The 71,321-nt window shown below is 44.1% G+C and overlaps 4 protein-coding genes across 8 annotated transcripts in view; 2 read left to right on the top strand and 2 right to left on the bottom strand.

Moving 5' to 3' along the window:
* MECOM (MDS1 and EVI1 complex locus) overlaps window positions 1–10,992 on the bottom strand; it is a gene marked incomplete at its 5' end in the record, with an annotated part of 343,663 nt that extends 332,671 nt beyond the window's left edge. For all 5 annotated transcript variants that reach the window (XM_082003571.1, XM_082003573.1, XM_082003572.1 and 2 more), the window contains one exon: window positions 10,956–10,992. In XM_082003571.1, coding sequence (XP_081859697.1) covers window positions 10,956–10,992 — 37 coding nt within the window. The remainder of the gene's footprint in view (window positions 1–10,955) is intronic.
* A 27,795-nt stretch (window positions 10,993–38,787) lies between these two features.
* MYNN (myoneurin) lies at window positions 38,788–48,005 on the top strand. The gene is made up of 6 exons (XM_082003790.1): window positions 38,788–39,218; window positions 41,157–41,959; window positions 43,838–43,997; window positions 44,691–44,869; window positions 45,133–45,216; window positions 47,473–48,005. The coding sequence occupies exons 1-6, from the start codon at window positions 38,953–38,955 to the stop codon at window positions 47,739–47,741; spliced, it is 1,761 nt and encodes a 586-aa protein (XP_081859916.1). The 5' UTR covers window positions 38,788–38,952; the 3' UTR covers window positions 47,742–48,005.
* A 7,002-nt stretch (window positions 48,006–55,007) lies between these two features.
* Window positions 55,008–64,858, bottom strand: LRRC34 (leucine rich repeat containing 34; the record flags this gene model as incomplete). Its single annotated transcript, XM_082003906.1, has 10 exons — window positions 55,008–55,211; window positions 55,495–55,621; window positions 57,075–57,230; window positions 57,323–57,477; window positions 59,052–59,147; window positions 60,891–61,019; window positions 62,640–62,723; window positions 63,504–63,568; window positions 63,727–63,851; window positions 64,743–64,858. The coding sequence occupies 10 exons, from the start codon at window positions 64,856–64,858 to the stop codon at window positions 55,008–55,010; spliced, it is 1,257 nt and encodes a 418-aa protein (XP_081860032.1).
* Window positions 64,859–66,437: 1,579 nt separating this feature from the next.
* On the top strand, window positions 66,438–69,958 carry LRRIQ4 (leucine rich repeats and IQ motif containing 4; the record flags this gene model as incomplete). Its single annotated transcript, XM_082003740.1, is given in 11 exon segments — window positions 66,438–66,645; window positions 66,648–67,049; window positions 67,052–67,302; window positions 67,304–67,503; window positions 68,464–68,638; window positions 68,949–68,957; window positions 68,961–68,973; window positions 68,976–69,074; window positions 69,794–69,820; window positions 69,823–69,923; window positions 69,926–69,958. Coding segments are annotated over 11 exon segments (1,518 nt in total).
* Between the last annotated feature and the right edge of the window lie 1,363 nt (window positions 69,959–71,321).

Below are 71,321 nucleotides of genomic sequence, written 5' to 3'. Positions count from 1 at the left end.
CTGGACTCAATGCATAGCTTTCCACAGCAGCGTTGAGCACCATCGCCATGTCCTGCCCAGCGGTCTGATCCAAAAATCAAACATTATGGGAAGCAGGAGTGCATGGCACTGCTTCCCACGGCAGGTCTGCCTGCCATGCACAAAGCCATAGTGCCTTGGCTTCTAACATTTCTCCCTATTTACAAAATATATCTAAAACTGTTGCACTGGTAACAAAATTGCAATCAGAAGTTAGGAAATTGCTAAATAAAGCCCATTTTACTGCCTAACTTCAAGGAAAGCCATAAAATTATCAGTCCTCTCTTTCCTCAGCATATTTTCTTCGCAGTTTGTGATGCTCCGTGGGGCATTTCTCTATGTGAACTCCATGACGGTTTGGCTCCAAATTATCTGAACATAAAACTGAGCTTATGAAGCCTGACTCAGAGGTTGCGTGGACCCTTTTTATTGGCACAGACTTAAAAAGAACCTTAATAAACCTTATAGGCTTGAGGGACTTTTTGGTTGCTGGCACTTGCCAGCCACACTGCTCACATCCCCTCTTGCAGTACCCAGGTGGAAAGAGGGCTGGAACCACAACCCGGGGATTTTATGGGGCTGGATTATCTGCTGGTATTGCCCTCTTCCTTCACAGCGAATCTCAGAGCTATTTTCTTTGAAAGCAAGTGGGTGACGCTGCAAGGATACTCATAGCTTAATGTGGCTTGATCACCCAAGGTTACCAGCCAAAAATAATAGGGTTGTCTAAAATGGAACTGGGGGGCATTTGCTGGCAGAGTGAGAGGTCTGATGGGATTAAAGCTGAAGCACATCCACCCATATGCAAGTGGAAAGCCTAGCACTCTGCAGTCCATGCATTTTCCTCAAAGCATCCATTTCTCCTCAGGATTGTATTACTGCCTCCAACGACGCTGTAATTGCATACGTAGGGCAGCAGGCCTGAAGTTTAATCTGCCTTTCTTAGGGCCTAAGCTCTGCACGGACTGCCCGTGTTTGCACAGAGCTCAGCACAACAGGCATCCAGTCCTGGCTGGGTTCTGCTGTCGCTGCTTTAAGTCAAGTCATAATAATGTCAGGTTGGAAATAAATCTTCCGAGTTTGGTCCACGGCTGATCCTTCAGCGTGGTCCGTGGTGAAAGCACCGGTTGGGAAGCTTTGCTGCATCCCATCCTGGGTCTAACTCTGCGCCACCCCTTCTGGCTCAGTCTCAGTTCAGTTTTCACTCAGGGCATTGGCTCAGTACAGGCAATTTCAGCTTTTCTGTCATTCTGAGCCTGGTCAGTGATATTAAAGACACTGCATGGTTTTATTCCCTTGGATCTCTCTGATCTGCATCATCTGGAGTGACCTAGTGCATCATTTCTTCATTTCTCAGTTGCCTTGGCTTTACCTGGGATCTTCCAACACACCACGTACCACAAACTCCTGGATAGCAATTATTCAGGCAGAGCATGAATGTTTAATAGCACTTACTCAGGCAGCCAGTGACTACTGAGATATTGCTTACTATATGAACTGCAAGAATCGAAACAATAGATAATACTCTTTACCTTTTACAATTAACAAGTCTTCATTATTGCTGTGAATTATCATTACCATGATACAGTAACGAAACAGCAAAAGCATGAAGCAGGGCTGTTAACTCAAATACAGCTGATATCCCTTTGCTTTTCGATGTTGTGTATTCTTAGACCAATACTCCATGCCAGTCCCTGCAGCCAAAAATACATCAAGAGCCTAAAAAAAGTAAATAGAAACATCACTTCAAAATTCTTTCAAACAGCATGTTTCCTTTTCGCCCTTTATACGGAGCCACAAAGAGAATGGGAAAGATTAAAACTCACAAAAAGCATTGCTTAATTCCTCATCAAGGTGCAAGTAAATAAAACGTGCCACGATAAGTTCAAATTGCAAAAAGTTTTCAAGATGGAAATGTTAATCAGTTCTGTCAAACGCTGGAAATGTTAAATGGTTTTTAAATCAAAAATACAAGCACCACCAGTGACTCCATGTTTTAGACATGCTTGGGGTGATTTTTTTCCAGCGGTCAGTGCTTGTCTCTCACATACCTTCTGTTTGCTTGAGATGAAATCGGGAGGAGTTAAACGGAGCTCTTACTAGAGGCACCAGGTACTTTCAGCAGCAAAGCTATTTATTTAGAAGGTGCAAATTCAGGCTATTTGGAGAACGGCAGTCCTTGGGACACAGAGCCCTGCAGCGCAAGCCAGGGGTGCTGGACACCTCCCGCACCCCTCAAGCGCCCGCCACAGTCCTCGACCCACGGGAGAGATGGGGAGCACAGGGAATGGATGGGGCACGGCGGGCAACAAGTATGCGAAGTCACCGCAGTCCTCCCACCAGCAGCGTTCGTATTTCATCGTAATGGCTAAAATGACTCTTAAATGAGGCCAGATTATAGGGCCAACCTAATTCACTTACACTGATGTAAATCCAGGTATCTGTTACAACATCGCATGTTGGGGCTCACCGCAGAGGAAAAGCTGCTGATAACCACCCCACCCCCGAGAAGGAAGGGAAGCAGATTCCTCCCAGCCAGACCTGATCCAAAGCCTGTTGATGTCGGTACGAGCTCCTTCAGCTCCAGTGGGTTTGGGAACAGGCCCGCAGCGAGCACTGAGCCAGCTCTGCTGCCAAAATGCAAAATCCTTTTCCATTGGCTTTGCCAGTTTGGTGTTAATACATGTGTGAAGGAGCTTGGGCGGGGGGTGAGAGGTTTTTTTTTAAACTGAGGAATGATTTCACCCTTGCCAGCATGTGGACTTCGTGCAAAAGAAAAGGAGAGGGGGCAGAAGATGTTTTTCTGAAGCTATCGGCTCCCTGTCACAGCATCCCAGCGGAGGGTGGATGTGTCCATCACAGGGCTAGGTTAGTCCCCGCTCTCTGCTGCAGAAGGGCAAATCTGGAGTCATGGGTGAATGTTAGTGCAGAGCCCCACTTGCCAGACCCTGCTGAAATAAGAGGAGGCTTGATAAAACATGGGATGCGGGAAGCAAAACATCCCTTGGACACAGGTGAGCCCCCCATCCCAGTATAACAGGACCTGCTGGGATCTGCTATCATTTTAATCCCATTTTCCCTAGTAAACAACATTGTCCTGAACCATCCTCCAGATTTCTCTGCCATTCAGCTCTTCCCCCACAGCCAAGTTTTTTTTGTTGCACAGGTCCCATACAAGATGCTGTTGCCCCTTTGGTTTTCCAGGGGAAGGGCTCTGCCTTCCTGTGGCTTCCGGAGCGTGTAGCCCGGCCGGTCTCAGAATTAGGCTGGGGCCTTTGCAGCAGCCTGCAGTATAAACAGTTTCAGTAGGGCACATGTTATACAGTAAGATCATCCGAAACCAAACATTTTCCCACTGCACACAATAAACATCCATAATAAATTGCATTATACAAAATATATTTATGGCTAATTTTTTAATTTAAACCACCTGGGAAATTTTTGTTAGATTGGTTGATACGAAGGTCTCAGTATTCTGGTAATCTAATGATATCTAATAGACAAAATAGTATGATGTTACAACAGTCTCAAAGCTTTCATTTTCTGTAGCCCTCTCAGAGATCAAACTGGCAGAACTCATATTTTTTGAAATTTTATACATAATTGGTGATGCAATTGCCAAAAATAACCTATTCATAGAAGTCTTGCTCTTCTGGTTTCTAACTTACTGTAATCATGAAACAGAGCAGCGCACTGCTTTGCAATGGAATATGGGTTTGGGTCAGGGAGCAAGGGCTACGGTTGTGTGGCAGTTTCCATTCTGAGGATTATTTTACAGGCAATTTAAATTTAGTTTAGAGTTTAAACAGGGATAAAAAGTAGTGCACCCACTCAGACATATAAGCAATTCTTCAGAAAAGGAATAAAGGTATTCCTGCAATTTGGGTATATCTCTTTTCTGAACCAAAATTTTGCTCCAATATGAGATTTTCTAAACAAAAGCTGTTGGTGCCAAAGGGGACAGAGTGTTTCTATTGTCTAAATTAAGCCCAGACCTGCAATCCTTCCACCATAAAACTCTCATGCTCACCACAGATCAGCCAAGATTTCCAAAAAGACCCAAAATCATCACAGATCTTGTTGAGCCAACCTCTGTCTAGTCAATACAAATCCCAGCTCGAACCGTGCTGCGTATCTGCAACGAGCGCTGGCAGCTTGGTAGTTGCTGGACTCATTTTAAAGTGCAGTCCATACCTTTAGCTACTTCCTTGCCTCCTGTTGTTCCTGGGACTTGGAGGCCATGTGGTACATTTCAGCCTTAACTTTGAATTTCCTTTATTTTGTAGATCAAACTTTGACATTCCCTTAAGGTAGTGGGGTTTTATGTCGTTGCATATATCCTCGTTTAAAAGATAATGCTTCACTGAAACAGACCACAGTATTAAACCCTGAAATAAAATTAATTGTATTTCACTTCCCAACTCCTATTGCTGGATTAGCTCACATTTCTTTCTCTTTGTTACATATTTAGCACCAAATACAATATTCCTTGCAGGCTAGCTTCCCTCCTCCCACACGGCTCTGTGGCTGCCTTTTCTTCCAGCAGCACTGCAGAAAGTAATGCCTCGCTATAGCCTGGAAATGCAAACAAAAGGGAGGGAACTTAAAGTCAATGAATGATCAGGCAGGGTTGCTTTATACCCTGAGCATTTTAATTTTTTGATTTAAAATGGCAATGCAAAGAGACAGAGTCCTGGGGATAACAACATCCACTTCTCCTTAGCTTCTCCATCCCCTTCCCCACCTTGCTGTTTCTTAGCTGAGTTTATCTGCCAGCAAACACCTCCCTCCAGCAGCCCCTGCAGTGAAGGGGGCCTGGAGATGCTTTCCGATGCTCATTGGTCCACATCATGATCTATACTGGTCTTGTCTGGGTTTTAAGAACTGCAGCAGTAACCAATTGCACATTAATATGGCAGGAACCCACTGAAAAGCCATTGCAGAGCAGTAATCAAACCTCTGGGACCCTAGACCCCGTTCTCTCTATCCTAACCTCAGCGTGTACACGCTATTCCTCCTTCCCATCTTTGCAAAACCCATCTTTGCCTTTGCCCTTAAATGCAGGGACAGGGCACCCCTGAGCCCAGCGCGGCTCCAGGGACGCCTACGATACAGGTAAGCAGCAGTAAGGAGAGAAAAGACTTTGATCCAGGCATTGGTTCTGCATTGTCTGAGTTGAACGCGTTTTTTTTAATGGTCATTTAGTTTTTAAGTGCATTCCTGTGATCCCAGCCTTGAGCTTATATCTCCATATGAAACAGCACTGTTTTAACTAGGTGCATAGATTATAAAACCAGGAAGAGTGGTCTGGTCTGCCCCCCTGTATAACACAGGCTACAGGAATTCCCTAAATTAATTCCTGTTTGGATTAGCTCGTATCTTTTTAGAAAAACAGCCAACCTTAATTAAGACAAAGGAATTCCAGTGATGTTGAAATCCACCCAGCTCTCAGTAAATTGTTTTACCAGTTAAATACCTTCACTACTTAAAACACAAACTGTATTTCTAATCTGCATTTGTCTAGTTCTAGCTCTGTCTACTGGATAATATGATATTTGTATCTGCTAGTTTGAAAACCACGTGGGATTAAATCTCTTCGTGCTCTTCATGCTCTTCATAAACCACTCCTTGCCTAACTAAACTGAAATGATGTAAAACTGATTGTATTAAATTATGGCAAAAGACCACCAAGTCGCTCCAAAAATGACAGCTAACCTAGTTAAATTTTAAATAAACAAATATCATGAATTCTTGGTCAGAAACCGAAGTGTCTGAACAAGTCCTTCCAAAGTTAAACTACATCTGTTTAGAAAGTGGTTTACTGAAAAGCAAGGCAATTCCTGCAGACAAGACTTCATTAGCTGAGATTTATAAAATTCCATCTGCTTCCCCACTGCCCTTTCCTCATTCACTCTGGGCTGGAGGAACCACCGCTACTTTCCTTTACCCTCCCGCACCACGTACCTGTCCTGGCAGAAAATTATTCCACTTTCTTCTTCAGCAACTCACGGCTTTATCACCAACCCTGGCTTTATCAGGGAGCTGTGCTCCCCAGGGCAGACAGAAATACTGTCTCTGTCCAGACACCTTTACTTACACGTGAAGCCAATAAATATTCTACAATGAATACTGCCACCACAGAAGTACACAATTAGTGCATTTGGGAAGCATCCCAGGGAACAACATATAGGCTCCTGTATACCAACTCTGTGTGTGTTCCCTATAGGCATCCTCAACATTTCAGAGTGTGTGGATGTGCAGACATAGGTGCACAGGCCGCAAGCACCCCAGGAGCATGCCACAATCCCTCTCTAAACCAGTTCATACATTCATTGCAATTGCCGGTATCGAATTTATTTACCTGCTTTTCTCTCTGTATGTGCACACACATATATATAGGTATTTTATACATACAGACAGACACATATGTATCTCTGTGGCATAAACAAAAAGGTATGTTATGAACGCACATGTATACAGTAAGCACAGACACATACACACTTATGTGCACTTAAATAACTAGGTGAATAGGTGAATATGAACACTAATAGCCATTTATGGCAACAACAATGAAAGCTGTCCCTGGAGCCCGGCTACGGCACAGCAGCCAAAATGATTGAGTATGTACAGGGCACTGCTGCAGCAATGGCACTCACATGGGCCTCCTTTTAGAAATGATTAATTTTTAACCGACTTGGTGAACCTGGCTTTGGTTTTAGTTATGATTAGATAGCAGGGTGCTCAGAGCCATCCCACTAAGGACATCGTGGGATGTCCGAGCAGCTTCCACTTGTGCTTCACGAGACGACAGACAGAAAGTGAGAGGGGGAGAGAGGGAGAGATACGGGGTGGTAAAAAAACACTCCCGTGCTCAGCTCCGTTTGTGTTTGTTTGGAAAGAAAAGGGGGAAAAGCAGCCTGAGAGGCTGGTGTAATAAGATGCTGTAGCTTTCATGAAAGAGGTGAAATAATTTTAAACACAGACACACAATGAGTTTATTTATTTAGAAAGTTGTTAAATAGAGTCTGGGAATTCAAATATTCAATGTTGACATTGTACAGAGCTGGCGGGGAGCCAGCCCCGGCTCTCCAGAGGGACCCAATGGCCACGGCGCCCAGGCCCTCGCCCCTCCCAGCCCACTAACTAGGTAAAAGCCATTAGTTATACCCACAAGCAATATCTGAATCCGAGTCAAATAATGTTGCCTCAGCCAGCCAACTTCAAAGGCGTGTAAGTGTGTTTGGCTTTTTAGTGCTGGAACTGCAGCAATATGTCACACTTTTGAAAGAGTTTTGTAAACAGTTCCTTCCCCTTTGTAGAAACATTTCTTAAGTTTCTTGTACCCCGTGTAAACAGCGTTAATTAACAAGGGTTACATTTTTCATTTACAAGCAAGGCTGTATTAATAACGAGGTCGCCTTTCGGACCATCCTTTTCCTTTGTGTCCTTTCTCTGCCCTGCATTGCAGCCCACCGCTGTGGCCAGGGAGCAGCCGGCAAGCATCAGGGAGCTAGGCCATGGGCTCAGCCCCAGGCAGCATCGCCTGCTGCAGCACCACAAAGGTGGTCCCAAATTCAGTGGTGGCTGCTGGGGAGAGGGAGGGAAAGAGAGAGAAAGGGAGAAAGGGAGAAGAAGAATGAGGGAAAGGAACGGAGAGAGGAGGAAAAAGGAAGGAAGAAGAAAGGAAGGAAGGAAAAGAAAGGAGAGAAACAGAAAGAAAGAGAAAAGGGGAGAGGGAGGGAGGAGGAGAGAGAGAAAGAAAAAGAAAGAGAAAAAGAAACAGAAAGAGGGAAAAGGAAGGAAAAGAAAGAGCGTAAAAAGAAGTCAGAAAGAGGGAGCGAAAAGCCACATGCACGCTCTCCACCCTGAAAAGGGTTAATGAAGTGCCTGGTGAAAATGCGCCCGGCAGAGAACGGGATTGTCTCGCCCATCTCCGCAGCCTCCCGCGCCCGCACCCGCCGCGCAGAAGCCACCCGGGGTCAGCGCCGGGCCGAGCCCAGACCAGCCGGGCCGAGCCCAGCCGGGCCGGGCCCGGTGCCGGGGCGGTGGCGAGTGCCCCGGGCGGGCGGCCGGGCGCGCGCCGGCGGGGCCCGCGCGGGGCCGTCACGGGGCGCCGCGGCGAGGCGGGCGCGCCGAGGCAGCGGCCATGGCAAAGCGGCGGCACGAAAACAGCCCCGCGGCCGCGGCCGGGAGCTGGGGCCCGGCAAACACCACCCTGCTCGAAAACGAGCTCCCGGACGGAGCCTTAAACAGGCAAATAAAGTTGCCAGCTCTGTTTTTCAATCAATCCTTGCAAGTGCTAGACCGAGGCAAATTACAGGCGCAGGAAAACCTGCTGAAACTTAGGAAAGTGTTATTTTACTATCTCAGATGGTTGGAGGGATCTGGATCTACCTTGGCTGCGCTAAATTGCCTGTAAAAAAGTGGTGATAAAGTGTAAAAGTAACAAGTGCCGCCTGATCCACGTGCGTTCCCCTAATCCGACCCCCTCCCGCCTCTTTACGAGGCCGCTGGGCGTCTGGGGGCTGCCCCGGGCCGCCGGCGGGGCCGGGGCGGGGGTCATCCGGGGATACAGTTTCACCAGGCGGGCACAAACCCACCCGCGTGGAAAAGCAGCTGCCCCCGGGGCCGGGAGGGGGCTGTCCCGGCGCTGCGCGGAGCGCGGCTGCCCGCGCAGGTGCAGCGCGGCTGCCCGCACCGCTCCTTCCCGAACGCGCGGCAAGGGGAAAGACTTCAGCGTGATTTTCCCTTATTTTTATTAGGCTAGGCATTAAAAAAAAAAAAATCACTAGCTATCCCCAGCGTGGCTCTTTTTGTTTCTTCTGATTTTTTTTTGCTTTTACTTTTTTGGGGAGGTCAAAGCCGCAAAATTATTTTTTAGCAATTTTACACTGAGGTCAAGCAAATGCGCACTTCGGGTATTCTCCCTTAATTAAGAGGAAAAAGCTTTCCTGGCTATTACCGACGGTCACACAGTCGGGGCGATTTTTATTTCACGCACAAAGCAGTAAAAGTTTAATAATAAAATAAGCGCGCTTGATCCCGACCTGCACCGTTTTCCACGTAAGACGGTAAAGGCTACAAAATATTTTCTATTCCCAACCAAGGCAGAAAGAAGTGAAAAGCTAAAAACTTTTCCTCTCGAACGACTAAATTACCGGGGTCGCCTCCAACCCTCCTTCCACTTGCCATGAAACTGAGACGGTCTTCGGGGAGGGGGAAGAAACAGCTTTTCGAAACACACACACACAAATAAAAAAAGAGAAAAATAATCCCAGCTTTTTCAATAATATTTCCTTTATGAGAGGATTGTAACCAAAGGATTATTTAACGCAACTCATCTGTCGGGGGGGGGGAAGTTCTGCTGCTGCTGCTGTAGCGAAAGCCAAGAGTAACCCAGAGCAGAAACTTTGCAGATCCGTCTGGTCGGCTCTCGCCCGCGGAGCAGAAGCAGCCCGGCATCGCTGCGCAGCGAGAAAAGCAAGGGAAAGGCAAGGAAACATGACGGATTTGGTCGGGGACGTGAGATATTTTTTTTTTTCCATAATTAGCTCCAAAGTAGGGATGGCAACCTGGAGATTTAACAACATATTTGTTTTCAAATTGCGGGGGCTGGATTATCCACTTGAAAATCACCTAATCAAATGCAGGTTGCTGCTGTTATTGTTAAGGTTCACAGAAAAGCTGATGATGATCCGCAGAGATCTCTCGCTTCCCCTTTTCCACGCTCCTCTATTTTTTTCCCCTTCCACAAATAAAGAGTAAATAAGCATCTGCTTTTTACGTCACGCGACTTATGCAACATTTCAACTGACTTTTTTTTTTCCTCCCCGCCTGCCCTTTTTTTTTTTCACTCGGGAATATGAGTTGCCATCGCCACGGATATCAAATGAAACTTGCCCAAATGTGTCAGAGAAAATAAAGACATCAGCTGCTTTTAAAATAGGACGCGAAATCTGGCGAAGTTTTGCTGTTGATTCCCTCGGGTTTTTTTTTTTTTCTTTTAATAAAAAAAAAAAGCCCCGATACCGCAGCAGTTAAAAGCAAGGATCCCTGTCATAAAGGAGAAACAGATGAGGTGAGCGTAAGGCAAATAATTAAATAAATCGGGATTTGCGTGTGGACGGCCGAGCCCCCGCCTCGCGGCACAGAGACCTTCGGGCGGCCAAACTGTGTAAAACTGCTGGAAAAGCGCCTGAAATTTCAGCGTTGACATCAACTTCTCGCGGGTGACTCCAGCGGGCCCCGCTGCTCTCACCCGCGCGGGGCATCCCGGCTACGCGGGGCGGCTCCCGCGTCCCCACCCGCGCTCCACCGTGCGGCCCCACGCGCGGCCCCGCTCCCACGCGCGATGTGGTTTGATGTGACCCGCTGACAGTGGGTTTGATTGGAGAGGGGGAGTTGGCAGAAGCCAAAGAAGAAGAAGAGGGGGGGTGTCCCCAGTAGCTCCGCACCGGCTACCTGCGCCCGGGGCTCGCCGCCTCCCCCCGCAGAGCTGCCCCTCCATGCACACGCACACACCCCCACGCACACACACCCCCCCACGCACACTCACCCACGCCCCCCCCCCCCCGCGGCCCCCAGCCCCGCCGACAGCCGACAGCGCCCACTATAGGGCCCGGAGCCTTCCGCATCCCCTTCCTCGACTCCCCCACCCCACTCCAGCCCCGGCAGCGGCGGTAACTTCCAGCGCCCGCCGCCCAACTTTCCCTCAACTCCTTCCCGCCGCCCCCCAGCCAGCTCCCCGCCAGGCCGAGCCGAGCCGAGCCCAGCCTAGCCGAGCCGAGCCGAGCCGAGCCCATCCCAGCCCAGTCCAGCCGAGCGCGGGAAGGGGGGGACGCTGCAGGTTGCCTGCGAGCTCGGCGCCGCACCAGACGTCTATGCAACATGGCAGAGAGGGAGGGTGAAAAGCCAAGAGAAAGGGGTATTGCACCTACTTGCGGCCAGCTTCCTCGCCCTGCCTTTGGATCGCATGCTGCCCGTCCCGCGGCCGATGCTGGCGTGGGCTTGGGGTGGGGGGGGCTTTTTTTATTTTTTTTCCTCCCGGAGCTTTTCCTCCTTTTTCGCTCCCCCTCTCCCTCTCTCCTCGCCCTCTCCCGCACACACACACACTCTCCCTTTCTCTCGATCCCGGCTCGCTATCTCTCCAGCATTGTCAGTTTGGACACCTTCGCACATGCGCACGGGCGACTCCCCCCCGCTCCTCAACAGTTCAGCGCCGCCAAAAAAAAAAAGTTTGCAGCGATCCATCACCGCCGGTGGGGACCCTGACAGCGGCACCGGCCCCTGCCCCGGCACCGGCCCCGGGCCGGGCAGCCGCCGCTGGGCTGCGCGGCCACGGAGCCGGCGGGAGGGGTACGGCGGGGGGAAATCCGCGCTCCCGCTGGGGCAGTGGCTTGGGGGGGGAGAAATTACAGCAGTTTTCTGCCCTTTTTTTTTATTATTTTATGGGATATTAACGCTGATCTGGCGTCTTTGCAACATTTAACTGGTTTATTCTCACCCAGCCGCAATTATCGTAGATTTCCACGTATATATAGACAGAAAGATATGATTAATTATATCTTTTATTATGTATGCGTACCACTAAATCCTACACTTTCCCAGCGCACACAGTGTCTTTCCCCACCTTGAACTCTGCTCAGCCACCACCAGTTGGGCAGGAAAAAAAAAAAAAAAGCTCTTTTAAAACAGTAACACCGACGGCTCTAATCCGTTTTAATTACAGGGTTTGCCAATCAAAGAGGGAGCGCGCAGAAATTGGGAACTCCTTTAGGGGATGGCTGTGTCCGAAGTATGAATCAATTCAAACTACATATAGATTTTCCTCTGGTACAACCTCCTTGCATTAAACAGTTTTGTTCAATACCTTCCATGCGCTATTTATGTTCCCATTAATATCTGTTGCAAATCCTGCCAGACACCATAAAAGAAAATTACAATCTTGCAGACTCGGGGCTGCGCCAGTACATACACGCTGCTCAACTTTTTGTTTTAATAAAATCTTCAGCATCGCCCCTTCCCCCTTCAACCCCCCCAACCACACCCCCGCCTGACGGTGCTGCGGATCGGGGCCGCCCGCGGAGTCTCCACGCCAGACCGCCCCCCTCCACCCAGCACCCCACCGGTGACAAGCCCCCAGTGGGGCGGGGGCACCGCGTATCCCACGCCGCTCCCCCCAAACTCCCGGTGGACAGGCGCAAGCGCTTGAACCCTCTCTGCGGAGCCGTCGTTGTATTTTTAATTTACAAATGGGATTTTATTATTTTTATTACTATTATTTTTGTTCCCCAGGGTCACGCAGCTGCTCCGTGCCCACCCCCCCGCCCCCTCGCAGCCGGGCAGGGCTGCACCCAACGCCCCCCGCGCAGGGGGCACCGGGCTCGGCCTCCTCCGGCCGCAACCCCCTCGAGGTGCCCAGCCCGGGCTGCCGGAGAGCGGCCCCCCGGCTGAGCGGGAGGTGCGCGGGAGATACGCGGGGCCGGGGCTGCCCTCGGCGGACGGGCACTGCCCGAGCCAAACCTCGCTCGCGAGGCAGCGCCTCTCCGTGCGGGGCTGCACCGGGGCGGCCCCAAACCGCCCCCCCGCCCCGCCCTGCGCCGCCGCTTCCCGCAGGAGAACCCAAAACGCGCGGGGACTTTGCAAAATTCCCCCCGCGCCTCCCGTCACCCCCCCCACCCCGGTTAAAGCGGAGACCCCGGCGCAGCCGCCGGCCGGGCCAGCGCTGCGCGTGTCCCGCCCCCGCCGGGGGACCCCGCTCCCACCCGGAGCCGAATGGAGCACGCGTGGGAGCCCACAGATGCGTGTTCTCCGGGCGGGCAGTCCCGACCCCCGCCGCGCCAGCCGCCGTCACTTGCCCGCCGCCCCGGGGAGCCCCGGGAGCTCGGCAGGTGCCTCGGCCCCCGCCCGGGGGGGCACCGGGCCGGCGCCCGCCACCGCCCCGCCGGGCTCGCCCCCCCCCCGACAGGCCCGGGGCACCCCCCCGCTAAATCCGTTTCGTTCATGCGGGGAGGCTCCTCCGCGCCGGGTGCGAAGCGGCTGGCTGCGGGCTCGTTTTCAGCAGGTCCACGGCCAGAAATATTTAAATTTGAGGAGTTGGAGGGGGGTGTTTGATTTTTTTGTTTGTTTGTTTTTGGTTTTGTGAGGGTTTTTTTGGATGGAGGGGTGGAATTAAATTTATTTCTAATACAGGCTGGAGACCAAAAGCACCCCCTGACACACAGGTTTCAGTGCGTTCCCCGTAACAGGAAATTTTCTCTTCCTTACATTATAATTGAACAAGCCCCGCAGCCGACTTCGAGAAAAGTTGGAATTCTTCATCGAGGTATTTGTCGTGCCATTGTCTTTGTGCAGTGAACTTTACATCGTGTTATTCAACCTCAATCTATATTCTCCTAGCTACCAGTAAGATTAATTTAATCATTGTAATGCAATTATTAATACTGTTTACCCAACGCTTGATTTCAAGTTTGCTGTTAAGAAATTAAGCTTCTTGCTGGGTGACCGAAAAGCAATGCAGGGATTTCCAGTCACACGTTGAAATGAAACAGTCCTCTTTATTTAGTCTCAGAACTCCAGCTTTTCAGCCACGGGCTCAATTAGCCAAAATGGAAACAATTTTCATTCATTGCAATAACTCACTGTTCTGCTGATCACTTTCAAAATATACACTTTATTATTATATGCTGACCTCGGTGCCGCGAAGTGGCAAGGCTAGAAAGAGGCAGAGGGATCCTTCCAGCCCCCTTGGGCTGTAATTATTAGAAATTAATTGGGTTCAGGACCCTGGGTAGCATGGGTAAATTAATAGCTTGTCTGGTTGTTTAAATCCGAATTCGCAGCCCGCAGGAGAGCAAGGGAGGGAGGCTCTCCCTCCCCAAACCCGCCCCGGGAGAGCGCGGCGAGGGCTGGGGCAGCGCGGACCCGCCGGCTGATTTTCCTCCTTCTTTTCACCAACGCATTGTTTTCGGGGAGCTATTTAAGGGTTAAAAATCAAAAATCAAGATCCTGTATACTTGGAGCTGTCGTGCGGGAGTAAAAGTGAAAAGGGAGCCTTAGGCAAAAGGAAATTACTGCAAGCCCGCGTGACCTTTCCAAGAGGTAATCAATCAAGTGATCAACAGGGATATTTATCATTGCTAGATGGGGCTACTTTACAAATGCACAGAAGGAGGGGGCGCGGGGGGAACGCGCGCACACACACACACACACACACACACACACAAAAGTTTGGATAAGCCCGATAAGTTTGAAGACAAATACTGGAGACTTTAATCACTGGGAAGATTACACATTTTCTTTTTTTCTGAGCTCTCAGAAGGAAAGGAAGGGAGAAAACCGCTCCAAAGTTTCCCAGTAGAAAATGCCTCCTGTGCTAGGTGGTCACATGGAAGCTGTCCGCTTTGCTTTGCAGTCCTGGGAAAGGCTGGGAACGACAGATGTGATTTTAAAAAAAAAAAAAAAAGCACCAAATACAAGGGAAAATAATAGAGAGAGATTGAGGCTTTGATAATCGGGCTCGGTGTTTGTTTTTATGTAACGTGTTTTTATTTGCTGCCTCGAAACTGGGAGGCTGCGGAGCCCAGTCCTGCCTGCCTCTGGTCCCCGAAACGGTTAACTCCGGAAAAAACCCAAAACAAAACAAACACACACACACACCCCCCATGCCCCCTACTATATGAAATCAGCGATCTGGTTCAATTAAACTTGCTCTCCCTAGCATAAAGCATCCACCACAATACAGGCAATGAAAACCAACAATAAAAGCCCATGCATTTTCTGCACAGTTTCCTTCTCCCCTGTAAAACATGCCGTCGTGTAAGCACCAGGCATTTAATTTTGCTTCCTATAACTTACCGGATTTCTTAACAAACTTACTATGACACTTTTTTTGTTCTCTTTTTTTTCTTTTTTCCCTCTTTTGCGTGCTTCACGCACACGCCTACACAAAGCCTCTCTATTCGCGCCCGGTGTCTTTAAACGACTTTGGGGCGGGGGGAAAGGCCGGCGCCCCCGCCGCCCCCCGGTAGAGTTACCCGACCCGTCTTCGAGGAGAAATTCGCGGCTAACAACTGCGCGCCCGCGGAGCCCGCTCGCTGCGCGCAGGAACAGCAGCGCTGCCCCGTGGAGCTGCGGTCTTGCCGCCGCCGGGGCTGGGACTCGGCCCGCGCCCCTGCGCGCCCCTCTGCGCTCCCCTCTGCGCACCCCTGCGCCGCGCTGCGCGGCACCCCGCGGTCTGCGGCGCCCCCTGGCGGCAGCGGCGCGGCACTGCAGGGTGAGGGCATCCGCCGTTCCGGGTGAGCGCACGGGTGAACACCCCACGCCGACAACTGAAGAAAATAAGCCGAAAGAGGGTTTTAATACCAGGAAGCCACGCAAAACACTCCTCTTGGAGATATTTCCCCATGCAAACGGCATCGGGTGCCAGCTGCGAAGCAGCGCCCGCTCCTGCCCACAGGGAGGACTTAGATTTCCACCACATTGAGACTGAAAGAAAAACAGAGAAAAACTAACAGGCTAGAGGCCAGATAAAAGGTCAGAGTGGACGTAAAAGGGAACATCAGAGAACCGAGTCCGATTTTCTGCGGCGGCGCGTATTTCCCAGGTCACGTTGCACTGGCCCCTTCGTCTCAGCATTCCTCCATCCCTCACCTGAAACGGAGGGAAGCTGCACCAAGCCCAACAGCTGGAGGTCTCTGTTTTAAATTGCCACAGTAGGCCTGGCTTGCCTCTGCCCCCAGTCCCACGAGAACGTGGCAATCCAGCATCACCCCCAAGCATGCAACAGGACTCTCCTATTAACTCACCTCAAGCAAAAAACTCATTTACCAATTTACCAAGGAGAGGTGCAACAAATATCCTCAACCCAAGCTCTTTTCCAAGACTTAAAGCACTTTCTGGCCAAAAAAGTCATATCCTGATATCCTCAAGAGGTTACCCCCTCTCTGTCTTGCTCTTAAAGGAGCATCAGTGGAGAAGTAATTGGAAAAATTAAAGGGGAGGAGGGGAAAGTAATTACAGCCACTAGAGAAAAACAAACATGTTCCGAATGTAGACAAAACATTGAGCAGAGGGGAATTAATAGTACTACAAATCAAAAGGGAAAAATGTCAGCAGAGATCAGCAGAAAGTGAACATCCTATTAGAAGCGAAAATAGAAATAATCAAAATCACGGAGAAACACAGAAAGGGAAAGGAATTTGGAGAGCAACCTGAAATAAAAGTAAAGGAATGAAGTAAATTTTGCTGGGTACTCAGCAATAGTTAAAGCTGATGTATGAAGGTTTAAAAGAGCTGAAGCCCCACCAGGCAGGTGGGTCAGCAGGTGAGAGAAAACGTCAGCTGATTAGATGCAGGAGTTTTGTGAGTTATAGCAACTGGGCCAGGTTGGCTCCCATTACACAACGTGAACTAGGCAAGGCTAGAAAATCCCTGCAGAAGATGTAAAGGTTTTTTCTGGTATCTCTCATGACATCCTCCTTCCTCCCTGGCTTCCCAGAGGGAAGGAGCTGGGGATGGTGATGTCTGGGCTTTGAGGACCTGCTGTCCCCTTTGGGCAGCACAATGAAGATAGTGCAGCGAGTACTGCTCAGCTCTAATGGGTCCATAAAACACTCCTGTGAAGCACATTTTCTTTTGCCGAAGCCGCCTTCTGAAATAGGCCTGTGCAATGCCATGAAGGCTGGGGAAGCTTTGGTTATTAAGCTGTTTAAAGAAGATAATGTGACAAAATACAAGGGGGAAAATTGTAATGGGGTGATGGCAGAAAGGCTGCCAGCTAGTAGTGTTGAAATAAATGAAATTTTGAAGTAAAAAATGAAATCATCTGTTTGTGTCGCGCGAGCAGGATCATGACCAAGGACTGTCATCTCACATATGTGGAGCTTTGCTTTGTCTGCTTTCGTTCGCAATGTTACTACCAGGCAAGGAGTGGGCTGCTTTCTGCTTGCCTTTAAAGGAACCACAAAGACAGGTTAACACATCAGCCTTCATGAAATCCGCAAACCCATTTTTCCCTTTAAAGCATAAGGAACACATTCATATTTCACTCCCATTTCTCTCCAGTACAAAAGCACAGGGTCGGAATTAATGAGTAAAGTATTTGTGTGACGTTTTATATTGTATTGGCATTTATATAGTGCTTTTCGCAGGCTTCATGTCAAAACTCTTTACAGGGCAATAAATCATATACCTTTGCTGATGAAATTGTATGTAGGCAATTGGGCACCTATCCTGCCCTCAGCAATGTCCCACGTGTGAGACACGGGGAAGTGTGATGAAACCTGCAGAAGTGGGTCTGAAAAAAATGGATGTAGGTCAAACCTTCCCCCCTTAATATCCTGCAACATGTTAAAAAGTCTTTAGAGCCCACTTGAACAGCCACAGGAAAGACCTAACCTTAACATGACAAAGCTTCTATTACAGTCTGAATTACTCAACATGCAAATTGAATTGTGGGTCTTACACTTAACTCCAGGGTTTTTTTGCCTCTGAATTTAAATACGATGTCCATTTACATGGAAAATAAGGATTTTTCAACTGAGTTAATTTCTAAAAATAGTGTTCAATCACAAGACCGAACCCAAGTACCAAATTTTGGATCCCAGGCTTTCCGTTAGCGTTCACAAATATCTCTCCTGACATGAAGTCTGCAATGTGACAATGCGTCTCTGCCCCGCCAGCATTTGCTTTCTTATTTGCAGTTTTTCAGATGACAAAAAGTAATGAAGTTCTGAGAACTGTGTGCCCGATTACACTGACTCTCTTATATGTTTATCTGCATTCCTGCCATGTTTGCAAAGCCACTTTTGGGTAGGAAAAAATGGAAAGTCATTTAAAGTGTTTTTGGGGAGAGATGGCTGGGGTTGGTAAGCAGGAGCCAGAGTTCTGCTCCAGTGTCCGTCTGGGGGAATCACGGCACTTTGCCCAGTTAAGAGCTTTTTGGGCTCCGTGGGTGTCAAAGGAAGCTTTGCAGAGTGTCTCTCCTGGCAGACCGTACCCCCCTACCACTTAAATGCAATCACCCTGAGATTGCACAAAGGCAATGACTGAGAAGCAAATGGAAAATCTTTGCAGTAGCTCAACACCATTTTAAAACCACTTTTCCACCTCCCCTATCTGTAACACATGAAAACTGATAACATTCTGCGCATACTGGCTGATAGTTCAAATGCATTAGAAACCAACTTTGTTATGATTTATTAGCCGGAAGAGTTGTTCGAATAATTTCTAAGTGTGAAAGAATACAAAAAAAAATTGTTCTCTATCAAACAGACATTTAGATTACTTAATCTAAAATCAAAGTAACTCAGAAGTAAAACAAAAGTAAACAGGTGAAAACACATCACCAGTTTCTATTAACTGCCATGGGCTATGTTAGAAGTGGAGGGTTCTTGCATCTTTTCAGGGGTGATTAATGTCTTGCGAGATCTGAGCATTAGCTGTGCAGATGCCCTGCCGTGTAACAAACTAGTGCTGCCTTTGCTTTCCTCTGAGTATTGTATCACAAGCTCTTAACTCACAAGAGCTCAAATTCACACACTGTTGTTGCTCTATGATGGCAGCGTAGCACAATTTTATCTCCTGTTCCTGTCTCAGAATACAACATTTAGTAGTTTAAAGAACTATCTGTAAATAATACACATGCATAGACTTCACTGAGATGGATGACAATGATAATTAAAACGGTCTTTTCAGTGTGAGACACTATCAGCATCAATAGTTAAAGCAGAATTTTAAGAGTAACCAACACATTAGAGCCTGTAAATTCTATTCTTTCTGGCAGTAATACATTCAAAGATTAAATTAGACTAAATGTTTGTTACAACAAACGGATTTATGTTAGCATTCAGGATTATGCTCCCAGTCAATGTTTATTATGCTTTTGGTCATATTTATTCTAAAGGTCTCATTTTCCTACTTCCATAATTTTTTGATCAGTTTTGTTTAAACTGGAAGCCTTTTACTTTTCACTTTAAAAATTACTGTTCTTCTTAAAACTTCTAGCAGGTTATGGTATCTGGAATGAGTGCTAAGAAAAAGGAAACAAGCTAAAATAAATTACTATCTAATCTAACACATCTGACTATTTCTAAAGTACCTATTGTGGTATCACAGTACTGCAGCCCTGATAGCACGTGATCTTTGATCTTTAATTGAACCTCTGATAACATTTTTAATTAAACATCTTATTTGATGCTTGCTGTAGCTAGGATGCAAATAGCATCACATAAAGAACAAAAGTTATGAGAGCAGGGAACTGAACATCATGGCTAGTTATGGCACGTTTATTGTACCAAAACAAAAAAAACCATCCTCCAGTCCCTGCTGAATAAAAATGGTCAGGTTCAAAGTTCAAAGACTGAGTAAAAACTACGTAGAAATGAAAAATTATTTCAATCTGTTGAAAATAAAATTGAAATAAAACAGTTTGCCAGAAGCGAATTTGAGGTACTCACAAAATAATTCAGAAAAGCTCTGATTTTTTGGTTTCCTTTGCACTCCAGTGCCCAGGAAATACTCTGTTCTGTTGCAATCCTTCACCAGGAGTTTTGTTTAAGACTTCCACACTGGCTGAGATAAATCATGTTTGCTCTCTTTGAAAGGTGTTTTCAAAATACTTTTTGCATGGGACTCATTAGTATTAAAGCATAAATGTGCTGACAAACTTCATACGAGTATTCATAGTTGATGCGATAGCTATTTCTAAGAGACTGTAAGAAGGAAGATATCATTAGAGCACTGCTATTTCAATTTGTTGAGGCTCCTATGAAAGTGAATGTCGACCAACACATTATATCAATACAGGGCATATACAGACACCGCTTGCAGATGACAGAAGTCGAGTGTGTTCAATTCCTTCCACATCAGATAGGAATTACTCCCTTGTATGTTATATGCTGCTCCTTCTGCTGAGGACGTAAGTACAGATACCATTGCTCAGACCTTTCTGCTAGATATGGAACCCCAAAAGATTTCAATCACACTTAAACCCAACATATACTAAAACCCCATTGTTTAAGGTGAGACTCATCAAGCACATTATCATGATACTTTGACTACCAAAGTAGTCTTTTTCAAAATATCTTTGGAAAATTTTCTCATATATTCCCATTTGCTTTTCTATATTGTTTCTTTCATTCTGCACTCATCACCATAACATGAGCACACTCTAACGGCACACTAAACAGCTGTTCAACCATTTTTTCCCCAGCATCTTCCCAGAGGGAGATGCATATGCTGTGTAGTGATTTGTAGGATTTAAATTTTTCACTTTGATACAACCCCATGTAAAGATATCACCATGGGTTCTCTGACAGCTCTGCAGCCTAGAGGAGCAGCCTCTTGGTATCTGTTGTCTGGAAGAAGGCAGAGCACGAACAGTAATCATCACACACTTACCCATTGTCAAAATTCAGCCCTTTCCTTTCAATCACTACACAGATAATGACAAAAAAATTATAGCCACTCTGCATATACACATACACATCCATTCATGATGTGTGAAGGGATTTTGGAAATAAATCTTTTGACATTTCCATTTGGTTCTTTTACAATGTATCTGGCATTTCTAACTGTGGTAACTCAAAAAGCCCATGAAGGTGAAGAGCCAAGTCAGTCTGTGGCTTCGTTTAGATGGAGTGGCGGCGGCAACGCTGATGACTGTATCAGGTCCAGCAGAGCCCGCAGAGCATCGCCAGCCAGTCCCTAGAGATGCCGCAGCCCAGCGCCAGCTCAGAACCTCAGGAGACCTTCCCTGATAACACAGCAATGCTCTATCTGCACATCATGGTTGAGAAGGAGCAGCCAGTGTCTGCAGTAGGAGAATCTGGCTGAAGGATGAATGACAGAACCCTACAGAAAAGGCAGGAGAGTCTCATTTTTCTCCTTCCTCATGTTTCCTAAGGTAACTGTGGTTTAGCCTTTTGGTTTTCATTTTTCAGGAAAGTCCTTAAGCCTAGTTCACAGCAGTCTTTATGGCTGAGAGCTCATTCATCAAGAGCAAAATCTCAGATGCAAACGCAGCTTATGACGGAGTGCTGAGGTGCAAAGTTGAAAGAGAAGAAAAATAATTTTTCCCGTCCTAGAAATCATTTCAAAATTTCAGAAGCACTCCCAATTGCAATGAGATGAACTTAGAAGTGGTATTTGTTTGTTGTTTGGGGTTTTTTGGTTTGTTTTTACAAAAGCACAGGAAAAGATCACTCTAACAACATCATAACCTAGAATTAGGTCTCTCCAGGAATGTGAAGACTTTGGGGGTTAAGTCCTTCTTCTCAGACAGGCAGATACGGGTTAGAGTACATTACCTCTAGATCCTAGCCTGAAAACAAACTTTTTATTACAGAAGTTTCACTGAAACTGGCATGTTCCCACAAAACATTTCAGTGGTGAGAAATAAAAGAGTTCCCGAGCGTAAAGTACTGCCAAAAAATTCCTGATTGTTTCTAGCCGGTGAGCAAGCAAATGTGTTATTTTGCCATCAGTGGCAAAGGATCTCTGTCCCAGTGGTGCTGTAAGGTCATGCCTCAGCTTAACCCTAGCAACGTGTTTGTGCATCCACACTGCTAGGTACCTAAAATAACGTTGGGTCATTTTCAAATGCATTTGAGCAGTTTGTATTGTAATTGCTTGTATGAAAGCAATGAGCATAGTTAAAGAACACAGACAGGAAGCTACTGTGACCTCTTTTCTGTTCTTTTACAGCAATCTCTATTCTCTGCATATACACATACACACCCATTCATGATGTGTGAAGAGATTTTGGAAATAAATCTTTCACAAATATTTACTCTTCAAACCTATATGCTTTTAAAGGAGAGGTAGGATCCAGCTTTCAACTGTGGCACCTAGCGTTTGCCTCTTGTTCACATGTTGGGAAAGGCCAAAAGAGAGAGGCGCTTACGCTGCCTGAAATTGAGTGCAAGGTGATTAACTCCCTGATATGTCAAAACTCAAAGTCTTTCTGGAGAAGAAATCCTGAAAAGGAGCTGGCTAACACAGCACAACTGCAATCTGATGTAAGGTTTAGTGGATACCAAAGCAAAGGACAATTTGAGTCCCCCTATCAGCTGAGCTTGTTTTAAGCTGGTGCTGCTGGATATTTTGGAGAGGGTACACCAAACTTAAAGTAGCGGCTGTTTCAGAAGTCAGGGTGCTGAGTCAGCACTTCTAGAGACCACTCTTGCCTTTATCACTTGTAAATACTGGATGTGGTTATCATTTCATATTACTATATCCCCACACTAATCCTTACTATACTCAACCCATAATAATAGCAATGCTTTGCAGTTATAATGCATTAGTCAGCCCACGCTAACTAATTCCGTCTTTTTCCAAATTCCTTTGCTATCCCCCAAACAAGCAACACAACACCTGTTATCATCCCTGATGAAACAAGTAATACCGTAAAGGAAAAGCATCTCTATGTTATAGAAAAAAGAACACATCCATTGGCTGCTCTCAAAGAAAATCCAGCTGAGCAAAAGAAATCTTGTTTTGTCTCTGAAGAAGACCTTGTGTGCTCAAAAAAACTTGAAAAAAATTGAACATTTCATATAATTTTTAATTAATTCTGTCTAAACACACAGCAGTCTGAGAAGCCATAGTGTTACATATATATATAACCTCCTTATGTTTCACTATTTACATTGTGTTATTCTCTGGCTATTTCCCAACCTTATTCATTCACCCTAGAGATCAATTTATGCACCAAAATAAAGTATGATCTTATCTTTGCACTGTACAGAAAACCAAAGCAAAATTTCTCATGGGAGGCAGGGGTTAAGACACTGGACTGGGTGTCAGAGAAGTGGTGTTCTATTCTTGGCTTTACCACTCACTTGCTGTGGGAGCTTGTAGAGCAAGATATAGAGCAGGAATGGAGACTCTAGCCAATAAATTCCTCCTCTGTAACTTTTGCTCTTTCATTATGCATGCGAGTGAGTTTTTCCAGCGTTCAAGCATACATCTGAAAGCTGGGGAAATACAACTCAACCAAAATACAGAACCAGCAGAGAAAGAAAATGAGTGGAAAACACCAATTACAAAGTTTTCGTGGGCGCCTCTGAAGTACTGAAACAGAATCTCTACTCACACAGCGAAGACAGAGGACCAAACTCAGCCCCGGTTTCAGTAGGCATGCCTCCAACTATTGCACTGGACCTGCACGAGGGCTGACTTTGGCCTGCTGTACTACTACTCCTTGATCCATTTTCTGCTTCAGGCAAGTTTTCTGAGACAGCAAACAATAAAGACTCAGGCCAGCAGGGAGAGGTTTTGTTTTGTTTTTAAAAAAGTAGGAACCTACGCTTTGGTTTTTAAATAAGCAATCTGACTTTTAAAAAGTAAAAATAGAATTTATTAAGGCAACTTTGATTCAAAAGCCATAGCTAAGACTATAACCAGATCTGGAGTAACTAACAAACTGCTTAAATTAAGAATGACAAACTCTCAGTTAACTCCTACTGGAAGCAGTATTTCCATGCCCTTCAGTAGGAACAGACAGGACAGTACTTCTTGCTTTAGGTAATGGTTGTGATCTAATGCACAAAGTTGTGACTTTTCTTGTCAGTTTGGGAGAGCTGAAATAAAAATAAGCATGAAAGTCCTCATTTAGGCATGGCTGGGGCTAGGCTCTTGTACCGCCATGACAGCTAATGATTGAAGAGATAGATTTTTGCTAGATTACGGTGTTCCGTGTGTAAAATACATTGTCAGGAAACTGGTTTATCCAGGCCTTATTCATTTTTAATCATTTTACCACCTACTCAGGGAATCTGCACCACGTTCTGCTTTGAGCCATGTTCTAAATGTTTGGTGCAGACTCAACTCATTTGCTGACAGCTTTACAGCCAGGTCTTGGACCCTTTAGGCTCACAGAAACAGAACACTAATCTAGTTGTAGAATATTGTTCAATACTAACTTTTTTCTAAATTTTCTATATGATATATGGGAATAGCACATACTTTGCGTTAAAATTTTAAGTCTCATATGAAATCAGACTGACTAACAACCTCACAAAAGCAGCTGCTGTACAGTGTCAGTTCTCCAGCACAGGTAATCCTCGTTCGACTATAAAACAAAATACACTATTTTGGCCAAGACTGAAAAAAAATTCTTATTCTGACAACCCCTCAAAAAGCTAAGTTTTCAGAAACTTTTAGTCTGAAAGTCAGGCCCACCAGGGCTCCTTTAAGGTGACCAAATATATATCAAGTCACAAGTGATTTACTAGAAATGTTAGCAGTGAACATTGGTCTCCTTACATACAAAGTGTTTGTTCCTTCCTCCTTTTTTCATGTCAAATCTCTAATATTTTTTATTTTTCAGGGCCTGTAACAAACTGTCCCAGCCAGTTGCTCAGAAAGGAAAACTAGCTGCTTGATATATAAGAACAATCCTTCCAATTTCACACTTTCTAAAATTTTCTGTATTTTAATTGCTGAAATATTAGGCAACTGCAGTCTTTAATCTCTAAGTGCAACACACACTTGATATATAACAATTATTTCTTAATAAAATATAATTATAAAAAATTTAAGGCACTCTCAGAGAATGTGCAACTGAATCTGTTAATATACCTGAGGGATTATTTCCACACTTATGTATATTAGGCATTATATAAAACACAGGATTTCTTGGGACATTATCAACAAAAGAGAAATTTTTTTTAAACCTGCTTTTTACTGATTGCATTATCAAATTCAATTTTATTAGCTTGAACCTTCTGGGAAGGATATGATTTTAATAACGCATAAAAGGTTTGCCTACTAGTTGGCTGTTGGCTTTTACTTGATACTTAATGTAATCTGTAATTACTATAGCAGCTCCTATGTTGGCTAGTGGTTAAGGTCACTGGAAAGCTATACTATGTTGTACTCGGTGTACAAGAACCTCCTTCTGGTGATTGATGGCTACACCCTATGGAAATGGTTTAATTTTGTCCTTGAAACATGCCTTTAAGGAACGCTGTCGATGTGTATTCTTCCTTGTCAAGCAGTATATGGTCCTTAGGAATCTGTGGACAGCTCAAGATCTGTCTTTCTACCAATGAGCGTTCAATAACATCTCCTTTGGACTTCAAATTTGGTTCCCAAGTCTTCAACCAATGAGGTTACATACCTCTTATTTATTAGAAAGGGCTCATTTAAAAGGCACATTTTACGTTGCAAGCAGTAAGATGGACAACACTTGAAGGCCTCACTATACTTTAAAAAAAAAAGTGTTGCAGGACTTGGCTTCAAGAAGGTAGACTTTCACCTTTTTAAGTATTGTTCCTTCTTGCAATAATTCTTCTTTAAACTGTATTCCTGAACCATCTGAAACACTTGGCCAGAGCTCACAGTTGAGAAACACACTTAAAACATGATTTGAACTGGCTTATATTACAAGACTAAAGTGTATTTTGGAGTTTAACATTACTGTGCTGTAGCCAAGCCCTGTGACACAGCAGGCTTGCAAGCCAGCAAGTCACCTGTGGCCTCATGTGTCATCTGCTTCAGGGGTTCTACTGAGATAAACTTGAAAATAGAAGCAAAATGCTGGAAATATTCCAGGACTGCAGTATCGCTGAGCTTATTAAACTTGGGACTTTATACACACAAGATTTACATGAAATAGATCAACAACTAAAACAATGGTCAATATTAGTCACGGAATCAGCAATTTAACTATTCATCCACAGGTGTTTATGATCCTCGCTGGATGTAAACCAACTTTTTGTCCTGGTGATACGAGTTTACTACATAAAAAATGTCATTCCCGAGGGAAAAATCAGTATGGAATGTCCTCTGATTGGAGAATGAAAAATCAGCTTGGTAGAAAAATGCATGATTTTGAAAAGCTGATTAATGGGTAATTTTTTTCTGTACTGCATAACAATTGCTGTACTTGATAATATCACCTTTAGATTCTATATGTTTATTTCAGGCAAATTGTTCACTCAAAGGTTCTTGTGCTTCTCCTTTACTCCCTCAAAGGTTCTCCTGAAAATCAGGAGCAGTAGTCCACTTGACATTTACCAGGATTTGCCATCCATATGGATAGTTTCAAATTCATGGTTGCTGCTCTCTCTGAAAGCAATTAGAACACTGATTTATAAGCCATAGGAGTAGAAATTTGGAAAATACTTCATTAGTAATATTTTGGTATTAAAAACACCAGTAATCATTATCTTCACCTCTAATAAAACAAAACAAAAGAAAAGGCTCCCTGAGGTGGGTTTTAAAGATTTTTTTCAGTATGGAACTTCATGTTTTAGCTAGTTGGTTACCTATTTTCTCAGTAAAACTCATTAATTTCATGTTCACTAAACAACCCACGGTTCTGTGGCGATGTGTCTCCACTTCTAGCCAAGAGTGACTATGTTTTTTCTGTATCTCACATCTCACATTGATGTGGGTTCTTCTCAGGACCAGACACATTTAAACTATAGACAAGAGTCAAGAGGATTTTTTTATAATATCAATTCAGATTATCTCTTATTGCAAGTTTAAACCTGCTGCAAGACCAATACAGATGGAAACCAAACATATTGTCCTTCATGTCTCATGAAAGAATAGGGAGCTTTTAAACACTGCTCTCTGTACCTACTAAATGACTAGCACGTACAGAGCAATAAACCTCTGCCTTTGAACGAGTCTTGTGGTTGTCTCCACTGAAAATTAATTGTGTTGTACTCATCAGCTGTGTTTCATCATTCTTGTCAAGAAAAAGTCCCCGAACAAACGCAAGAAACTGAGTAACAAAGCACCTCATATTTCCATATCCTGCGTGGCCAAGTCTGTGGATTTACTACTTTTTTGCTATAAATAAAAACAATCTAAAATCAACATTAATTCAGAAAAAAACTGCTATTCTCACATCAGTGAGAACCCCTGTTACCTGCTAAGGCCACTACTGTAATCCCCGATAATTTCTTGGGAGCAGATTCAAAGGACTACAGCATGCAACTTCAATAAAAAAAAATCCAGACAGAATAAATAGAGAACATGAAAACAGTGATTTTCTGGCACTCTGTTTGAAAAGAAGAGTTAAATTAATACATTAAATGATCCTATCAGCTCTGACTTGTCTGAATTATTAATTGAACACCTTCTTGGAAACATGTAGATAAAGATGTGTACCTTAGAGAATACGAGATAAGAGTGAAAGGAAAGGGAGAGAAATTAGCAGTTTTGGCAGCTCACTCCCTTAATTGTCAAGCTAAGGTTGTTCAAAGCTGCCTGGAGGACCATAATATGAAATGGTAATGAAAGTGCAGGCTGATGATGCAGAAGATAAAAACTTCAGGATTATACTTCAACATACTTATCTTTAGACACAGAAGAGGCTGTAAAGCCAGCTGAACGATAAAAAGCTGTTCTAAAACAAGACAAATGTATACTCCATGTGTTATAAGCAGTTCAAGCTGCTTCCTGTGATGAAAAACATGGACTGTACGGTAGACATACTACAGCTAAGTACAATAGATCCCATGATACAGTTGTTTAAAGGAATATTAAAGTGATGAAAGAAGTGATGGAATCCTGCTCTTTAGGAGGCTCTGAGACTGAACCAGAGAGGAGGTTTAAGCATGCAGACCTGGTGAGTTTTCCTGATCCTGAAAGTTTGCGACCTAGAAGACAGTTTTATGCACGAAGAGCCTGGCCTCTCAGGAAACAATACAGCTCTATGGCTTTATTGCCCCGGGCAAAAGGAGAAGAGGATAGCACTGTTTAGCACTTCTCATCCATAGCCTCACAAGGAGGTCACTGTCATTATCACCATGTTATAGATGAAATATCTAAGCAGCTCAGAAAGGTGCATCTGGAGCCAGTAGCAGGCTTGGGACCAAAGCCCCTTTGTCACTTCATTTCAGGCCTTTTCTATCCTTTCTGCCTTATTTTGTCCCCTGCAGAGCACAGTGAAATGCCCGACTGTACAATTCAGATAATAGCAATACAGTAATAAGAAACATTATTAAAATACTAATTGCAGCACTAAAATGTTTTCTATGAAATTATCATAGCTGCCAATATCCCATCATTAATGTACAACAGTCTGATTATCTTTTCAACAAAAAAAGAGAAATGCTAGCCTTTAAACTCGTTATCGTTGCAAAACAGAATGCTATGATAATGCATGAGAACTTGGGTTTGCAGCTGTAAAATCCCCAAAAGTCTTATGAGTCGGTTGTAACTTTCTTATAGACGATTACCTTCCTCACTCACATAACTCCCACATTTTCTTTTGGGAAGCAAAGTATATATTTCACAAAAGAAAACAGAAAATTTATTTAAATAAATGAGAAATGTGGAAAGCAATTTATCCTACAACATATTGCTCTATACTAGAAAGGCTAACATTTGCCTATCTAGTTTCAAATTATACAATGCATTTTTAGAGGCAAAAGTAAAATGGAAGATCTGCAAATGCTGACCTCTGAAACTGTTTTCAGTGAGGTCAAGGTATCAAACTAATTTGTCAAGGTGAATCCTGAAGTTTATAGACAGGAAATAAATTTTTTTAGTTTGTGTAAAGATATGTTTTAATTAGTTTCTCATCCAAATATAAACTGAAAATTACTACCGTTTTGAGCAAACTTGAAAAGGAAAAAAAATGTACTGTTAACCAGCATTTCTTAATCACTTGATTTTATCTAGAATGTTCATTGAAAAATGCATTTTTAAATACGTTTTTACATAGGGACGACAATTCATTGCAGTACCTTCCTGTGAAGCTTTAATAGCATCTTTCAAAATTTTTGCTTTGAACTGGATTCTATTAAAAAATTATTTAAATTACAAAGGTTTCTATTTAATGGCAGTTTACCTGTACTTGAAAAAAGAAAATGTTTTTACAAATAGTTTCACTTAAATTCCTACCCAGGAATGATCCTACTTGCACATGAAATTCTGTAGTGCACTGAGATCTACTCCGATGTTTTACAAATGAATGGCTATTGCCATCTACCGTTTGAAAAAAATATGATCAACAGCAAGAGCACATCCAACAGAACTCATCACACAGCTAAGATGCAGAAAACAAAGACTTCACCAGCCATAGGGGAGCAGCTTACCCTACTGAAGTCTTTGAAATACAGTGCACAACTGGACAAAGAGAGGTAGAAAAAAGTCTTTTCTATGCCTAAACCATTTTCATTTTTAGGTCTGATATAACTGGGAACTATACATGAATCCAAACATTGACAACTGTTCTTTTTGTACATATTTGAGGGTCAGACTCCCCCAATGACTGCAGATAGAACTAAATACACACAAATTAAAAGATTAACTAATAAAGCTTAATTTTGAGATACTGTTAGGCCCAAGTTACAATCATGCCTCTGCAAACTGAAAATAGTAAGTGCAGAAGGTAAAAGCCATCCCCCAAGTCTCTGTGCAAGGGCCGTGCAATACAGAGCTCTTGCTTGAAGACAGACCTGATCTGACCCATCAAGCAGGTCAAAGTCACAGAGCACAGGACCAAGACCCAGAGCTGTTCTCCGAGGCTCTTGTGTCAGGGGTTTAGCATTGCCTGGGGGTGTTTTTTCCAAACTTCTTTTGGATAAAACAAGTTCCATGCTTGGGTGTGTTAAACAATACAGAGAACTGGGCAAAGAAAAGCACTGAAAGTTATTATATGCTTAAACCATCTTTAGTCCTTATATTTAGCATTTACAAAGTTTTGATTGCAAGACTTCACTTTACCATTGTTTCTTCCATTCCCTTTGCTGATAAACATCCTTAGATATGGCATCCAACCACATTTTGAAAGTACCCCTTGTTGAGGCAATCTACAAACAGAATTAGGGTAGGGTTCTATTAATGTTTGCCAGACCTGTCGGAGGTTAAACAACCTTTGAATTAAACCATTCTTTACTCTTTGATAATTATTATTTCTCCTTAAGACACTTTTTGTTGTCTCATAAGCAAGGTCAACTTGAACTGTTTTGTTAGACTCAATATCATAGTTCAACGTTAACTCTACTTGCACTGCTCTTACAAAGCCTGCATGCACCGTCACCTCTGTGAAAAACTTCTGGAAATATTTAGCAGGATTTTCAGTAAGTTAAAAAACTCCAGGTTTTCTGTTTGTCATTTCAAGTATACAGCAAATCGTGCTTTAAGCTTATGCACAAAGTCATACCAACTTGTCAATCTATGATAATTTACTTAAGTTTGTCTATCTTTGCATATAAAACCTCTCAAACTGATTTAAATCTTCCTTGTTTTGGTTTGTTGTGCACTGGCACATCACATACAACCCAACCAATCATGACTGATTGTAAATTAATGCAAGAAAGCTAAAATATAAACTGGAAACTTCTTAATGAAACCAATATAAGATAAAATACTGCTGTTTTCATATACAGCAAGTTCTTCAGAGAGTGGAAAAGAGTTCTTGTTGATATCGGGAGGGGTAATGGTGCTGAGAGGTGACTGAAGGCAGAGTCCATGGCAGAGCCAGGAGTGGAACACAGCTCAGGACCCCTGCATGCCGCACAATGCCACGGGCAGAACACATCACAGCTGAGATCTTGTCCATAGAAACGTGCATCTGAAAATGTGGTAATGAGGGAGGTATGCTCATCCCCCCCAAGTCCCCAGACCTCTCAGTTCTCCAAACACCCTCAGAAAAGGGCTATTTGCACAAGCACTGTAACATTACACCTCCTACTGTCCCATCAATCCTATGGGATCTCCTAAGGGATTTCATCCACATTGTGCTGATTTTTTTCTAGGCTCTCCACAGAAAGGGAGCAATTTCCCACAGGGACAGAAAACTCTAGGGTGCTTAGAAGTAGCGCACTAGGAAGATGACCACAGAAAAGGAGGCAACGCCACACACATCTTAGCAGAATACAGTGAGGCCATTTCATACTGCCAGGGTAATTGACAGTGCTTTATCACCTTTGGCCAAAGTGCTTTCCATGTACCCAACCTGATACAACAGATGTCCTATGGCTGATCTCAAACAGTGAAAACGTCCACCCTAAGCAGATGTGAGCAAGACATCCTTCAATGTTCATCGTCTAAGTGTTTGTTAGAGAACCTCCTGATGACTTGGTGTTAATTTCTGAGCATCCACCTCTCAATAACAAGTCAGCCAGGATGTACAATCCTAATTAATTCCCAAACCATCTGAATGGCAGCACAGGGTAGGAACCAATAAAGAGCTTTCATAATTTTATTGAGCACAAGTGCTCCTCTTCTACCAAGTCATCACGTCTCTCTGTACCCCTTTGTGCCACAGCTAGCATTGATGATAAACTCTGTGCACACAAGCTTCAAAAAAACTATTAGGTTCTTAAAAACAAACAAACAAATTAACAAGAGCACTTACGCTCTGCAGGGAAAAAAATCCACTTAATGCCAGGTGACTCAAGCATGGCACTGAGGTGGACCTTCTTTCCCGAGATGCTGGCTCTCTTGGGTAACTACTACTCACTGCCAGTTGAGTTCTGCTTGGAAGAGAGCCATCAGATAATGATTTCTCTGACACACCGAGGCAACTGCCACTTGCAAATGGTTTTAAACTCTTCAGGGGAAAAATTGCTGAGAGCTTCTGTTTTGATTCCTAAAAAGCCCCAGCAGCACCTTTTTGGGAATTTCAAAGGGGCTGGGAAGGCGGCTGCAGGCTGTTCAGAAACAGTGGCAAGCTGTAGCAACAACAGCTACAGTTGCTTGTAGTCGCCACAACAATACTATATTGCACAAAGTTTTCCTTGCTATCGTAAATAAATAGCGACAAAAGTAGAGCAAGTTTTCAGTTTCTAAATGTTCTTTCTCTGACATGAGTCTGCAGAGCATACACTTTTTCATGCGTACAGAATCTTGGCAGTTTAAGCGTTTCTCCACTTCCAGAAGTGACAGCAGAAAAAAAAATCATTGTAAATGCCCCAAAAGCAGATACATGTAGGAAAAAAGGCTCAGGGAAATGATATACTTGTAAGACAAGGAGAACTTCATTTGAAAAAATAAGGTACTGAGCACATGAAATGTCTTGCTTTGCGTGTTTAGTTGCAAGTCAGAAACGAAGTATTTGATGCCAAGTGAAAGCTGTTGCTCAGAAACAAGATAAAGCAATGAAAACACATGAGTTACTTTGAAACAGGAAAGAGCATTACCAGTGGCAGAGCCAGCAATAGTTTTAGCCAGATTGGGTTGATTAAGTGACATTCAGATTCCACTACCAGAAAGGACCTATACATCTTCAAGTGTGTGATGTTGGACCCTTCCATTTCCACTTATTCTGACAACAGACGGTTTCCTTCAAACAGAATTAATAAAAAAAATTAAGTTGCCGAGTTCACTCCCACCCTCTGAGCAAAGAAAAAAAAGAAAAGGCCACAAGATGGCACCGGTCAAACGCTCAGGAAATTATTGAAGGGTTGGTGAAGTGTGAGCATTGAGTCATGCCCAAGCCCAGTTTCTAGGGCCATGTCTGTTCCCCACTGAGGCAGGGCAGTGGTGCACGCATGGCTTCCATTGCAGGTGGCACAGGCGTCTGCCTGCATTTCTGGTAAATTCTCTAGAAGTGGTTGATACTGGCTACAGAAGCATGGAAAAGGTTTGGCCTATGGTAAGAACACCCAGCAGAGGCAGCTGAACAGCCTGGTTCCATGATGGTGAGCAGCACAGGATGGGCCCTCTGGTTTGGCATGCAACACGTAGGTTTGCTGCATGGCAGGGCCAAAGCCTCCGTGCAAAGGGGAACAGCTGAGGACAAGCCCCGACATTTTCCCCCTCACAATCCATCTTCCACACCTCAGCAAATTATTTGTTGCCAGCTCGCCGTACTCAGAGGCTTGCATGCTTTTGCAAATTCACCTCTGTGCTTCTAAACTCGGTGAGTAAAGTTCAACATTTCTTAAACTCAATGAGTGAAATTCAACGTTTCCGAGTTTCCATCACCGCAGGGCTCCCCAGATAAGATCACACCGGCGGCGGTGAGCCCAGCCCTCCCACTGCCCGTCCTCTGGGGAGGGGGGGCACACAAAAACAAATCTCGGCGGGGACTGACGGTCGGGGGCCTCCGGTCGCCCCGCTTTGCCCCCGGGCTCTCCCATCCCCGGCTGGCCCAGCAGAGCGGAGCAGACCCCGGTGGGCCCAGCGGCCGGGGCCGCCTGGACCCCGACCCCCGCCCGCCTCAGCGGGGCCGGGCCGCCTCAGGGCGCGGGGGGTGGGGGAGTGGAGAAGAGGCGGCCCCAACGGTCGGGCGCGAGGGGAAAGGGGTCGCGCCTTGTCCCCCGCCGGCGGGAGGCGCGCGGCCATGGGGAGCCGCTGCGCGTGTCGGAGCGGCGCCGGCCGCGCGCCCCACGGCTGAGGGAAGCGCGGCGGTTGGCCCGGCGGCGCCGCTCCCGTTTTGCTCTGCTGTGGTCCCTTAGTGCAGGGGCTCGCCCCTCCGCTCCCGGCCGCCGCCGAGGCTGACAGAGGCGAGCTCTTCGCGGCGGCAGTGGCGGGGGCCGGCCGACCGCGGCCTCCGGGCGGTGCGGCGGCGGGAGCATCCGCGGCGAGCCCCTGGCCGCCGGGGCGGGACAGGGACCCCAGGGCGGGCCGGGGTGAGGACCCCTCTCGCTGACGTTTTTTTTTGACGGCGGACCCCCTTCCCCCCCTACCGCCGCTCCCTCCCTCCCGCCCCCCGGGCTACTCCCCTCGTCCGCTGAAAGTCAGCGAGTAAAACAGCGGACGGGCGCGGGGAGCGCGGCAGCAGCCATTAGGGTTAGTCACACCAGGGCATCCCCACCTGCCACGCGACGTGGGGGCGCCCCCGCGGGGCTTCTTAAAGCCTCCGCGGCCACGCCCGCCGCGTCTCCATTGGGCGAGGGAGCACCCTCCTCCGCTACCATTGGCTGCGGTGGGGAGAGGGGGCGGGAGGGAGAGAGTGGCGGGAGTTTGGAACGCTGGGGCCATTCGTCCCCCGGCCGCACCACGTGCTCCCGGGCGCGCGCCTGGCTGTGCCCTCTCCGCCCCGCGCCCTTCCCTGGGGCCGGGGGCTGCGGCCTGGGCCTGGGACTGGGACAAGGCTTGGACCTAGGCCTGAATCCGGGACCCGGAGCCGGGCCTGGGGCTTGGAGGCGGGATTTGGAGGCTGGTGCCAGGGGTTTAGGGCTGAGACCTGGGGCCTGGACTTTGGGCTGGGGCCCGCATCCAGACCCTGCCCGACTCAGTTGAGGAACCCACCTAGGTGAGGAACTAGGCCCAGAAACTCCCCCGCGTGCCCCGAAGCAGGGCTGTGCCAGCCCCCTGTGCTGTGTTGGAAGAGGGCATTTACCTCTTCTATGATCTCTGTTTGTGCAGGGTGTATTCCCCCGTGTGGTACCTGCTCTCCCTGGAGCACAGGCTTTGGATGCCAGCTGTCTCACCTCTGCTGTGTCATGTTCCTCAGAATGATTTCTGTGTGTTTGCTTTGCGACCCTGAGATTTCCATGGAAGAGCAAAGTGTTTCAAGGCTTCACGGTTTTGCAGGTACAATGGAATTTGAAGCAATAGCGTAGAGCTCTCAGTCCTTCTGATTTTAGTTGTGCATATACTGTACAGCATTGTTCTGGTAAAGAACCTCTTTAAAAACATATTTTACCCTATTCAGAAAGATGTGTTCTTGGACCAAGAAGGAAGTAACTGTGCCAGGCGTTATGATTTTTATTGGACTTTCAAAAGGCACACTGCGGACACAGACACACCTCCCAGATAGTAGCTTCCAGGTAGCTGTAATCTCAGGTTCTGTTCCATGAAGTGTTAAGAAAAATCTGTTATAAACTCACATGTATTTTAGAAACATTTTCTGTGCATCATGGTAGGTTCAACCTCCCTGTACTCGCTCACAGTAATCCACATCAGCTGGAAGGCACTCGGAGAAGTGAGGAGCCTTCTGTCCAAACTGAAAACTTCCTATTAGGAGGAGCACTGACTTTCACCTTGACACCACCTGGGACCATATAGACTATCTTCTCATTTAAGCATTCAGCTTAATTCCAGGGAAGAGGCTGAAACCACCAGAAAGGACTGGAATAGGAGTAAGTCAGTAGAAGTAAGTTGGAGTTACGCCAACATCATCATGATGATTCATTCATGATAGAATTGGAGCAGTGCTTGTCAATCCCTGGTGACTCTATGCCAGCATTAGGATGAAAGAGGGTTTCAGGGCAATGAAACCTTTGATTCTGAACCATAATTTCATGGTGACCAGGAAAGTGGTAATTGTTTTCCCCCTTACTAGGATCCTTAGTCATCTCTTTCTCGAGGCTTAGGCACACACAGCATAATTTTTCTTTCATTCCTTGCACAAGTCAGCTGTGGTGACTTGTGAAATGGCACTTGCTTTCAGAACCCATGTTAGGTGCTCTGTAAGATCACAGCTGGCCAGGTCAAGCTGGAGAATACCACGGGGCATGCAGTAGCCTTCAGAGACTGGTGTGCTGTGGGTGACACCATAACTAGAGTCCATCACACAGCTTGTGCTGATACCTGAAGCGCAGGGCACGAGCACCACCTGGATAGACACAGCTGATAAGTCACAGTGCTCAGGGAATCGCTCTGCCAGTTTTTTCTCAGTTAACCAGTAGGTTAAGCGCTGCCTCAGCCAGATTCACTGTCTGGTCACTACTTTTCATCTTCAGGTCATTGACATAGACGTTCTTCCACACAGCCTCCCTATCTCCCCAGGATGTGACAATCGCACGCTCTTTTGGGTACCTCCAGGAATCAAACAAAATATAGTGGCACTGGACAAGTACTCTTCCACCGTAGTCTCCATGGCAATACCAGCATCTCCCCTTGGTCAAGGTAGATTTTTGGGGATGTCCCAGGTAAAGGACATTAGGGAAAAGCACTTCATGTACATTTATGTGTATTGTTTGAAAAAGTACTGGAAAGATATTTAGCCTGTTCAGCTCCTTAGAGAAGGCTATAGCATGTTGCCTAAACAGGACCTTCCTGCTGTTACTGTGGTTGTCAAACTATGACTGAACATATTACTATATCAATAATGATAGATACTTGTTAGTTAATTTTTATTTTGTGTTTTAGTAGTTTATTTACAATTATTAATAGTTAATCCTCAGGGACTGCTGAAGACCTTGCAGGAGCAAAACGGGTGTTATTAATACTGGGGCAATACGCAATTGGGCAGAAATGTGGCTGCAATCTCGGCCTTTTCATGCCAGGCACTACAGTTGTGCGCAATGGATCTTGTGATCCTGGTGTGCTGTTAAGAACACAAGTGCATTCCCACACACGTTTTTCCATGTAGACATGAGAGATGTTGCATGAAAAGAGCTAGTAAGGATGCTCATTTTTCCCAGATGCCCTTTTGTGGCAACTCTTAGACACACATCCTTGCAGCTATTAGAAACATCTGCATGACAGCAGTAGCGTTAAGAAACCCTGTGGCTGCCACTGCCAAGCTCGCTGCTTGCCTCCAACATTCTTTGGTTTCCCCTTTCCCTTCCCTGTCACTGCTTTCTTCTGGAGCCTTTCCTATTTCATTCCTCTTGCCTTTTCTTACTCCTCCTCCCACTGGTTGGGGTTTGGCTTGTGTTTCCCTTTCAAAGGATGTCAAACCTAAGTTTCCTTCTGTAGCTCCTTCCAAGATCAGGCACTTCAGTGCTGTGTGTACGAGAAAATCCAGGAGGATTAGTCACTTCCTCATTTGCCAAGCCCCAGCTGCAGCAAGAGGCCTACAGAGGAGATGCTGCCCGATGTAAGGCACTCTGTGCTCAGCTCCCAGCCTGCCTGCTTCTCACTGGCTGCTTTATCATGGCCCTGCCCTGCGAGGCTGGCTGTGCCCAACAACTCCCTTTCTTCTCTTTGGCTGGGGCTGTCACATTCTGATTTCTGATACTCACACCCCGAACCTGCCCTGCCCTGTTCCTGCAGGAGCTGCAATGCTTCACTTCTCTCCTTGGCAGATTTGTTCTGCCCCATCCCACCTGCGTTTGCTGGTCCCAGCAGGCAAAGACCCCCCTGTTGGTATCTTTCTCCTTGTCTGTGCTTCATTCCCAACAAATCACTCCTTCCAGCCTCCGTAACCACAGCAGGAGGTAGATTTGGCATTGTAAACAGTAGTGGTTCAGAATGCCACTTTCGTGTGAAATATTAACCGAGAGTACGGCTTTTTATTTACAGATACGTTGAAAATCAATTAGAGTGTTCCAGGGAAAAGCAAGATCTTAAAGTTTCTCGTTCACAGCAATGCTGCTGGCCGCGGTGTGCCTGGCGGAGGGGCACTGGGCCCCGCGGCCTGGGGTGACTTGCTGCCTCAGCGCTTGGCGGAGGAAGGCTGCGGGGCGCCCCGGGGGATGCTTGGGGGACTGCCAGTACGGGCAGGTCGCGGTTCGGGGGGGGATGCAGGTCCTTGGGTCAGCCCGGCGCTGCGGGCACCGCAGTGGTGCTGGAATGCGGAGGCCGCCGCCGGGAGGAGCACGCCGCCATTACCAGCGTCCCTTTGAGAACTCCTCCAAGCGGCGTTTCCGTAGTGTAGTGGTTATCACGTTCGCCTAACACGCGAAAGGTCCCCGGTTCGAAACCGGGCGGAAACAACGGCGTGGTTTGACTTTTGTTCCTCACCCGTTATGTTCCTGGAAGCAACGACAACGAACCCTACACGGTTGGGAACCGGCAGCAGCGCGTCTCTCGACTTTTAACAATACCTCCACCGGAGTTCTCGTTAACTGGTAGCACAGACGCGGAGGGACCCCACAGCGCTGCTGCATTAACAGATACATTAAACCCATTTTATTTACCAGTGCAGGGCGAGGATCTACGCCACAGGAGCTGCGTTAGGTCGCGCCCCTCCGCCCTCGGTGTTAGGGCTCTCAGGTAACGCGGCGCAGCGTCCCGCCGGCTCCGCTCCCGGCGCTGGCCGCGGCCGACGGCGCTCCGCCCCGCCGAGCGCGACTACAGCTCCCGGCATGCACAGCTCCTCGCCACGCCAAAGGAGGGCCCTACCGCGGCGCGCTGCATGGTGGGAGTTGTAGTCCGCGTCTCCCCGATCTACCTGGGAAGCCGTTCGCAGCCCAGCCGTGCCTGTTCCCCTCTGCGGGACGGGTCGTGGCACCCACCCCCGGTTTCCCGCTCTGCTGCCGGTGCCACCGCTGCCCCTCAGCCCCGAGCCGCCCTCAGGAGCGGGACACCGGAAGTCACATCCCAGCAGCGGCGCGCGCGGCGTCATCAGGACATGGCGGCTTGAGCCGAAGGCGCTCGTTCCCTTCCCCTCCGCAGGTGCGTGGGGCGCCGCCGCAGCCGCCCTTATGCCGGCCCGGGGCCGGTCCCGCCGACGACACAGCGGCCAGCGCCGGGGGCTCGGAGGGCGCTCGGTCAGCCAGGCCCGGCCTCGGGGAGACGGGGGTGGCGGGCCCGGGCCCGGGCGAGGGCCGCGGTGGGGGCGGGCGCGGGCGCTGCGGATTCCGTCCCGCGGCGAGGCCGAGCCGGGGGGCCAGGGCTGTTGTGGCCCGCCGACATCCCGTCTACTCCCTTGGCGCCGAGACGGCCCTTTTCCCCCGGGCCCCGATGACCGCTCGGGGCTCCCCGCACCCGGGGTCTGCCCGTCCCCGGTCCCTGCGGCGGGGGAGCGCGGCTGTGCCCCGGGGAGCGGCTGTCCCCGCCGTCTGGGCGCGGTTCGCTCCGAACCTCGGGTGGCTCGTTTGTGCAAAATGCTCCTCGGAGCCCGGTTTTGCCATGACAGCTCATAAGCTTAGGCGAGCTAATCCCTCTGATCTATGCCCTCTCCCCCTCGTTCTGTCTCTAAAATTAGCAGCTCCCCAGGTGACGAAGGATCCACCCAATCTCACTATGCTACTGCAAGCGCTGCTACACAAACTATCCCGCAGGATTTGAGCCTTTTGTAATCATTAACTTACTCTGTTAAGGGGGTTACAGAGTTAAATCTTGCATGTAAATTTTTTTTTTTTTCCCCAGATCAGAACAAAGAGGCTGCAGTTCGTTATCAAAATGCAGTATTCCCATCACTGTGAGCACCTCTTAGAGAGACTGAACAAGCAGCGAGAAGCCGGCTTTCTTTGTGACTGCACTGTTGTTATTGGTGAATTCCAGTTCAAAGCACACAGAAATGTGCTTGCTTCTTTCAGCGAGTACTTTGGTGCATTTTACAGAGACACGTCTGACAATAATGTTGTTTTGGATCAGACTCAAGTGAAAGCTGATGGATTCCAAAAACTCCTGGAATTTATTTATACGGGGAACCTAAACCTTGACAGGTAACATATGCTATTAAAGGGGGAAAGAAAATAGGGAAATACACTTCGTCTTAAGGGAGTACTGGGGTTTTTGTTCTTTATAAAAAGTTCTGGAGGCACAAATAGTAGTGGATATGATACATATTAACAAGCTGAAGATCATCTGTTCGCGTGTTTTAAAATATTACATAGTATGTGAGTGCCAAAACAAAGGTATGTTGTCTGATATTTCACTGTGATAGTTTCAGTCTCTGAGTCTTTCTGTCTGGATTGGAAGGGATTAACAATCTGACGTGATTACTGGGAGAGGGAAGGATAAGTGTATTCGTTCTGAAGTTGGATTATAGAAGTCCATTTTTGCAGAGAAGACACAGAACTCTGTATACAGTAGAGACTAAAGTCTGAGGAGTGCATGAGGATAGGCACTATTTAAAAAAAATACTTTTGTTAGAATTTGGATGATCTGTTACTTAAAATCTTATATTAGTGTCCAAAAAGTGTCACAGAAACAGTGTTTCCTTCCTTTCTATGTTGATTTTGTGCCCATTGTATTGCTTCATGTATAGTGAGGATTCTTTGGAGTGCTTTTCTCTCAGGGAAGGAAAGAGATTATCCCTCATGAGGGAAGTATGACTACTTAGAAGTATGTAGGCCAGGGCTTTAACTCCTTTCTCAATGTCTGGTGTCAAATGCATTTTAAAAAAACTTGGTTGCTATTTATGTCTGAAAAGTCATACGTGATAATTTAAGTACGCAGATGCGGGGTGGTGGTTTTTGTAAATTAGCTACAAGCATTAACAGCAATAGAGCAGTGTACGCAGCTATGTGGTGGAGTTAGTGACTGGTGCTTTGCAAATGACGAATGAGCACAGGTGTGCAGCGTTCTTGATGTCTGTCTGGGACCGCAGCAGGAGAGTTTCTGGATTCCTTCTGAGCAGTGTAGATTTCTGAAGGAAAAGGAAGGTGAAAGCACTGTTATCGCCCAGGGAGAAGTACTTGACTAACATGACACCTGCAGGTCTGCCCATGTGCACCCATCATCTTGTGCTGTATCCCTCTAGGTGACTGCTGCAACTGTCTGCAAGTTCTGTTGTCTTCTGTGGTGGTGGCTGCATGAGTGACACCAGGAGGGTGTACTTCGAACTCAGTGCTAGTGTAACACAGGGTGCTAAAACAGCTGTATTCATGTACAGAGAGTAACTGTGGGTAGTTATTGTTTAACTACATTTACTTTGTAACAGATTGTTAGAATGATGCTGCTTACCATTACTATCTCTTTAAAGTGCTGTAAATCCATAAATACATTGATGGTACATGTTGCCACCTTTTCCAGCTCAATTTTTTCTAAACCATCAAGGCTTATGTTGCAGGAACTGAAAAATAGAGCATGGTAGTTTAAACGAGGACTTCCATGGCGTTAATGTTGTCTGTGTGCAGCTGATACAGAATTAAGACTGTTTGCAAATCGTTTTATAAAATGAGATTAATACCTGCCTCACAGAAGTGCTGGGGTGGATGCGCCGCCTGCGAATTAAAGACTTTTGGCAGAAGGATTATAAAATGGTAATTTATGCATTTTATTCTCCAGTGTTTTATCCCTTCGTGCTGTGATTTCTGAGCTTTTTGGACCAGCGACCCCATGTCTAGCCTCACCACCTTACAATTGGACTTTAAACTTAAAATTCAACAAAAGGCACGTAACAGAAAAGAAAATCCTCAGTTCTGCAGATCTGCAGACCCTGTGAAACATGGGGCATCCATTCAGGAGTAATTGTCATACTGGGGTCTTGCAGGACGACAGCACTAAGAGATTAGATCTTGCTGTATGTGTTCTCAAAGTTACATTTTCTGACAGGGTGACTTTTCTGTAGCTGCTGCTGTCTGTATTTGATACAGTTGGTACAGAACAAATGTTTGCTTTGTCCAGAATATTGTCACCCAAGTCTTGTTTTCTTGCAGCTGGAACGTTAAAGAAATTCACCAGGCTGCTGACTATCTCAAAGTAGAAGAAGTGGTCACTAAATGCAAAATCAAGATGGAAGACTTTGCTTTTATTGCTAATCCCTCTTCTACAGAGACATCCAGTATCACTGGAAATGTTGAAATGAATCAGCAGACTTGTCTTCTGACTTTCCGAGATTACAATAATCGCGAGAAAGCAGATGCTGCTTCTGCAGAGTTGGTTCAACCACAGGCAAAGAAAGCAGCTTTAGAAAAGAAATCCCCTCAAACCAAAAAGCGAAAGAAGAATTTTAGCTCCCCCAAAAGCATACAGAATAAATCCGTACAGTATCAGAACGATGTGACCGAGAACACATCCATTGAAATGTTTTTAGATACAAATAAGCTGGCCACCCAGATAACGGAACAGGCTGCCCAAGGCAGTGATAACTCTGAACTACAGCTGGCATCTGTGGTGGAAAGCGAAACACTGGCAGCGCAGGATATCCTAGTTCAGGCCATTACAGCAAAACAGAAGCGGGGAAAGCCTCAGCAAAGCTGTGCGCTGAAGGAGCACTGCATGTCTAACATAGCCAGTGAAAAGAACGCCTACCAGCTGGAGAGTTCGGGAGAAGAACTTGACCAGAAGTACTCCAAAGCTAAGCCAGTGTGCAACACCTGTGGAAAAGTCTTCTCAGAAGCTAGTAGCCTCCGTCGACACATGAGAATACACAAAGGAGTGAAACCGTACGTGTGTCAGCTTTGTGGGAAGGCATTCACCCAGTGCAATCAGTTGAAAACACATGTAAGAACTCACACAGGTAAGCCGCTGGCCTTGTCTTCATGGACTGTGGAGACCTGTAATCGCAGCCTGCAAATACAGGACTAAAGATCTTTGCATTTGGACTTGTCCTCTAGATATTTTGTCTGTTGCTGGTACACATGCGGGGATAGTACCTATATCCTGGTAGCATGAAATGTTTCAGCATTTTTCAGTAAAAAAACATAGTTTCTACTTTAAATAGCTAGAGAGGACTTTATTAGTCTGAGCATCTTGATTCCTGGAAGGACGGAAGAGCTGGTACCCTTTAACTTTGTAGAGCAATGGAATGCCAACAACTATTGCCAGTAGAGTGTGAAAAAATCCCTGTACTTGATACCAGAATTTCTGATGCTTTTTCTCTAAACTTCAAATCCTAATATATATTTGAAAAGTGGGGAAAAAATGCAATCTTGTGACAATTAGGTAACTTCTCCCATAGAGTCTTCAAAAAAAGTAGGGAAGGTGGCTGGATTACTACAGCCTTTGGGATTTTATTTAGTGAAACGTGTGATGGTGTTATGATCTCTGCATTCAATAACATTACCAGAAGTTTGTGTTGTGTCACGAGCTACTGAACAAAGTGTCAAACAGAAATCAGTTGTGAACACTTAGGCGTTAAGGCAACATGTCTGACTTAAAAAGATTATGAACAGCAAGTTGCTGGAGCCTGGGAAGACGTACGGGAGAAGTACTGCACTCACTTGTCTTTTCATGTGTTCTTCCCTAGAGATGGAAGACTTAATGCCGGTTAGTTCATTCTTCAGGCTGACCTGGCATAGCTGTTCTGCTATTGCCCTTGCTGCTGTACTTAGCCCAGGGAGCAGCAGAGGGACCTGCTTTATGTAGTTTTCTTCCTTTTGTGGCCAGCATTCAGAATTCTGAAGTAACAGTGAATCAGATAAAAATTTGTTTACTTTCGCTCTTTTTTGCCCTTTGGAAAACTCTGAGCAGGGGCCAGCATTGGAGCTCTTTCCAGGAAGCTGTGAAGATGTAAAGAGGTGAAATAGGAGGTGTTGAGGTACAGCTGCCTTGGGGAGCACCTTGCTCTTCCTGTAACCGAGGGAGAGAATTTCAAATATTGCCAGCCATTGACTAAACAAAGATTCATACGCAAGATGGAGCTTGTCAGCAGTGTTCAGGGACAGTTTACTGGTAGGAACGTCAGCTGCACTTCTGGCTTTTGAGGGTATTGTACTGGGAATTTTTGCATGAATAGGCAGAGAATTTCACGATGTTTGCTGCTAGATGGCAGGTTAGATGTCTAGTACTTTTCTTTTTGAAGTTTTTATGTACACAGTATGCCTAAGAATTGTTGAGTTCTTGGTTCAATTGTGCACTGCCATGGAAGTGCAGAGATAGGCTCTTCCATACTGTCATCCAAGATTGCAGAGTTGCACGATCCATTACATTAGACTGGACCAGTAAGAGAACATGACTAGTGGGAGAAGTACCTCTAGCATTCTGCAGCAGATGTGAGTAAGAAAGTAGTGAGCCCTAGACTGTATGTTCAAGACCCGTTGCAGTTCAACAGGCAAGAAAAAGCAGATGATTTACTGGTTGTTCATCTTGACTATTCAGAATAGACATAACCAGCAAAAAATCTGAAGATGTAGCAGTAGCATTTTTAAAATGATGTGAGGAAAACGGCACAATTAAAAATATTGCTAACTTTTTTCCCCAAAAGGTAACATGTTAAAAAATAGTCTGTTATCTGCTGTGTTCCTGGCACGTTCCACTTCAGTGCACTGATTATGGGATGTTCCAAGATGTTATTTGTAAGAAGTATTAGAACAGACACCTGAGCTTTGGTTAGGCAATGGATTGGAAAGCTTTCTTACGTAAATGCAGAGAGCACAAGGGTTTTCTTTTTCGCCAGGGGAGAAGCCATACAAATGTGAACTATGCGACAAAGGCTTTGCTCAGAAGTGCCAGTTAGTGTTCCACAGTCGGATGCATCACGGAGAAGAGAAACCATACAAATGTGATGTCTGCAACCTGCAGTTCGCAACTTCAAGCAATCTAAAGATTCATGCCAGGTAGGCAAAAGTGAGATCCTGCAAATGCTTACCTGTGTGCTTATTGAAACACAATACTTCACTCCAGTGTAAGCAAGAGTTACACATTCACGTAATTTGGTCATTTCTACTCCTTTTCTCATCGGTCTTCTCTCACACTGCATAAGAGAGTAATTACATCTGTGTACTTGCTAATTAGGGAAGCAATTTGTGATTTAAGAATGTTACAGCCTACAGCACTGCTATGCTTATGGCAATGATGCGGGTTCTGTTTCAAACTGCCTGTAGCACCAAAGAGGACAGAGTTCCTTGGTGGGAAGCGAAACAGAACAGTTCTTGCTGTTGACTGCTATCTGCATGGGGCTTTTTGCGTTTTTGGCAGGAGCAGGAATTATATTCCCTTGTTAGGAATCATAGTTGTATCTTTCAGTACACTGTAATGCAAACGTGCTGGTTTCTCATGGTGCGTGTTACATGTGCAGGGCCTGTAGTGCCGTTCAGCTGCCACTGAAATTACGGACGTGCTGATTCCCAGAGTCAACAGACAGTGAATTTCACTCCGTGAACAACTTGCAGTTGTTGCATTTTTTTTAGTTCACAGTACATAAGCACAAGGAGCTTTGGGGATAACGTACTAATCGAGGAAAGTCACTTAATCGTGGGTGTTGCTTCCCTTTCTGCCAGAAGATAACTGATGTCTGTGTTGGTTCGCAGGAAGCATAGTGGCGAGAAGCCCTACGTCTGCGATCGGTGTGGTCAGCGGTTTGCTCAGGCCAGCACACTCACCTACCATGTGCGTCGCCACACGGGGGAGAAACCCTACGTGTGTGACAGTTGTGGGAAAGCCTTTGCCGTCTCAAGTTCTCTCATCACCCATTCCCGAAAACATACAGGTAAGGGGAGACGGAGCACTGCAGAACCGGAATGGGCCTGTCTGCCTGCAGAGGGGCTGGCAATGGATAATGACCAGGAAATCTGCGGATCGGGCGTCACCGCTGGAGTTGTCTTCCAGCTCCTTTCTCGTGTTTTTTCCCTTTGACTCCAGTTTGGGGAGCTCTTTCTCCCCTTGGACATTACCCCTGTGTCATTTTGATTTGTTCTTTATGCGTATTCTGGTTTATACATTGAAATAACAAACTCCTTGTGTTTCATTTAGGAGAGAAGCCATATATCTGTGGCATTTGTGAAAAGAGTTTTATTTCCTCCGGAGAGCTCAACAAACATTTTCGGTCCCATACAGGTCAGTTTCCAGACAGGCTGCTTCCTGCACTATAAATAATATTCTACCTTTACCCTTTTGCCTTTAAAATACACTGTATTGTGTTGTACTTGAAAGTAGCAGAGTTTCTTAATTTATGTATCTCTGTGTTAACATAATTTAAACAAAATATTTGTGAATTTTTTTTTAATTGCCTTTTTCAGACTAATATCTGTGTAACAGTGTAGGTGTTGATGTATGATCATGGCTTTACTTTTAACATTTGGGGTTTTTTGCTTTGTTTTAATCTACTATTCTGGAAACAATTTTACATGAATACAGACACGCAGACAAAATAATAGAGTTACAAAGTTGTATTTTAAAATAGAGCGTTGAAATCCATTATCCTACATCTCTAACTGTGTTTTCTTTCAATTTCAAGATTGTTCTAATTGCCAAACCATTTTTTTCAGGTGAAAGACCATTTATCTGTGAAATGTGTGGAAATTCTTACACAGATATAAAAAATCTTAAGAAGCACAAAATGAAAGTTCACACAGGTGAGTTTCTTAACTTGTCTTTGCACAAGGAACTACATCAACTGTTTTATATCTTCAATGCTGAATAATGGGTTTGTTTGCTCATCTAGGCCTAAAATTAGAAAATAAAACATTTTTGGATAGTAGCTCTCTTTACAGCCAAAAACATCTGCTTTTGGAGGTACCCAAAAGCATGAAGTACATGCTTTAAAGTAGATTCAAGACAAATTTTCAAGCATTTGCATGGCTATAGCAACACATGTTGAGCAGCGTAGAAGTGGATTGCTGCTGGCAAGAATTTCTGTATGTGAATATTTACTTTCTTGTCCTAGTAACTTGTGAGAGCTTCCCACATGAAGGCATAGTCTGAATTGTAGGAAATCTTTTACCTCTTCTGAAGATGTCAAAGGGGTATGTCTTTACGAGGGTAGTAACTGAGGTGAACAAGGCACACTGGTTACAAGAATTACTTTACAGCTTGAAGGCACAAGTATTTTTAATGTAATAGTGAAAGTTTGGGGGTGGTTTTTTTTGGTTTTTTTTTTTTACATATGCAGTCAATATTAATCCAAGTCTGAGCTGGATTAGCAAACACACAAGTTCAGACCAGCTGGCAAAATGTTCCCAGCTGCAAATACTGTTCTAAAAAGACTTTTCAAATACATTCAAATCCTATTCTAGATACCAGATTTTGATTAGGAAGAAATTTGACATATATTACTTGCTTGTGGTGCAAAGCAGAGAGGTGTTCAGATAGCCAGCCTCTTTCAACACTCTTTCACGTACATATTGTTAACTGTATTAACAATAGTTCTCTTGCCTCTGTCATATGGAAGAAGGAATAATAGGTGTCTCTGTACGTCTGGATTGGGAGGGAGAGGATGAGAAAACAAGAGTCATACGCAGAGGCAGCTTTGAATGTCAGAAGCTTGAGAAGCCCCATTTAGGAAGGCGCCAGTGGAAGCAAGGGCGAGGTGAGAGCAGCAGTGGGTGTGGAGAGAGCCGGTCAGAGCCTGAGGGAGAGAGCTGGGAGAGCTGCCAAGTCAGGTCAGCTCTCATGGAGAAGGCAGGCAGGAGTGCTTCACCACAGAAATAACAGGCTTGGGAGCACACTGGGATGTAGAGGAAGGGTCAAATATCAGATCTGGCTTCATCAGAAGGCCATCCAGGAGCAGTGGCAGACTGCTTTCAAACAAGAAGACAGTGAGAATCCATTAAAAGTGATTTCAGTTAAGAGTAAAAAATTATTTCTCGAGTGACTGGATAAAAACTTTACTGGGTCTGGCTGGGATGGAGTTAACAAATGTTTTCTTCTGAAGAAGTTTATGGGTAAATTATATATTGTACATTGATGTCTCAGAAGAGGATGCTTGGATGTAGCTGTGGTTCTTAGATTTTCTGAGGTGGAAAATCTCAAGGAAACCTTCATAATTACATTTTTTCCAGAGCTCTCTTGTTCACTGTGATCTTAAGGATTTGTTATCTTCCATGCCAAGTAGAGATCAAGCTGGAATGCATCATCCCTCTAGCTGTCATGCTACAAGCAGCAGAGGATGTCATTCTCAGTGCTTACGTTGTATTTACAGCTCATTCTGGCTTCGCAGCACATTGAAGCCACTGACAGCCCAGCTGCCAGGGCAGTTTTGACATGCTAAGTGTTTGTTTTGACAGTTATTTGAGAGGCAATTTGCAGAATTTGTGCAGGAGCTTTTGAACATTTCTTTCTTGTTTTTTTGGTTTTTTTTTTCCCCTCTACCAGGATCTGAAACTCCCCCTGATTCTATTGCGCTTGATAATTCTTTCAATGAACAAGAATCCATTCAGAGTCAGAAAAGTCCTTTATCAGAGTCCATAGATGTGAAACCCTCTGAGATGTCTCTAGCACTTCCCCTTCCCATTGGGACTGAAGACCATCAGATGCTGCTTCCTGTGACGGGTAGTCAGTCTCCTTCATCAGAAACATTGCTAAGATCTGCTGTGACTGGATATTCAGAACCTCAGTTTATTTTCTTGCAGCAATTATACTGACAGTGCAGTACAGAGCCATCAAGGTAATTTGGTAGTCGACTTGCATACATTTGATAGGATGAACATAATCGAGCAAGCAGTCACACTTTTCAAATTGGACTTGTTCTTTTTTTTCTTCCTCTGTGTACAGACACTTGTAAGGCATTTCCATTGTGCAGTGCTGTCTTTTGGTTTTTGTTGGATTGTGCTAATCTACAATCAAACTTCAATTTGCGATTAACACTGATTTCCAGGAGATTATTCCTTTCCAGCAATGCCTGCCTTAAGAATTCTCTGTTAAATATGTTAATGTATTTTGGAGATCTCCTCCCATGTTCCTGCTGATCTGATGTGTCACAATGTCATTTGAGAGCAGACATTTTAAGCCATATTTGATAGTTTAAGTCTATTAACCCATAGGTGTAAGGGGAAAATCATAATTTGAATGTACTAACAAGCTTGTACTCCTGCATTCCAAGGTGATAGAATGGCACATGATGGAAGGTAGGCTGGTGCTCTGCTGAGGTGCTTGCAAAGAGTTACTGCTCTCTGCCAGCAGTAGCCATCTTCAGTTCAAGTCTGACCAGAGGAAAAGTTACTTTTGTGTATATTTTCCTGACAAGGCAAGTAAAGGAGAGTTACATTTTTCTGTAGTGTAGTAAGTTGGAGGGTTCTAATGGCATAGATACTACTGGGTATTCTTTCCAACAAGTCACTTTTTTTTAAGTGAATCCAGCATTGTTGTATCTTGTCCCAGAGTTATTTTTCACATCCCTAAAATGCCCTGGGTTTGGCACAAACAGCATTTGCTCAAAAGGAGAGCTGGAATATGCATGTTGTAGATGAGACAGAAAGATGCGTTGACTTAATTGTGAGGCATGAACCACAGCTTCATAATCCTTTTTTTTTACAGTAGTGCTGCTTCTTGTGCTAGACAGTAGGTACAACAGAGGAAATATATCCTGCCCTTTACTGTGAAAATAGTAAGTGAACACTAAATGAGGGGGCACTAAGGAAGAATACAATAGAGCAGATCAATATTCTTCCAGGCAAGGTTTTGTTAAGAGTAGGACTGATTTGTTTTAACTGAAGTGTTTATGTATTGCTTTACTGGTCATGTCACTCATCCACAGTAACTGCACAAAACTGGTATCTAGCAAGACTTACTTATGTAAAGCTATACTTTATTACTAGCAATGTCAATTTTTTAAAAGCAACATTTTTAGTCTCTTGATAGGGGCATTAGTTAAAGACCAGTTACCAATAGGAGTACTTTTATACTCCCTCTTGCCAATGTGTGCCATTAATGTAAAGTAAGCATTACTTAAGTAATCATCAAATAGTAAGGAAACAGTCATAATACTGTACCAACAATGCATTTAAAGATATTATTTGTTGGTTATTTACTTGGTGCTAGCGTTTTATTTCCACTGATGCCTTGTGGCCAGACACCCATTAACAGAAGAGCATAGGAGCTACCTCTTCACTGATTCTGTTCTAAATGGAGTAATTAATATCTGCACCTTAAACTGACATGTGAAAAATTTCCTGGAGGATTTCATTTAAATATTCTGCAAATAGTCCCTTGACTCCTGAGCATGACTATAGATTTTTTTTTTTCACCCCTCTTCCTACATGTTTGTACTTGTAAAGTAATAGACCTTTTGCTTCTTTGTGTTGATCATCTTGGTATGGCATGTTTAAAACTCTGCTTCTTGATCATATTTTATGCTTTTAACTTATGACCTGTTTGCTGATAAAGTCTACCATGGACAGCAAGAAGTACAACCATATTCACTGGGAACATTCTTAATGCAGGCATCTCTAACTCTCTAATTATTAGCTGAAGCTAATTATTGCCATACCTGCCTGACCTTTACTTGCTTTGCTTATCTGAACTACAACATTTATGAACAGCTATGTCCTTCATAATGCTGGAAAAGGACAATGGATGAAGTACTCTCTTTTCGGTTTGTTTGGCATTTCCCCCTTTCTTCCCCCATTTTCTTTTGTAGCTCCTGTTGTTGATGTAGCACCTGAGGGATTCCCTTAGCCTTGCCATTTAAGACTGAAGAACCACAAAGATCGGGATCTTGACTCTGTGTAAAAAATGTGAACTCTGTGTAGCTTGTCCTAAGGTTCCTCTTTACTTTCTCTCTCTTGAAAATAGAGCAGAAGTCTTGGGATAGACATAGGCTTAGTCATGAATACTGAAAACAATACCATATGATCAATAAATTTAATATTTAACAGCTTTGGAAGATAAACTAAAGATCTGCTGCTGTTATCTGAGGAAAAGTATCTGGAGATTACCATATCCAGGACAAAAGATCACAAGAAAGAAGTAGCGCTAGAAAAAAAAAAATTTAAAAATCATATTCCTACATAGAAAATGCATTCCATAACAATGTTTGTTTGGACTGGTTTTATATTTCTAAAATTATAGTTTATAACTGTATTCTTAGATTTCAGACTTTTTAAAAAAATACAGTGCTTAGATTTATACAGGATTTGTTTAGATACTTATAACAGTAACACTTGCTTTATTAGTCATTTAGTTTTCTCTATAGACAAGAAGATAATGATTATTTTTTACAAGACAACAATTTTAACCTTTCTTAATAGAATACGCAGGCTTGTAGTTTTGTCTTGGAGCAATAATTTAGCGACCTGCACTCTTGAATCACCATCTGAGAGTCTTGATTTTTATCCTCATCTTTCGTGAAGATATCTCAGCTGCTGAGGTATGATCTCTATGAACTGTATTCATTTATTAGAATATAGATTTTAAATATATATATATATATTTAAAAAAAAATATATTTGTAGGTGTGTTCAGGCTGGGTACTGTAGGACCTGAAGAAGCAGGTCGGTACTGTACCTTTGGCCAATAGAGATGCATGGAAATGGGCTGCACATCTAATTCCTAGGCTTAAGGATTCTGAGTTCATTTTGGAGGTACAAGATTTATAACAGTGTTGATCATTTCTGTAAGGGATTAATGTGGGAAAGACTGAATCTTTCTAGGCAGACATCTCCTGCTTGAGACGTACCTGCAAAATGAGAGAGGGAATTCGAGTAATTCCATGAACAGTAATTTAGAGGAGACAACATGATTTGTCACACCATTGTTTCAGTACCGTTTCAGTCAATTTTGCACTGAAGTTGGTGCAAGTTTTGCCTGAATCGGTTATTCTGCATCTAGAAATTTCCGAATTGGCTGTTCGGAAATAAGTTATGTGAGAATAGCTCCTTGTATGACACTTCCAAATGTGTGCCTGAATGTGGGCACAAAAGCAGGACGACTTTTCTGAAATCAAGTGTTTCAAAAAAACTTTCAAGTATGGACAAGTCCCATGTTAAGGATTTCAGAGCTGTGATCTTGGCGAGGCTGTCAGTAAGCCTTGCAGAATTAAGTTCAGATAAGGACTAATAACTGATTTTTTTGGTTAAATTATTTTTAAAATACCTTTCATGTATATACAATTTTTCCTCTGTTATTTGTATATAGCTCAACTCTCAATTTTATAATCCCCTGGGAAGGGAGGGAATTGTACATATTTAGCCTGAAGTGTTTTATGTTAGACTTTAATAAACTTGTTTTGTAATTTTCCCTCACCTTGTGTCTCCTGTTTATAACTGCAAGGGGTAGCAACAAAAGGAGGAGGGAAGCAGTCTAACATCACCACCACCAAAGCACCCTGTCAGAAGGACACGCGGTGGCCCTTTGTGCAGCAAGGATTACCACAGTGTCTTCTCAGCAGCGAACACACCTGGGTTTTTCTCACAGGAGATATTTGGGGTCTGTTTAAACTAAATTAAACAAAAAAACTTTATTCAATCCAGTGTAATGACTCTTAGGCTAATTTTTTTCCACTTGTTTTGAGGTGTTGGGAGGGGTGGTATTTGTTTTGGGGTTTTTTGCAGAGTACTTTGAAGATGTACTTTTTATGCTGAAGTAGATATTCAGTGAATTTCTTTATCAGAATTTGTATCAACTTATTTTTACTAGATTGTTTAATTTTACAGAAGGTGCTATCGTGGCTAGAGCACACAGCAGGGCTTAGGGCACCTATGTTGTACCACTGACCTGCTGGTCAGTCATTTTCCTTCCCTTTAAATTGGGGAAAAAATGCTGCCTTTTGGCAAGGTACTGCGAGTTCTAGAAGCCAAAACAATGGTTTATGGTGCAGGTTTATGTTTGCTTTTGCTACTAGAATAACTTACTCAGAAGGCCATGGCAAAAATTTCTAGCCTATGTAAATTCTCTCATTACAAAGAACACAAGACACATCTTTTAAGAATTTCAAGGTTTGGCTTTCAGAGAAAGCGAAGCAGTAACTGTCTCTGGCATAGGACTCTCTGGACAGTACAGGTTTCTGCAGAAATAATTATTTTAGTTTGCAGGAAGCTGTTTATACCTCAGTTCAGTAAGAATTACTCTGCAGCCCTTTCTTACAAAGGAATATCCAAGTAAACTGTAACAGATGAGCTATTTGTATGGATGTTGTCAATAATACAGAGTGTTATTTTGGGCCAAACATCTTGCCATTAAACAAGAGTTCAGGCAGAGTAGAAACATTTCAAAAACAGACGCTAGCAATTTTGAAAGTAGATGCAATTTATCCTGTTACATTTTGTATATGATATCGTTGCCATCTTATCAAAAAATACTGCTGTTGGTGGAGTTGGGGCTGACTGGGTAGATTTGGGTCCCTGTTGCCACAGCAGATTAACAAATGTCATTCATACAGGTAAATTAAGACTTGGGCAATGAAATTGGCCTGAACCTCATACACAGGACAAGGGAAAGAAACATGCAAGGCCAGGTTGGATGGGGCTCTGAGCAGCCTGCTCTAGTTGAAGATGTCCCTGCGCACTGCAGGGGAGATGGACTGGATGGCCTTTAAAAGGTCCCTTCCAACCCAAACCATTTTGTGATTCTATTCTATGAAAGATACATGGTAAAAACATACCTCGATCTGAATCTTGTAGTGGTCTTTCTGGCAAGAAATTCTGTCATCAGTCTCTCAGTACTGAGAGTACTCTGGACTATTGGAGTATAACCTGCAACACTCAGAAAAATAACAGCTTTGGTAATGAAGGCCTAATTTCTTTTTAAATTAAGAATTTTCATAGCATGCAGGTTCTTCTCAAGCAATCATGTTCTGTGTATCCTCAATTTTTGTTTTTGTGGCTCTGTTCTTCTGTGCAACAATAGTTGCAAGCTCCTGTCTTTGTGCTCAACAAGATGACTAAGATGTCCCTGTGCAGGCCACAGAGATAATTCATTTCTGGTCTTCCGTTCTGCCCTCACTTTTTGGGTATCAGTCACATCTGTTAAGCTACTCTGTGAAGAGAACACAGGATAACTCCTGGTCCAGAGGGTGAAGAAAGCTTGATCAGGTCTTAAACACCGTCACTAGCAGGCAAGAAGGTTGAGGTGGCGGAGAGAGACCTCCATGTCACTTCTCCATGTCAACTTGTGTGTGGTAGAACAAACATACCTGCTCTGTGGGCTTCCCTCTAAGTCCTCTTACAATACTAAGTGCTTTTCAGAGCCTGACTAATTTCTGTTGGGAGGGGAGAAAAAAAAAACCCCACAACCTAAAGCTTACAACAGCTATCAGCACCACTTTGGTCATTTCAGCTTGGTAGGGGGTATCCACATATCTCTTTGTTTCTACACAGCCACCGTGATAATACAGAATCACATCAGCAATTACATCACTGCTTCTTAGGTATTATTGTTGAAGTTACTGTCTTACCTTTTTCCCCTCATGCTTCCATCTCATAGGTATTTTGCCTGCATACACATACATTCAAGGATTATTCTGTTACTTATTCTATACTATTTTTTAACAAACAGGCACGTTTAGACATGCACAAGATTGCACTAGTGAAAGCCTTTGAGCAAACCTCTGCTGTCCTATTTGGTCATTCGTTTCTGTTTAGGAGCGTAGATCTAGTCACTCCTACAGGTAGGAGCAGAGCAGGTGTACAAATGAAACAAGCTGAGTGATTCCCAGAATTCTGAAAAGTCTGTATCTAAACCATTAAACAATTTTTAACTACTATTATACGCATATCTTGTCTTAGTCACGTGTAGGAGTTGCCACATGGCTGTAACAATATAAATCTTTTTAAACAGTTTTCAAGAGACAGGAAGAAATAATGAAACCAAGTTTGGCGTTTTTCATTTGTAGTACAAGAAACAAGTATGTGCTGCAAGGTAATCAAAATACCATTTATATACCAGTAAAGTAGGTTCACTAGCTTTAAAGTTCCAGCATTGTAGTGGCTTAATGCTTTAGTTCATTTAACCTGGTTAAAAAAAAGTCTCTCTTGGATAAAGATCAAAAGCATGCCATTACTAAGTAAAAGGAGAGAGTAGATAGAGCACCGTAGCAAACAAATGGGTTTACCCAAACCTCTTTCAGCTTCAACAGGAACCTTGTTCTACAGCACATCTGATCTGCTCTCAAGCAAAGCTGCTGCCCAGCGGCAGTCCTAGGTGTAAGTTTTTGTCAGTTGGATCTGCCTGGCTGTATTCCAGCCTGCAGAGATGCACTAATGTTACCTATGGGCTCTCCCTGCTACGTGGAAACCTGACTGCAGCGACCACAGGCCAGGAAGGGCAACGACAGCTCTTCCTCTGCAGTTGCCGTGTGGGAGAGGACCCTGTGGTCATGATACTCCAGCTGTAGGCTCTGCTGCTGCTCACAACCCAGCATCTTTTTTAAATAACCAGCACTTGATAAAAATCCTGATCTGAGAAGGTCTCCTAATAGAGCAGAGTAGTTCAGCTGCTAGGATGCAGGTCATGCATCTGCACTGCTGCACTCTAAACTCTTCACGTGGGTCAGTGACTGTTCTACTCCCTGTTACTGGTCTGAATAACTAGTGTCATGCTTAGTGTGCTACACCGTGGTGAAACTGTTTTCCTCTTAGCATGTTATTGCACTAAATCTATCGCCTGGGAACCCTGGAACTACAGCTAATCATGGTAAAGCAAAGGAGATCGTGCACAACAACAGCGGCAAAATTAGTGCATTTTCATATTAATAGGCTTTTAATAGCTTGAGCTTTTTTAGCAACAAATTCTAAGGTCCCATGTTCAATATTTTATCTCTAATGAAGTGTTCTAAAAGCCACATCAAGTGTTTTTAGATTCCTTCTAGACAGAGGAAACAACATGTAGCAAGTTTGATACTGATATAATCTATTTTACTAGAAACAAGGTAGGAAAACCTCAAGCACAGAGAGTACATCAAGCTGCTACCTCACTCACAAGTGCTCTGACACAGCTGCAATTGCCAGGCTGGCATTAGCATCTTTGTCGGTTGCCTCCCCACAACTTGGTGTCCAGTAGTAATGCTTCTTAAGGCCATGGGAGAGCTCTGCAAGGTGAACGTGCCCATCTACTTCGTAGGGTTCCACGTCTGTACAATTAGGTTTCAAGCGGCCTGTCTGAATTAATTCTGAAAATGCCTGAAATGAACAAGAACAAGAATCTGACATGTAACATTCCACTTTGACCGCAGTGAAGGCTCTAGAAGATAACACGCAGTAGGTGAGTACTTAACGATTTCAGGATGTTGATGTTCAGTGAGTCTCATTGCAGCACCACCATATTATAATTACTTTTAAGAAAAAGAGTAAATCAGGTATCTTGTTCACAAATTGCTGTAGTCTTCCCAATGATTGTAAAAACAACTTAGAAGAAACAAACAAAACACAACCCTCGTAGAAGAGTTCAGAAGCAAATGCTTACCCTACAGGTGGCTTCATCACATTTGTTCCCCCAAATGTAAATATAGGAAAGTTCCATGTTTGTTTTCATTGCATCTGAAAGAGCTACAAGTCCTTTGCCACTTATATTGTTGCTTACTACTGACAACCTAACAAACGGAGAAAATAGTTATGCAAATGTGAGTCAAACCGCAGGATTCCCATCTCTTAGTTAAAACTAAGAATTTAACTATGACTTATTCTTATATTTTATCATTATATATTATATTGCATATGTATATTTAAATTTTATATTTGTTATTAATAATGTAATTATTTATTTGTATCGAGTCCAGTCCTACTGTGAAATCTTTTCTAGGTTGCTAAAGGCAGTTTAGACTATGGACTTGGAGTATTTCTCAAGGCATTTCCATGACTCATGCAGCTAGGTTGTTCACTATCTAGTTCTTGAGTGTCCATGACTGCCTGCCTGGTGGCCAGGTCTCATCCCTACTCTGCTTTGAAACCCAGGCCTTGGCATTTATCCAGGCTAAGCTTTGATCTTTGCAGAGTGGCAGTTATTTTTATATTAGTGAACCTGGAAGGCTTTCAGAGGCACCTAGCAGCCGCCACCTCCTTAGTCTGCTACTTAAAACTAACGGCTTCAGGTAACACCTTTGATCAGCTTTTACATCCTGCCGGTGCACGGTTTAATGCAGGCTACAAAATACACCCTGGTAGAGAGATTATAGCTCTTACGGCTTCACCCAGAAGCTAACTTAAATGCAGGATTTTCTTAAGTGTTGAAGATCAGAATCAACAAATATAGTGCCTTATCCCTGCATGGAATCTGATTATCTTAAAATTCAGAAGATGTACAGCTCTCGGTTTGTTTTTGCTTGTGCACCACAGGGACTTACACTTTAAAGTTGCAAAAAGAACTAATAAGATCTAATTGCCTTCCCCCACGCCCCCCTCCTTAGAATGACTGTAAAAGCTGTGAATCACACATAAGATGAACCACTACAAAACTGATCTAAGCGTCAACCCCAAAAACCCCAAAGTAGAACAGGCATATGTCAGGCCACACAGCAATGGATACAAGAAGGAATAAAGGAAGTACAAGGAAAAGGCGATGAGTTCTGAGTAGGCCTGGCAGTGTGGGAAGGCATTAGCACATGGGACTGAATGGCACGTCTTGGCCTCATGTTTTACTCCTTTAGCTCATGTGAAGCTACAGGGGACTTCATTCCGTTACCAAACGCAGGCCTCCTGTGCTGTCCAAAATGCGTTGGCACATCCTGCCCACTCTCCAGCTGCAGGGCTCAGAGGAGCTGTGGCTCAACCTCTAGCACCCAAGGATGTCTCGCAAGTCTTGGGGCATCTCACATGGCAGGAGAGGCCTATGCTTAGCAAAGGAATCCCACCCAAATCTGTCACTCATGTTTTTTTCCCCCCAAGAAGGAAAAATGGACCAAAAAGTTCAGAACTTCCTGACTTTTCTATTTTGATCAACATCAAAGCACACAGCTTTGATGTCACTTCAGCCACTGCAAAGTCCAAATTCCTTATCATCTGAGTCTGTACACCTGCAGTCTCTGGGGAAGTTGAGTAACTACTAACGCTTGAAGAGTCCTGTTGTACAAAGCCAAGGCTTCACTCAGGTAGATGGCTCCATCATCTTCTATTCGGTTTGCATTAAGATCTAGGATTTCCAGGGTTTGGTTTTGTTTTAGTAGTTCTCCCAAAAATTTTACACCATCATGGGTTATTTTATTACTGAAAGAGAGATGCACACATTTTTTTTTAAAAGGTGCTAAGAAAATTAGTTTCTAATGTTCATCAGGGCTATGTCACATAATAATTCTTACCAGCTAAGATCAAGGTATCTCAGGCTGGAGTTTTCATACAATGCTTCACACAGTCGCTCTACACCAAAGTTTTTCATTTCATGCTTGCACAAGTGTAGTTCCACAAGAGAAGAGTTATTTTTCAACATCAGAGCTACATGAACGCTGGTCTCTTCCTAAAAAAATACACTCAGTTTTATTAAGCCGTACTTTACGATAAGATCAGGTCTCGCTTCAGTAAAGAGGAGATGCACAACAGCAAGATTTGGTTATCAGTAGTCTCCTATTTTGTATATTGTATTAAAAATAGCCAGGAAACAATATATTGTGATAACACTGAAAATAAAGAAAGAAAAATACCAGAAAGATCTTTACAGGTTTACAGTACTATATACATCCCTGCAAATATCAGAAGCATCAATGTTTGAATCATTATGTCTAATCAGTTTTCCTCACAGTCATTGCTCCTAAAAAACTGAACATTTGACTCAGTCTTCACTAACATTAGAAGTATTTTGTCATGAGGCTAATCTATTATTTCATAAAAAGAAACAGGATTGCTATGGGAAAAAATATGTCCTGTCACTGTAACACTAAGTTCATTTTGAAGCTGTACATTTAGTTCAGAAAAAAACTGAGTGTATATTGTGAGTCAAAAATAAGGCAACAACACAGAGGCCTCAGAAAATGATAAGAGTTGCAGGTGGGAACAACGGCAACTATAGTCTCCCACAGATACAGACCAGGGCCTTAATGGCCTATATTTTCAATAGCAGTAGTTTATAGTTTAAATTTATTTCTAGAACTGGGTTTAGGCAGATCAAGCCCTGTCTTAGTAGAAAAGAAATAACTAAAATCTGTTTAAACTGTTAAATTCACCTGTGTGAATTTAGGAAGATCTGGCCTTCATGACAGTTTAACTTTGTTACCCTGCCATCAGGAAAATACCGTACCTATCGCAGACATCTGACAACTGCTGCCGGTCTGGTGAAGCCACCGCCGCGACCAGCTCTGTAGCCAAGGCTTCTGCAGGACAGTGATGTGCAGGAGCTGCCTGCCTGCCTGCCAGCGAAAGCCCCGCAGCTCTGCACGCCTGCCTGTGGAGCGGCTCCCAGCAAACACTGCCTTGCAGATTCTCTTTTCGGTGCTCGATTGTTTTGGAGGGTTTCTGTCTTTGTTTTGGCTAACAAATGCATCACAGGTTTTACACTGATGGGGTTCATTCACTTGTTAAATTCATGCTTCAAGTTCAGATATTGAAACAACAAAACCACCCAGCTCAGTGAATATGGCATATTGCTGAAGTCTGCCTTTCTTCTTTAGGCTGTAGGCTCTGGCAATTGCCCATGTAGGCACTGCTCAGATAAACAGTAGCCTTTTGTTCTTCCCCTCCTTTCCTGCTAAATAGCATTTCTCCCTCAGTTTGCTGAACGACACATAAAACTCTCCATGCTGTAACAGCAGAAGGAAGACTTGGTTCTCCAATACCAAGCCCTCTCCACTAGCCCATTATTTAACAAATGCAGATGTACCAAGAAAGAAATTTTAAAAAAATTAACATTCTAGTTAAACAGGGGCAGTCTGTGACTGCACAAAACTTGGCACAGAAAAAGAATATTTCTGCAACAATTTTCTTAACTTTGTAAGGAAACCCAGAGCGCCGTGTAGTTCAGCTGTCCATATGTACATCAGTACTGACTTTACTTATGCTTCTCTCTGACTGAGCTGACACCACAGTCTACTTACATACCGCTTGGCTGTACAGTAAAGGACGATTTAGGTTTATTGCTTTGACTGATCTGTTCTGAGTCAGGGCTGTTGCTATTGCTATTAGACACTGCGTACCCTGGAAATGAAAATAAATAAGCCCTTTAGAGAAAGCTGTCCAATATATAGATCAAGATACCAAATTACCATGACTTCTTAGAATTGATGTCAGAAGATCAAAAACATCAAATGGGCTCAGATTGGAAATACTATTATTTCTGTCTCCACATACTCTGGAGAGATGCAAGTGCAGCAGGCAAATGCTTACAGACACAATGTATTTTGCCAACTCCCTATAGAATAATAGAGTGGAATTAGATTAAGAAGTACAAATGACCAGGAAATTTGGCAACTCAGAAAATAAAAAGCAAGAATAATGTATCTCAAAGATACATGTCCATTTAATTGATCCTGTATTTTGCTTTTCCTGATTTATGAATTAAAATCAGCTTGTGTGTGTTCCCTAAGGTCTTCGGTAAAAACCTTAGGTAACATTTATCCACTAGGTAAATTCATGCTAAAGGCAAATTAATGTGGTACAGTGTAGTGAGAGTCTAGAACACAGTTCAGATTTTTGTATTTCCTTCTCATTTGTTCACTACTTTATGTTATTTTCCAATTAGGCTGGTCTACACCTAAAGCTATTTTGTTTTAAATCAGTTTTCTGTCAACTCCCTACCAAGCATAAATTTATTAAGCTTTCAAATAAATCATATGCTGGCTACACTTCCCTTGTTTATGTTTTCATAACATGCTCCACAGTTTCTGAGAAGTATTCCCCCTTCTAGTTTAGGACCAAATTCTGTAATTCCAGGAAACAAGTATAATAAAATTTTCGTCTGACCCCAGCTATTTCCCTGCCCCCAGGTGACAGTCATAACTGTTAGGTTACAGTCAAACTTACTCCTTCTGTCCAACGTACACTTCATTATCTCCTGAAAAGATGAACACCCTTAACAGGAAGGCTGAGAGTGGCCCGTCTTAAATTGGACTTCTAGCTTGATTAGGGCATTCTCCTGGAGGGCAAAATACAGGACCAAATTCTCCCAGGCAGGGAGAAGAACTACTTCCACCTTCCAGCCCCTCTGATGTGATCACACTAGGACATGCCATCAGTCAGGAGCTGGGACCTTGCACCAGGAGGAAGTTCACAGCTCCAATTGCCCCCTCCAGCTGTACCCCACAGGTTTTTAAAAGCCATCCACAGACTTTTACCAGCTGGAGTGGGAAGCACCCTGCCTAGTGCAGTGACCCATTTCTACCCTCCTGACTCTCCCTGTGCACCGTGTAAGAAGTCTCACAGCACCCAACTCTAGGAGGCGGCAAGTTATCTGCGATCAAATTGGGTGCCTTTCTACTCAATTCAGCACTCTCGTGCCTATGTCCTGTATGGATCCAGCTGTGACGCGGGCAGCAGAGCTATGGGACTGGTTGACTTTCAGGCATTACAGCACTGCATGCTTTAGAAGGAAGAGAACCTCCAGGGAATAAGAAGTCCTTTCTGCAACGTGAATTACACAGGACTTAGACAGCATAACAGAACTGAACAGCAGGAACAAACCTTGCAAATGTGAAAGCCAAGCACCTGAATTCCCAGGGACATAGTGGCTCTAACCTATCATCAGTTATGATTTCACAGGTGTTTTATGCAACATACCTTTCCAAGTACACATTGCATTATTATATATTGTTACCTCCAACTATCACAAAATGTAAAATCAATTACAATGGATGGCATTTTCCCCCAATTAAGCACTGCAGGACCTTTGTAACACCCTTGAAAGACTTATGTCATTGCTGATAATTTTACTGGGTTACTCACCATATCGCAGTCTCCAAGATCCAGCTTCTCTAAAGTTGAATTAATTTGTAGCATTGAAGCAAAGAACATTCCACCTTTGTTTCCTATTTTGTTTCCAGTCATTCTCAAATACACAAGAGTTTCATTCCTCTAGAAAAAATAATAATTAAAAAATCAATTCCTTTTAAATGGCCTGAAAAACAACACTGTCCTCCTTCCTGCGAGTCTTGCTGGTTGTCACACGAAGACAAAACATCCCTCCAGAACTGTGTCTAAGGGATAACACTGACTAAGTACTTGACTCAGGCTCCCCTCAGTGGAATCAAACGCATGAGAGTCTGGAAGAAACACTCAAGTATTTGAAAACTTTTGTTTCTCCCAAGTTCCCAAATTTCACACTCATTAAAATAATCCAGGCAGATACTTCTACCTAAATTGGCAGCTGAAATGCAAATTATATAAAACCAGATGTAAATCTAGTAAGCGCATTCTAAACAAGAATATAATTTGCTTTTTTTTTTTATAGTCCTTTAAATCACATGGCCAGTCAAAGCTCAGTGAAGCTGGTTGCCTTCAGTAGGACTACTTGGTGCAGAGTCAAACCAGGGTGTGAGTCTCTGTTGGACTGGCAATATAGAGTTCTGATCAGGGGTCAAGTCAATGTCTTTCCCCTCACTCTCCACAGAATTTCAATGGATACGAAATATCTATTCACTGTCATAGACCTAAATGCAACACAGAGTAGTTTTGTATTTTTAATTCCTCAGTACCACCATAATCACTCATTACCAGAGATTATGATTGATTAAGTGATTAGAAAACAAGTAGTTCTGTGAGCAGCAGAACTAATGAAGCCCGGTTTCACACGGCTTTTGTGTCTTCCACATGTCCCTGGTACCCTTTCCCCTGCTGCGGTAACTCGCTACAGCACCTCCTTCCCTCACCCTCCCTCAATAACACACGCCCTTCACTCCAGATCCCCTGCCTGGCCCAAGGGGCTGCCCGTCTGGTCAGGTCCTGCCACCCACCTGCTCAGCAAACGCTGCCACGGGGCTGCACAAACAGCTTTGGGGGTTGTTTGCAAGCCCAGTGTTGTACAATCTACCGTACAACATTAGCATTTTGGAGGCCTCTCAAATTTAGCTGAAATCAGTTTGGAGTTCAAAGACTAGGAAGGAGGAAGGAAGGGTTCACCTGAATCTCATGTCACAAACACAACAAATCGTACACACAAGCCTCATTTCCTTGGGAAACCACATTAAAAATAACAAACTTGTTTTTATGCTGCTGCTGTGAGAAGGTTTGAAAACATGTCTCAGACATCTTGAATCAAGACAAATATTGACATCAAGTTACCCGCAAATTTAATACAATTTAAAAAAAAAAAAAGGAAAAACCTGATGGGATTACATATATATATAAATATACAATATATTATAATATATTATAATGGCATGCTATGCATTATTATAATAATAATATAATATAATGCATAGCATAGCATTTTTCACAGAGAGAAGACCAGTTGCGATAGCTGCAATAATTAAGTGTTAATGGCCGCACAGTGCAACTTTCTCTTGTGTGAAATCTGATTTCTGAAGTCTGCCTTGGGAAAACAAGCAATCCCTGTGATTGCAAAACTCTGAATGGACTGAAGACAGAAGGCCCTTTCAGCCAGCTCTGATGTTGGCAGGACAGCTAGTACTGTTCATCAAAAGCAAAAATGTCAAACTAGATGCCATTGTCTAAATCTCCTAGACAAATACTCACATGGAGTGCTCTCGCTATCAGCTCTGCTCCACTTGTGCCAATGTCATTAAACATCAGGTTAAGGTACCGCAAAGTGGAGTTTTCCTTTGGAACAAACAAAGCAGAAAGCAATGAGACTTTTTTCTAGAACACGCCTGCATTTTTTAAAAAGGAAATGCGTCATATATGTACTCAAAACCTCTGTCTTTTGCTGCATTTCAGGCAGCCCCTGATTTGGAGAAATAGTTAAAGAATGCCAAAGTATGTCAGATGATGAGGGAAGGGCAGAAAAACATGTAGTGTGTAGGTCCTCATGGGGCTTACAGAAACCACTTAGAGACCCGTGTGCTCAGCATGACCAAACGAGGCAGGTGGTCAAGCTCAGATGCAGACCTTCAGGCATTTTGTGAACTTAATGGCACTCCCTTGAGCTCCAGGAACACAGGCACTGAGTGGCAACTCACCATTTTCCATCTGTATTCTGGTGCTTACAATGACAAAAAGGCAGCATTAACGTTTCCTGTGTTTAGACCTACAAAAAGACTAACAGAGATGATAAAGTATGTAAAGCACAGGCCCTGGCACACTTGACACTACCATTCCCTCCTTTGTTAAATTGAACTGTAAACCTATATGCCCTCCAGTTTATTCCAGCGTTCTTTCTTCATGACACCCTTGCCAAATGTCAAATACTTTTCTACCAGAAATTAAAAATCTCTCCAGAGAACACAAACTAAGATTCTAGTGGGATGGATTTGGATGTGAAAGTTAAAGTTAATAGAATTTTGCCAAACCAATGCATTTTTGTCTCCCATTTACCGCAGATAAATATTACAATAGCCAAATAAATTACAAGTTGCTGAATGACAAACATCATTTTGGCACCTGGAGGAATGTTGCCATGTGCTTTGCTCCAGCATCAGTCAAAACATTACACCTAAGATCCAAACCTGAAAAAGATGAAGAATGAAGAATGTGACAGGTGCCTATCTGCAATTAACTGATCTCTGAAGAAAAAGAAACAAAGATGAATCAAGGCTGAAATCAAGACTGCTTATGTTTTCTTATATTAGCACAGCAATGTCAAACATACATGAAAAAAGCTTACCTGTGACAAATACAGTATTGTGCAAGACAGAGGCAAGAACTTGAAGATCGTAATCCGTAACTCTCTGCACAGGCACTAGATGATTATTTCCAGCTATTTTTAATGTGATCCCTTTTGTCCACCTGCTGTAACATAAAAATGTAAGCATTTGGGGAGAAGTAAAATGATACAGAAAAATGAATTCTCTCTCCAGATAAGAAGTGTATCCGTGCTTGCCCTTGCTGATGTGTTTGCGTGCAGTTAGCTGCTGCTACCTTTGGTAACACCATGACAGATGACATGATTCAAGCTGTACCTCAGCGCTCCGCTTCTGAAAACACTGCACAGCTGCAAGATCACACTTAGCGCACAGCCACAGAAAGCAGGAAGGAGCAAGATATGGGGAAGGTAGATGGAAATAAAGACTATCCTGGAGGTTACCTCATCATCAACTTTTTACTTGTTCCCTTTCCTTTATTTACTCTATCCTGCCCTCAGGATCAAAACCTAACACAAACTATTTCACTAGGCTGTATTTTCTCAGGTTTTCTCTCCAAAACACAATTAACTTTGACCCCAGAAGCATTCATGAGAGGATGCCCTACCTAACCACATAATGAGAGAGAATTTTGGTGGTTAATACCTTGGCAGGATTCAGAGACAGTTCAGGGAAGCATTACCAGCTGGAAGCTAACTGGATGCAGCTGAGCCTTTTTAAGCAGGAGCAAGACAAAAGGGAGTTAGGGTGACTAGACACTGGGTTTGGCTTCTTTAAGGGACACAAAGGCACCATCCTGTACATTTTTCACTTTTTTTTTAATTTCACTGCTTGTAAAGCTGCCCAGAAGGGATATATACCTACAAACTTCTGCCAAGATGATGTCAAGATGAGTCAAACCAGAACTTCAGCAGTAAATGCTAAATATGATTTGTGTTTAAGCCTGAAACTGCATGAACTTTCTCGTTGTTCAATTCCTTGTCCTGCTATGTTGTTTAAGACTTTCAGAAGCATCTGAAACATGTTGTTATTTCCTTACATTTTATCATTTTTATCAGCTTCTTGAAGCACATGAGCAATGAAGGGGTTTTCGGGTTGGCCCAAGTTTTGGCAGGCCCGCACATAGTGCTGGTGAAGATCTGGACGAACTGACATGACCTGCTGGAAAACAAAACAGCGTTACTGCATCATTAGGGCAGCCTAGCAACATCACCATGGACCCAAACGCTGTTGTGCTGGGCTCTGGATAACAATAAAAATGGGCTCGGTCTGAAAAGGGTTACAACTCTCGGTATGCAACAGCAGAATAAAAGAGACAGAGAGACAGGGAAAGCTCCAGAAAAAGACGCGGATGTGTGGACGTGTTTCTGATCTGCCGTCACCTAGGATCTAAGCCAACAAAGAATTAATATTCATACAGGCAAGTCCTTTTTCCCCGTAAAGCAGCTGGGCCCCCAACCTACGCAGGCCTACCTGAGCGATCAATGCCTGCACCGCCAACCCACAGTGACCGGCCCACAGGCGAGCTCTGTCCCACGGTTAATAGTGTTTGGTAATGGAGCCCGTTTCCAAGGAGGGCCCTCCACCAAGAGGGAGCGGGTGAAGGTAGCCAGGCCCAGCCCAGGGCGCTGGCAGGAGGCCTCACCGCTCAGGCCTGGCCGCGCCTGTGGTGCCTGGCCCCTGCGGGGAGGGGAGTTCTGTCAGCTCACCCCCAGAGTATTTGTTTAGTGGTCTGCCCGTGGTCTCCGAGGAGCCTTAGTAAAAATTTCCGTGGTTACACGGATTAGCAGTTACTTCAAAGGTGCCTGTGCCAGTCCTCTCCACCAAATAAATCCTTCTGCCGACTTCCCTTCTGCCCCTGTACGCAGGAGGGGGTGGGCTGGGATCGCACACTCTCCGGTCCCACAGCGTGTGGGACTCACACCCGAGTACTGAACTCAGGGCCAATAAAAAAAAGAAAATACCCTTGTGTGACATCTGAATTAGACTGGGAAACCCAGCACGGGTCTCTCCCCACGGTGGGTCGCTCAATTCTTCCTCCTTGTCCTGGTGACATCTGAAAACCGCCCACCTCTGGAAACATAACGTCCTCCCAGCGCGGTTACGGCAGCAGGGAAAAGGGTGCCAGGTGAGATACAACAGACAGCTGCCTCGTGACCTCCTCTTTCTCTCTTACCGTTCCTTAAATGCTAGCAGAAAGCTTTCTTCTGCCCCGGCATCAGAGGTTGCTCAGGTAGTCGCCCCTTCCCACCTCTCACTCTTTCGCTATCAGCAACAGAACAACTTCAAGGGTTATCAAATATCAGATTCACGGGCATGTCTCTGGCTCAGAAACCACTAAGTGTTACAGACGGTGCCACCTTATTACAATAGGACTCTTCTAGTTTTACAGTCAGCATAGCTGAAGACAGATCTCAGTCAGTGTTTGTAAATACAGAGCTTCAAGACTCAAGGAGGTTGCCTCATCCAGCTCCCCTGACTTCACAAGGTCACCCTACGAATTTCGCTGTTGGAGCACTTCAGGATGCACTGGGTTTCAAAGAGATGGTCCTGTTGTCTGTACTGCAGGATTTGATCTAGATGAACACAAGCAGCTTTTTGCAGATGTACAACTAAGGCTAGAATCTGTCCCTAAATGCTGAATTCTGCCAGTATTTATTTAGCGTAGGAAAGTCTTTGAGTACTCTTGATTTTTAATTTTTTTCTCTTCTGAAATTAAAAATAAGGAGCAGAGATGGCTGAGTCTCAACAGAGCCAGGAGGCCAGCGCAGGGGGACTCGCTGCCCCAGAGCTGACTGTTGGCTTTGAAGATGACCGCATTCAGACTGCACAAGAAACACCAGTGAATGAAGTGCCAGAGAATGAAGCTCTTTCTCCCACACGCACCACAAACAGGGTATTTTTCATTGATTTAGCCAACAAGCCACTGCGAACCATCTTGCCAGGGTCTCAAGTCTAGAATATCTGGAAGAGCTGCACATGGAAAAGAACCTGACTGTAAGCATCCTCAGAGACACGAATTGCCTGAGGCACCTGAAGGCCCTCTGCTTAGATCAGAATCACATACAGGATATATGCAAAGAACTGGGAGAGCTGAAATGTCTTCTGAGCTTAGATTTCAGCAACAATCCCCTCTCTTGTAGTTTGTTGCCAGTTATCAGCAAGTTGCAGTCCCTTCATGAGCTCAGGCTCTATAAAACAAACTTGCACGAAATCCCAGTGCAGATCTGTGAATACCTCCATCACGTTGAATTGCTTGGCCTTTCTGACAATAATTTCAAGTGTCTGCCTAAAGAAATAGAGAACCTGACAAAACTCAAGGAAATTTACCTCCAGAAAAATAGATTTTAAGTTTTCCCGTGGAGCTTTGTCATATTGCTAACTCAGAAATAATAGATCTGGAACAAAATCTAATCAGTCTCATTCCAGAAGAGGCAGGCTTTTTGACAAACTTAGTTAAGCTATTTTTGGCTTCTAATAATTTATCCTCCATTCCTCCTACACTGCAACACTGCCAGAAGCTGGCTGTGCTGGATCTGTCTCATAATCTCCTGCACAAGCTTCCCCCAAGTTTGAAGAATCTCACTGAAATGAGAGTTACTCAGACTGTCTGCTAACAGCCTGGAAAAGTTCCCACAACAGATCTGCTGCTGGCTGTCCCTTTCCTGTGTTTATCTGAGGAACACCAGACTGTGCACAGTACCCGGGTCCTTCACTAGATTAACCGGTGTCAGGATACTAGATCTAAGTGAAAATACCTTTGATGAGATTCCTAAAGGAATATGCCCTATGAAAAATCTGTAAGTATTGGCCCTGGAGAGCAGTCAGATACAGGAGGTATTTGTTCCTTGGCTTTCATTTTATTGATACCTCCCTTTTGCAAAATATAAGTTCTTCATTACAACTGAGTGCCACCTTTCTCTACTACAGTGAGAAGGCATGTTCCACCTGGTATGCACCTGAGCCTGGGTTACTCATTATCACTGACATCTGAGTATTCAGGCAGGGAGAAAAAAGCAAGAAGGTGGAAACACTGACCTTTGTGTTGAATCGTAAAGGTGAAATACCGCCTGGAGGAACCGTGTCAGTCTTTTTGCGTCTTTTTTTCTGTGTACACTGCAAAATAACAGCTGCATTTGCATAGAATCAATACGTCACAAACTGAAGCAGAGCAGAGAGCAATTTTAAAACGGATGTGATATTGTTAATGCCTTTAACACCATTAACAATCGCTGTTCATTTGGTAATGAACAATTATGTACCCTAAACCTGTGCTATTATAAGTGTAACAGTATTCATGGATCTACTCATTTTAGGGGTCAGAATACACCTTCCTTTTTATATAATACAACATTTCTTTTCCAAGGAGATTTTAACTTGTGCAATTTTTTTCTTGAAGATTACATTTACAGAAGTAGTAATTTATGCAAAAGAATCACTTTCAGATTTCATTTATTTAAATTACTCTCCCCTGCACTGTGCATACAAAGGAAATGAAGAAGCAGGTTAATGTTTCTGCTAAGAAATAAAATTAACCTCCATAAGAAATCTTTCCAGCAGAGGAAGCAACATGGGGTTTTTTTGCCAATATTTCCACCATTGTGAGGCATAATGTCATATTAATGAGCAGAATATTCTGTGTTCATCCATCAACAGTAACACAGCTCCACAGCATTTTCTTGGAGATTTTTCCCTAAAAACAAAATCCCAGAGATTACTGTTTAATTGACATAATGTATCTTTCTAATGACTGTGTCTAGATACCTGTGGGCAGGGAAAGAACTGACAAATTTGAAATGCCTTAGCCTGTCTGAAAACCAATTCAGTATCTTTCCAAAGGAAATCTTTCTCCTGGAGTCATTAGAGAGATTATACCTGGGACAAGATAATGGAATTCAATTCACAAGTCTGCCAGAAGACATCAGCAAATTGCAGGTAGAAGCAATAGGAGGAGGAAGATCTTGCTCTGGTGTGGCATGGCACTTTTGTGGACTTCAGCTGCTCCCAAATGCAGGACTGAAGGTTCTCTTTCTACAGCATCTGGCCAGAGCCGTCAGAATAGGAATAATATGAAAACTCAGCATTTGAAACTCATGCCATCCCTCTGTGTTCAGTAGTCATACCAAGAGTAGCTCAGTTTTTAAACCTTACTTCAGCACTTACTGATATTTTCTGTACGTTGATTAGGTATCAAGCTAAGGAAAAATCCTTTCATTATTAAAAGTTATGCACACATATTTTCCAGAATCTGAAATAACTGCATATGGAGAATATGGAGAGTACCTGCCCGCAGCCATTGGCCACTTGAAAATGCTCGACTGTCGCAACAATCTCCTGAAACAGCTCCCAGACTCCATATGCCAAATACAAGGTGAAAAATAGTCTTTGTGTTTGTGGCCTTAAGGACACAAGCACCAGTAAGCATTTTGGAAGGAGGAGAGAGAGAAGGGAAGGAGGAATGCAGTGTGTCGTTGAGGGCTCATCCTGTAATTTTAAGGGAGCCAAATAGGATAAAAGTTAGGAACTGGGAGGGTGGGGGAAGAGCTGTACCCAAGCCAAGTGGACAGGAGAGCTTTATCCATGACCTATGTCAACCTCAGGATCTGGGCAAAAAAGAGGTTTCCCAGAGGTCAGCTCGAAGCAGATCCCCTGATGTGAGAAGACCCACTAGGTCAGCACCAGCGACTCCAGGGGGTGGTGAGGAACCGGCTCTCTGGGGATGCTCCGCTGCCCAGTCTTTCCCTCTACTCCAGGTCTCCATTGCATCTCTGCGTGGCTAAGTTCACTAGCACTGTTGGTGTGCCAACCAGCACAACTTTTGAAAGCTGAATTTGGCCACCTGGCTACCAGGTGAATAGTCCTCACCTAGTGAAGTAAATGCTTTGCTAGAAGAGCCTGATGGCCATCCTTCTATATTTGGGAGCAGATACTTTGAATTTTACACATTCTGGTGAGATGTGCAATACATTCATTACATGCACAGACTGAATTGTTTGTGCCTCATCCATGTGCTGTTTAAGGGGAGCATGCAGGAATGCTCAACATCATTTGGTTTTTTTGTGCTGCAGCTGTTTACTTTTGTGTATTCATGTTTGCAAAAACTGCTTGTTCAAAACAATCACTATTCCAGCTGCCCGAGGATTTGGACAGTCTTCAGCAGTTGGAGCTGGTCCTTGCAGATGGGAACCCTATGACAGACCCTCCAACTGAAGCATGCAGTGTCAGGGAACATCTGCCATCTGGGAATACTTATAGGAGGAAAGGACCATGAACTTAAAGGTAGGGGTGTTAAGAAAATCATCACAATATACATACAAAGCTGTGTTTTTAGTAATAGATACTTTGCAGAACAACCTACAGGGCACTCTATGCAACATCAAAAACATCTTAAATCACCGTTCGCACCAACTATGGCAGAGCAGTACTTCTATCACTGATCAAGTTAAGGTAGGATATAGGGAACCATAAAGAAATACAGCACTGGGCATCATTCAAAACCATACCAGAAGGTTGTCATTGCCCTGCCAGGTCACACTCAGCAAACACAGAACAGCCCTTACAACTTGCAAGGGAGCTTTCCTTAGTTCCAAGTCCAGTGGAAAGGGAGTGGTTAGTGTTGCTTTTACCCTTTTCCTCCGAGTAACCAGATTGTTCTTCTCCCTTTCAGATCCAAAGTTTGTGGTGTGGGTTGAGGAGCCAGAAGGAGATTAGACCTTTCTTGGCACTTAAGAATCTAATGAAAAAAAGAAGAAAAAGAAAGAAAAAGGAAAGGTAAAAGAGAAGCCTGTAAAAGGATCAAAAGCCAAAAAGTGATATTTGGGCAGTAAACTGCACAGACCTCTTTTCAATTACAAGAAGTGCAAATGTGAGCAGAGATAAGTGAGTAGGAGACAAGCAGTATTAAAGCATTTGAATCAATGACTGTTACAATGAAAACAAGTGATTTTTTTGAGGTTTGTTTTTGTCAGCTTCGACTCTAGCTGAATCAGGCAGGTTCTGAAATATACTTGAGAGGTCTTATTCTGAATACTTGTTATCTCAATGCATAAAGGCAGCTGATTAACTGGAAATTAATCTAATATGTAGGAACCTGGTGCAACAAAGTGTTCTTTGTTCTGAATTCCAAAGTATTTTGCATGCAATTCTTAGAAATCTGTTTGCCAGTCAGTGTGGTACAGCCATACCTAGAGTGAAACAATAATTGTGGCCTCACATACTAGCAGTTATTTAATGAGTTTTATATTCAGAAATGATCAGTACCTTGTTTGGAAATATGGAGGAGGATTCCAGGCAGTCAGAACATACGCGCTTCTACCAGAACCTGCATTACTATCCTGTCTTACAGAGGTGTAAAAAGCTGTTTTGAAAGTATCTCTACACTTTTGCAAAACTGTTCACTGATGTTTTGACAATCTGTACTTGTAGTATTTTGAATGACTGCAAACTGTCAAATCCTTAGCGTTACACTCACCTCTGAGACAGCTTGGTGACATTTTGTAAAATGTCTGTGTACGAGAGGCTTGAAAGCAGAGTCTGCAGAATGCAATATTCTGCAATGATTCTGGGTCCTGGCATGTCATAACACCTTTGTTATTCAAAAGAACCATGACAAATACTC

This window comes from Phaethon aethereus, assembly GCF_964289735.1.
Source record: "Phaethon aethereus genome assembly, chromosome: 9".
NCBI lineage: Eukaryota > Metazoa > Chordata > Aves > Phaethontiformes > Phaethontidae > Phaethon > Phaethon aethereus.
Note: the sequence above shows the minus strand (reverse complement) of the source record. Positions and strands in the feature narration are given on the sequence as shown.

What these genes read in the sequence shown, in the direction of transcription:
- MYNN (XM_082003790.1), top strand. Translation starts at nt 38,953, where the DNA reads ATGCAGTATTCCCATCACTGTGAGCACCTCTTAGAGAGACTGAACAAG. An exon ending in GGGAACCTAAACCTTGACAG is followed by an intron (nt 39,219 to 41,156) that starts GTAACATATGCT and finishes GTTTTCTTGCAG; the next exon opens with CTGGAACGTTAAAGAAATTC. An exon ending in ACATGTAAGAACTCACACAG is followed by an intron (nt 41,960 to 43,837) that starts GTAAGCCGCTGG and finishes CTTTTTCGCCAG; the next exon opens with GGGAGAAGCCATACAAATGT.